Below are 72,089 nucleotides of genomic sequence, written 5' to 3' on the forward strand. Positions count from 1 at the left end.
GAAATGGCCGATAAGTTTGTAATCTCCCATGTTGGAGCCAAGAAGGCCGAGGCGAGAGTAAACAACATATTTGCTGTTAAGCAATCCCTGGGAGAGGGACTAAGGGACTTCCTCGCCCCGTTCAACAGAGTAAAGATGACTCTGCCAAATGTATCTAAAGGGGTGTCGGTCGCAGCTTTTCAGAACGGGTTGAATCGAGAGGGTTAAAGAGAAACTAGAAAATTGTTGAGTCAACTAATGAAGTGTCCTTCAACCATTTGGGACAAAATCCACAACGCTTATTGTTCCGAGGTCCGAGCAGATGAGGACGATCTCAACGAACCAACTCACTGGCTAACCTTGGTACAAGCCGAATCCAGAAAAGGACGAAGAGATAGTACCAGAAGAGATCACCTAATTCCACGACCTAACAGGGAACGACACCAACCTTATGTCAGGGTGGGCGCCGCACCTTCCCTCCAATATGAAGAAGGCACATCCAGACCGAGGACAGGGACTCATCGGAACTAAAGAGGTATGCCTCCTTAATTATCTACTCACAGTTTTTGTGTATAGCCTACAGAAATAGTCTACGTGATAAGTGGGGATTTTGACTACTTATTAATGCCTTTTAGCTTTTGTTTTAATCTAAAAGTATTGAATTGCATTCCCAAAACTAATAAAATATGCAAAATTGCTGGAATGCTAGAAGTTGGACTCCCGAGATAAAATTCAGCTCAAAAAGGAGTAGTCCAAGCACAAGGCAACAAAAGGGCACAGAAGCATACAATGTGCGGTCCGCAGAAACAATTACGGACCGTAGAATTCCACCTGCGCCAAAAACAAAGAAGCAAAATTCAGTAGATATTTGTTCAAATTGCGGCCGCACATGGATTTTGCGGTCGCAAGAGCTGGGCTAGGACTCAAGTTCAGAGAGTGTGTAAATTTCCAAGTCCCGAGTCCCTGTGAATTACGGACCGCACAAGAATTGTGCGGCCACAGAAGAAGTGCCTTGTGGCCGCAGACATAAATGTGGGACCGCAAAAGACTGGTTTGCGATTGCAGACATAATCTACAGACCACAAAAATGTTGCCTCGCGGCCGCAATTCAGAATTATGCGGCCGCAGAATCCCAGCTCTTGCCAGATAAAGAAGTTGGCGGACCGCACATAGAATTGTGCGGCCGCAGAACCTCCCAAGGGGTATTTTTATCCTAGATTTTCAGACTTGTATAAATAGAAGAGTTTCACAAAATTAGGTTTAGTTTTGACATCAGCAATTACTGTAGCCGTTTTTCTTTGCCTCTTTTGGAAGTTTACAATATTTTGGTGTATTTTACAATAGATTTTATTATTTTAAGCTTACATTATTAGTTTAATTAGTCTCTATTCTTCTTTTTCTTCAAACCCAAGTATGAGTAGTTAGATTTTTATTAGGGTTGTGACCCAACCCTAGTGTGTTAACCTTATGGTAATTAAATTAGTGCTTTTTTATTATTGGGTATTTATTATTTAGCCTAGTTCATACTTTAATTTGTGGAATTAATGGTTGCAAATATTAGTTCATGCCTATTTGACTTAGTCTCTACTTGAGAAAGAGAGACTTAATCTAGGAAAAATTGGCTAACAAGGAATTGGGTCAATCGAGAGATTGATTAACCCATTTAAAGGATTCAACCTAGAAATAGTACTAAGCCGACTTGAGCTTTTATCAACTATTTTGTGTGATACCCATTTGGTCTTGAGAAAGCCAAATTGGGCAAAACCACTCTTTGACTTAGAGGTATTGAGTGAGTAATTGAGAGTTGATAGATATAATATACTCTGATCAACAAAACAAGCATTAAGGTCTTTATCCCATTAGGCAAACACCTAGGCAATGGTCACAACCCTAGATTTTTTACCAATTTAAAAAACCTCAAAAACAACAATTCCTAGTCTTCTTTCTTTATTCTGCAATCTTTAGTGTAAAATTAGAAATAGAAACAAAACCTTTTTGTGGAAGTGCAATTCAAGATAATTTAATCATGCGTATTAGAATATATACCCCTAACGCACATCTTAGCTCCATGTGGATTTGACTCCGACTCTTAGTTAGGTTTTATTATTACAAATAACCGTTTTATATCTCTATTGAGGTGTGCAATTAGATGCAATCAATTTTTGGCGCCGTTGTCGGGGAGTTAAAAACGGTGTTAGCTATATATTTGGGGGTATTTTTGGAGTATCTTATTTTCCTTCCGTGTTACTAATTTGTTTGAGAAATCGTAGGTACAACCATGGCAAACAAGGAGTTCGGAAATATTGCTTTGGGGGATGTGGACATTGAGGATGACCAAGTGGATGAGGTTCCTCTTGATCCTCAAGCCAATAGATGAGGCCGAGTGCCTCATGACAATGTACCCGTTCCACCCCCACATCTACCACGAGCAGCTCCACACCGGGTGTTACCCAATGAAGGATATACAAGTGCAATAGTCCCTCCCCGTATTAGGGCGGGCAACTTTCAAATAACCAATATGATGCTCACTTTGTTAGAACAACGAGGGTTCTTCACTGGTGCTCCAAGTCAAAATGCATACAAACATTTGAAGGGGTTTGTGGACACTTGTTGGGGGAGCAGGAAAACAAATGTCTCCGAGGATGCTTTGAGGCTAAGACCTTTTCCCTTCTCTCTACGGGGGAAAGCTTTAGATTGGTTGGAACGTCTGCCGAACCATTCCATTCACACTGGATGAATTGGCGAAAAAGTTTATTTCTAAGTTCTTCTCTCCGGGGCACATGGCTACACTTTGGGATGAGATTCTAGCATTCAAGCAAGAGCCCAATGAAACACTACACGAGATATGGGAGATGTACAGAACAATGATCAAGGAATGTCCCAACAATGATATGACGAAAAACATGATTCAACAAACCTTCTATCGTGGGATTAACACGACTAATCAATGTGTCGTGAATCAACTTGCCGGTGGAAATTTTATGACTATGTCTTATGAGGAGATGTGTGAGATACTAGATGAAATGGCAGAAACATCATCGGCATGGCAATCCTGGGTTAATGTTCCACAAGGTGATCCCAACATGATCCACCTTCACAAAGAGTTGCATGACCACGGGTAAGCCATAGCCGAATTGACTACCACCATAAATCAACTAGCAAAGGCTCAACTTCAACAAGTGTAAAATCCTAAGCAAGTCAATACCATGGAGGGAGTGAACCTGATGGTGAACAAAAAGAGAACCAAGGGTCCACAAGTGCAACATCAAGTGGACAATTTTGTGCAAGATGATAGTGGGTTTGATCAAGACGATTCTTATAATGAACAAGAGTAGGAGGTGCAATATATGAACAACTTTCAAGGGCAACGAAATACTTTCCATGGACCAAATAAACAACAATGGCGACCTAAAAACAATCAAGAAAATTAGAATTCTAACAACCAAGGTAATTGGAGTGGTGGAAATAATCAAGGGAATTGGCATAACAACAATCAAGGAAATTTGAATAGCAATAATCAAGGAAATTGGGGAGGTAACAATCAAGGCAGATGGAATAATAATCAAGGCAATCGGGAGTCGGGCTTTCAAATGCCCCCGATGTATCAACAACCGAGTAACCCACCTCCTTATCCTTCTCATGGTCCTAGTTCTTCAACAAATGAGATGGGAAGTATTGAGAACATGTTCAAGAAAATGATGAAAAAGAATGCCAATTCGTATGCTTAACTTGCCTCACACAATACATCGATCCACAACCTAGAAGTGCAAATGGGAAAAATCTCTCAAGCTCTCAATTCTCGGCCTAAGGGGCCACTACCAAGTGACATGGTGGTGAACCCAAAGGATGGGAACAACATGGGGCATGCCATGGCCGTTACTACAATAAGTGAAAGAGGTGGGAATGCAGCCACCTCAAGTCAAAGGCAACTTGTGGATGATGAGCAAGTGATACAAGAATAAGAGGTCCCCAGCGATGTGGTGCAAACAAATGATGAAATTCGGATTGATATTGATGATAGTGTGGAAGAGACTCAAGAAGAAGTAAACCCGTCTAGGGATCATTTTATTGACATACCAGAACCGGTAGTACAAAAGGCTATGGCACCATTGCCTTAGCCTCCACCTCCATATCCTCAAAGACTTGCCAAGCAAAATGGTGAAAAATAATTCAAGAGTTTATTCAAATGATGAAGAGTCTTTCAATCAATATGCCATTAGTTGAAGCTTTAGAACAAATGCCTGGTTATGCAAAGTTTATGAAGGATCTTGTGATAAAGAAGCGATCATTGAATTTTGAAACTATCAAGGTCATTCATCAAGTGAGTGAAATTGTGCACTCAATGGCTCATAAATTGAAAGATCCCGATGCTTTCACAATTCCTTGTACAATTGGAAGCACCGAGTTTGCTAAAACTCTTTGTGATCTTGGGTCAAGTATCAATTTGATGCATATTTGATTTTCAAGACCTTGGGAATTGGTCAACCAATACCCACCTCTATGAGATTGCAAATGGCCAATCGGACCATGAAAAGACCTTTGGGAGTGATTGAATATGTCTTGGTTCGTGTTGATAAATTCATTCTTCCGGCAGATTTTGTTATCCTAGATTGTGAAGTTGATTATGAGGTGCCGATTATTCTTAGAAGATCTTTCCTTGCTACGGGGAAGGCTTTTTGTGTTGTTGAAGCCGGAGAACTCACCTTACGAGTGGGTGATGAAAAAGTGGTTTTCCATGTGTGAAAATCCATGCGGCAACCAAATAGCAATGAGGCGTATTATTTTGTGAACTTGGTGACCGATGTTATTGTTGATGATACAAGTACCACAATCAATATTAGTGATATGTTAGAGGTCGTCTTGCTCAACTTTGATGATGATGAGATGGATGGCTTCATGAAATGTGTGAACTCTTTGCAAGGAATGGGGTCGTACAATTATGCACCCTGGAAACTATCCTTGGATCTTGAAAATAGGAAAACTCCTCCTACAAAGACTTCCATTGAAGAGCCTCCTACATTGGAGTTGAAGCCATTGCCTCCACATCTTCGGTATGAATTTCTTGGCCCTTGCTATACTTTACCGGTTATTGTTGCCTCTTGCTTGACTAACATACATGTAGATTCTACATTGGCGGTGCTACATAAGAGGAAGAAGACTATTGGGTAGACATTGGCGGATATTCGGGGGAAAAGCCCCACATTTTGCATGCATAAGATCAATTTGGAGGAAGATGCTAAACCATCTATTGAACATCAAAGAAGACTAAATGAGGCTATGCAAGAAGTTGTCAAAAAGGAGATTATCAAGTGGTTGGATGCTGGGGTTGTCTACCCCATTTTCGATAGTTCGTGGACTTCTCCAGTTCAATGTGTCCCAAAGAAAGAGGCATAACGGTGGTCACCAATGACAAGAATGAGTTGATTCCTACGAGAACGATGACCGGTTGGAGAGTGTGTATGGACTATCGCAAGCTCAACAAAGTCACAAGGAAGGATCATTTTTCATTTCCCTTCCTTGACCAAATGCTTGATAGGTTGGCTGGCAGTGCTTTCTATTGCTTTCTTGATGGATATTCGGGCTAGAACCAAATCCTTATTGCTTCAGAGGATCAAGAGAAAATAACCTTTACATGTCCATATGGTACTTTCGCCTTCAAGCGGATGCCATTTGGGTTGTGTAATGCCTCAACGACTTTTCAAAGGTGTATGATGGCTATCTTCACGGACATGGTGGAATACTACCTTGAAGTTTTCATAGATGACTTCTCGGTGGTTGGGGATTCCTTTGATGATTGTCTTGCAAATTTAGATAAAGTGTTAGCAAGATGTGAAGAAACGAATTTGGTGCTAAATTGGGAGAAGTGTCATTTCATGGTCGAGGAAGGTATTGTCCTTGGCCACAAGATCTCAAAGAATGGAATCGAAGTTGACATGGCAAAGATTGAGGTGATTTCTAAACTTCCACCCCCAACTTCGGTGAAAGGCATGCAGAGTTTCTTAGGCCACGCGGGGTTCTACCGGCGTTTCATCAAAGATTTCTCTAAGGTGGTGAACCCGTTGTGCAAACTTCTAGAGAAAGATGCTAAGTTTCATTTCAATGATGATTGCATGAGAGCCTTTGAATTGTTAAAGTTCAAGTTGACAACCACTCCCATTATCACCGCTCCTAATTAGAGTGTCTATTTTGAACTCATGTGTGATGCTAGTGACGTAGCGGTTGGGGTTATTTTTGGGCAACGCATCAACAAGAGTTTTTATCCGGTCTACTATCCTAGTAAGACCACGAATGATGCCCAAGTCAATTATACCATTATAGAGAAAGAGCTCCTTGCTATTGTGTTTGTAATTGAGAAGTTTCTCCCGTACTTGATGGGTGCAAAAGTTATTGTCCACATGGATCATGTGGCACTTCGTTATCCTATGAGCAAGAAAGATTCCAAAGCTCGGTTAATGAGATGGGTGCTTTTGTTGCAAGAGTTCGATATTGACATCAAAGATAGAAAAGGGAGTGAAAATCAAGTGGCGGACCACTTGTCTTGTTTAGAGGAGGAGAGGAGGCCACATGATGACCTAAAATCAATGACTACTTCCCCATTGAGCAACTCTTGGCTATTTTAATGAAGGAGGTGCCATGGTTCGCGGATCTAGCAAATTTCCTTGTGTGTGGAATCATCCCGGATGAGTTCTCTTCAAACCAAATGAAGAAGCTCAAACGGAATTGTCAAGATTATTATTGGAATGAACCATACCTTTCTCGGATTTGCACGGATAGGGTAATTAGAAGATGTGTACCGGAAGAAGAACAAGGTAAAATTCTAGGGGAATGTCATTCTTCGCCATATGGTGGTCACCATGGTGGAGCAAGAACGACGACCAAAGTGCTAAGTTGCGGTTTCTATTGGCCCACTCTTTACAAGGATGCAAGTAATATAGTGAAAAGATGTGATGAATGTCAACGGGACGGTGGAATCTCGAAGAAAAATGAAATACCTCTCACTACTATTTTTGAGATTGATATCTTTGATTTGTGGGGTATTGACTTCGTGGGCCCTTTTATGAGTTCCTTTGGAAACAACTACATCTTGGTCGCGATTGATTATATTTCTAAATGGGTTGAGGCCATTGCTCTACCCAACAATGAGGCTAGAATTGTGGTGGTGTTCTTGAAGAAGAATATTTTCACACAATTTGGTACTCCGAGGGCTATTATAAGCGATGGGGGGGTCACATTTTTGCAACAAGGCTTTCGACACCTTACTTAGCAAGTATGATGTTACTCATAAAGTCACGACTCCCTATCATCCACAAGCAAGCAGTCAAGTGGAAGTCTCCAACCGGGAGATAAAGAGTATTTTGTCCAAACCAGTGAATGCTAATCGGACGGATTGGTCCAAGAAGATTGATGATGCATTATGGGCTTATTGTATGGCTTACAAAACACCTATCGGAATGTCGCCATACCGGTTGGTGTTCAGAAAAGTATGTCATCTTCCGGTGGAACTTGAGCACAAAGCCCTGTGGGCTCTAAAGAAGTTGAATCTTGATTGGGATGTAGCCGTTAATTTGAGGGTTGCACATTTGAATGAATTGGATGAGTTTTGGTATCATGCTTATGCAAGTTCGTCGTTGTACAAAGAAAATATGAAATATATTCATGACAAATACATTTGGAACAAAGAGTTTAAGGTGGGCGATCTCGTATTATTGTTCAATTCGAGGTTGAGGATGTTTCCCGGAAAGCTAAAGTCTAAATGGAGTGGTCCTTTTTGAAATTGTGGGTGTGACGCCTTTTGGTGCATTGGACTTGAAGAACAAAAACAATGAGGTATTCCGAGTCAATGGTCACCGGGTGAAGCACTATTTGGGAAAAGTTGGAGATGGCCACATCATGGATTCATTTCAACTGATGGTATTTTACGTCGTACCGCGACGTTAAATCAGGCGCTTCTTGGGAGGCAACCCATACATTTTTATTTTCTTTATTTCTTTTGTAGTTAGGAGTTTTTTTTGTGCTAACTTGATTTGAAGTGTGCTGTAAGGATGAGTGTGCTTTACATGAATGATGGACAGAAATCTGGCTAAGTGTGCAAAATTGTGCGGATCGCAGGTGAATTGTGCGGACCACACATTTCCAGTGGCTGCACTATTATCTTGCGGACTGTAGAAATGGAATGTGAAAAATGCCAGCACTTTGAAGTTGGTCTGTTAGAAAAAGGCTCGATCTGCGGCCGCAACAACAAATATGCGGTCCACAACAAGGGATCATCGGCCGCACACAAAATATTGCGGACCGCAAAACAAAAGGGCAATTTAGCCCCTAGGTAACAGAGTGCGGACCGCAATTGGAATTCTGCGGCCGCACTCGCCTCTCTTCCCCTTCTGAACTTCAAGCATATAAATAGAGGGTTAGGGCTAATATTACCTTTTTCCCTCTCTGAGCACAAAACTTGTGCCAATTCGAAACCTCTTGGTAAATCACCTACCCACACGCCTAGTAATTGTTGATCACTCATTTCTTGCACTGATTAATATATGGTATGCTTCAATCACTTATTAGTTTAGGCCATTTGTCATTGAACTCAATTATACAACCATGTGGGATTAAATCTATAGTGGGTCAACTGGTAAATGCTCTAGGGGGAATGGGTCAATAGATTTTCATGCTTATATGTTGTTTCCGTGTCAAAATTTGTGCAAAAATTGCAAGCCCTAGATAAAAATTACGGACCTGTTCGTAATTGTTGGAACCTGCGGCCGCATAAGAAACTGTTCGGTCCGCAGAAGTTGAATCTAGGGTACTTTAGTAAGGAAGGGTTCTGCGGTCGCAAGAAAATTGTGCAGACTGCAAAAATCCCATTGCGACCGAAGAACAACATTTTTTCCTGCTATCAGATAGTTGACAAATTGGTGACTCACATGTGCGTCCGCAAGACAAATTGTGCGGACCGCAGAAAATAAGTTGCGGCTACAAAATAGCCAATTCTCTGTTATCATAGAGTTGGCATATTTGTGGTATCTGAGTTGCGGCTGCAAGACAAAATGTGCGGACCGCAATCCAAATCTACGGTCGCAAGAGAGAATTGTGCGGTCCGCAATGCCCTTTCTATGGCCGTAATGAAAAATATGCGGACCACAGATCCCTACCCTGCAAGCATAGTTCAACTATGTTCCTCACTGTATCTTCTGGTGTGTCCTTACATTCATTGTATGTATGAACTTGAATTGCAACTAACAATCGCCTTTGCTTGGTACAGAAAATAGTTCGATCTAGAGGCAGAGGCGATACTTCGAAAGGAGGGGTGACCCTTATTGGGGATGAGGGAAGAGACCCTTACGTAGTGCCCAACAACATGAAATTAGAAAGAAAACAACAGTCGACATAAGGCAAGGTGCAGACCTTTCCGAGACCAGTTCTTATGCCCCATCTAGGGAAGCATCGGAGGTCAAATCAGCCTCTGTACATGAGCAGTCGGCTGTCCAGTCAAGGCCACCAGGGAGGTTCAGGGACGAGTTGTCCACATCTCACAGCACTTCCGAGGGCTCAGAAAGTGCTAGTCAGGCTTCTGAGCCATTTACTATACATGCCCCTGAGGCACCAGAGACATCAGTTCAGGACATCCCTGATGATGGTAGAGGGGGAGATTCTACTGTTACCGGCCTCAAAAGGTCGAAGAAGAAAGTGGTATGGGAGGACCGTTTTGTCAGTTTGGCCGCCTTTACCAGCTTCCATGAATGGTGACTAGTGAAGTCGCTTACTCTTGAGCGACAATTTCAGTTGAAAGATCTTGAGAGGTATAACCCGACAGTGTTGAGACAGTTTAGAGAACACAAAGGGTGGATGTGGTTTACCTAGAGCGTGATGGATGCTAAGGAGTACCTTGTCCAGAAATTCTACGCCAATGTGGCGCATATCAAGAAAGGGACAAAGGTGACGAAAGTGAGAAACCTCAAGGTGCGATTTGATCAGCACACATTGAACACTTACTTGTGATTTGATGATGTCGAGCCCACAGAGTATTTAGAGAAGTGTGCACTTGGGGAGGCAGCTTGTCAGTGGTTAGCAGATATTCTAGCAGCTCTTGGGCCACCACCACCATGGATCACAACAGAGGTTTCTCTTAATAGGAACACTCTGAGATTTGAGGCAAAAGGGTGGCAAACCTTTGTCTGCGGCAGACTAGACCCGTGCCAGAATGCGTCCTATATTCTGATTCCTCGGGCAGTTCTACTTGCTTTTATCATGGTCGGGTACCCTATTAATGAGGGTGTCGTGATATCGACCAACTTCTCTGTGATCGCTCAGCAAGCTGACACATCCTACTCGTATCCCAACACCATTACAGAGTATCTCACGGATGCGAGGGTAGAGCCGAGGAACTTTAATAAAAAGGTGCGGCCGAAGAAGCCTTTCTCATGGTACTCACTGATGGATGCACACAACCCTAAGAAAAAGGGTCAGCCGTCTATCACCACAGATCAGTTTGATGAGCCATCGGTGGTAGTTGCAGAGGCAATTGATGTTCCATCCACTTCAGCCAAGCCTTCATCTAGTGTCGCAGCTATGCCTCTACCACCATCTTCAGTTCCTACTGCAGTTCCTATCACAGGTTCCACCTAGGCTTTGAAGCCGGTGCCTATGCCTACTGCTCCACTTTCTGTGCTGCAAGTTTCCCAAACATTAGCGAGCCTTAACAACTAGATGTAGACAGCCACTACAAAGCTGTATGACTTATCCAGTACTGTTGCAGAACAGTCTTCTATTCCGGTACCTCAGATGCCCCCATCAGTGGAAGAAACATTGAAGATGCTCCTGGAAAACTAGAACACCATCATGGCTACATTGGTACAACATGAGTCAGTGATCGAAGAGCTGGGAAAATAAGTAAAGAAGATGAGAAAGTCCCAGGCCTCCAATGTGGTTGTGTGGGCCCTCAACTCTGTCTTCTTTAACAATCCAGTTGCGTGAGAGGTGAGTTGCTTTGTTGTTAGTCCAAATACCCGTGCGAAAGGTCTAAAACTTGCCCCGAATGTGTTTCAAGGCGAAATCATAAGTTTTTCTTTGCTTGAGAAGTGATTGTATACTTTTCTTAGCCCGTTTGAGTTTTCTATTGCCTACCAATGATGTCATCTCTAGTCAACCTTTTCGAGCCTTTAGCCTTACTCATTTGAAAACCATGTTACAAGCCTTTACCCGTTCTATTGTGACTCTCTCTTGGCACCCGAGCTTTCCTTAACACTCATGTGAAACAAATGGCTAAAAACATAAGTTTGGGGGAGAGACGAGGAAGTAGAAAAAGATATCAAGGCACAAAAAGAGAAAACAAAATGATGAGAAGAAAAGGCAAAGAAAAGAAAAGAACTAAAAGAAAAATGCAACAAAATGAATAAGTAGAAGAGTTGAAGGGATTAAAAGAAAGGAAATGATCCCAAACATGGAGAAATATGAATGTAATGATCAAGAAAAAGTGATGTTAAGTCTCTCTAGTCCCCCAAAGAAAAGGAAATGCCTCAAAGAATTGGCAAGGTGTGAGCCGAGAATAAAAAGATGGAGTGCTTAAGGAAAGGTATAACCACTCAACCATATTGTATCCAACCCTAATCCAAAAATCTTCATTACATCCCAAAAGAAGTCCTACCTGATTTCAAGCCGAGTGAGCTTACATTAGTGGCGATCTACATGAGGGGCAAGGCTATGGCACTTGAAGCCGTACTTGTGACATTCTCTTGAGAGAGACGAGTAAACCTTTCATAAATCTTTGGATTGAGTGCTAAGTTTCTTAAGTGACCCAGGCAACCGGAGAGTAGAGGAGGGGGAGTTTAGAATCCACAATGACCTACATGAGAGAGCGAGTTTTCTTGATGAGTAAACTCAACTCTTGATGCTCAAGTATCACATTAGAACTATATGTGCATAAATGTTTAACTTCTCGCCTTGATGATAATAAATAAGTAGTGTGAGTAATTGTTGGTCCCAACTGATGTGTGAATGGCTCACCGTTGACTTGCTGAAATGACCCTTAACTTGTGGAGGTGGGAACTAAATTGTTTTCTTGAGGACAAGCAAAGACTTAAGTTTGGGGAAGTTGATAAATGGGGATTTTGACTGCTTATTAGCGCCTTTTAGCTTTTATTTTAGTCTAAATGCATTGAATTGCATTCCCAAAACTAATAAAATGTGCAAAATTGCAGGATGTTGGAAGTTGAACTCCCGAGATGAAATCCGGCTCAAAGAGGAGTAGTACAAGCACAAGGCAACAAAAAGGCACAAAAGTATACAATGTGTGGTCCGCAGAAACAATTGCGGACCACAGAATTCCACCTACGACCGCAAACAAAGAAGCAAAATTCAGCAGATATTTGTGCAAATTGCGGACATCACATGAATTTTGCGGACTGTGCAAGAGTTGGGCTAGGACTCAAGTTCAGAGAGTGTGAAAATTTCCAAGTCCCGAGTCCCTGTGAATTGCGGACCGCGCAAGAATTTCGCTACCGCAGAAGAAGTGCCTTGCGGCCACAAACATAAATATGCAGACCGTAGAAGACTGGTTTGAGACCGCTGACAAAATCTATGGACCGCAAAAATGTTGTCTCGCGGCTGCAATTCAGAATTATGCGGCCGCAGAATCCTAGCTCCTGCCAGATGAAGAAGTATGCGGACTGCACATGAAATTGTGCGGCCGCAGAACCTCCCAAGGGGTATTTTTGTTTGAGATTTTTAGACTTGTATAAATAGAAGAGTTTCATGAAATTAGGTAAGTTTTGACATCAACAATTACTGTAGCTGTTTTTCTTTGCCTCTTTTGGAAGTTTACTATATTTTGGTATTTTTACAATATATTTTATTATTTTAAGCTTACATTATGAGTTTAATTAGTCTTTCTTCTTCTTTTTCTTCAAACCCAAGTATGAGTAGCTAGATTTTTACTAGGGTTGTGACCCAACCCTAGTGTGCTAACCTTAGGGGTAATTAAATTAGTGCTTGTTTATGATTGGGTGTTTATTATTTAGCCTAGTTCATACTTTAATTTGTGGAATTAATGGTTGCAAATATTAGTTCATGCCTATTTGACTTAGTCTCTACTTGAGAGAGAGAGAGAGAGAGAAAGAGAGAGATTTAGTCTAGAAAAACTTGGCTAACAAGGAATTGGGTCAATCGAGAGATTGATTAACCCAATTAAAGGGTTCAGCCTAGAGATAGTAATAACCCGACTTGAAATTTTATCAAATGTTTTGTGTGATGCCCATTTGGTCTTGAGAAAGTCAAATTGGGAAAAATCACTCTCTGACCGAGAGGTATTGAGTGGATAATTGAGAGTTGATAGCTATAATACACCCCGATCAACAAAAGAAGCAATAAGGTCTTTATCTCATTAGGCAAACACCTAGGCAATGGTCACAACCCTAGGCTTTTTACCAATTTGAAAAACATCAAAAATAACTATTCCTAGTCCTCTTTCTTTATTCTGCAATCTTTAGTGTAAAATTAGAAATAAAAACAAAACCTTTTTGTGGAAGTGCAAATCAAGATAATTCAATCACGCGCATTAGAATATATACCCCTAACTCCCATCTTAGCTCCCTGTGGATTCGACCCCAACTCTTAGTTGGGTTTTATTAATGCAAACGACTGTTTCATATCTCTATTGAGGTGTGCAATTGGACGGGTTCACTACGCCCTTGAGAAATTCGAAACAAAAGTGAAGTGGCCGCCAAAGATGACATCAAACCCAAACACCAGAAAGTTCGACGCCCTCTGTGAGTTCCACCAGGAACGCGGGCACAAAACAGAAGATTGCATTGCCCTCAGACAAGAAGTCATAAACATGATACGGCAAGGACACCTCAAAGAACTGTTAAACAACAAGGGGAGGATCAACTTCGCCAGAGGACGTGAACATCATGGCCCGCCAAAGCTGCCATCACCAGCTCGTACCATCAATATGATCATCGGCGATGGCAACGATGCCTCTGTCAATGGCGTGAAGTTCACCACCACTCACAAACTCAAGCGGTCGATCACCCGCTAACAGTACGACAGACTCGAAAAGAGTATCATCTTCGACGAGTCAGATGCCGACGGTTTGACTTTCCCTCATAATTATGCCCTTGTTATTACTTTACGCATTTTAGATACCTATGTCAAACGCATCATGATGGACGATGGAAGCGGTGCATACATTATCCATCCTCGAGTCCTTACCCAAATGAGGCTCAATGATAAGATAGTGTCGCGCTGCATCACGCTAATCAGTTTTAATAATGCAATTGAGCAAACATCCGGGGAAATTACACTCCCCGTATTGGTCGGCGGTGTAACTCTAGAGACAATATTCCACATCATGGACTAGGCTACCACGTACGATGCCATAATGGGTCGACCATAGATATATCCCATGAGAGTCGTCCCCTCCAGCCTATACCAAGTGATTAAATTCTCAATACCATGGGGGATATTTAACATACGCGGAGAACAACGCACAGCCTGGGAATGCTATCGCAATGCCTTAGACAGCGCGACCACCCAATAGAGAAAAGACAAAGAAAAATAGGTATAACAATCAACAGGGCCGAGGTCGGAGCAAGATGAGATGGAGGACGTCATCAAGGATCCCGACACGGTTGAAGCTGCAGGATCGACCATAGAAGACCTCGACCCCGTTAAATTGGACCTCAACGATCATAGCAAGAAGGACTATATCGGCTGCAAACTTTGGCAATCAGGTAAATTCCATCAATTCTTAACAGCTAATGAAGATTTGTTTGCTTTCAGCCATGCACATATGCCTGATATCCCAAAGGAAATTGCCACGCACAAATTAAATATCGACCCATTCTACAAGGTCAGGCGTAAATTCAACCCCGTTATTAACGACATAGTTCGCGAGGAGAAAACGGCTCCATCAAGGAGTCGAAGTACCCCAAGTGGGTCGCCAACGTAGTGATGGTCAAAAAGAAAATTGGGAAATAGCGGATGTGCGTGGATTTCACAGATTTGAACAAAGCATGTCCGAAGGATTCATTCCCATTACCTTGTATCGACCAACTCATCGACGCAATGGACGGGCATGAGCTACTAAGTTTCCTCGACGCTTACTCGGGTTATAATCAGATCCTTCTGGAAGAAGAAGATCAGGAAAAGACCATGTTTATCTCCCACCACGGAACGTATTGCTACAGAGTCATGCCGTTTGGACTAAAAAGCACAGGGGCTACTTATCATAGATTGGTAACAGGGATGTTCAAAGACCAGCTTGACAAAACAATGGAGGTATATATAGACGACATGCTAGTCAAGTCCAAAAGGGGAGAAGATCACGTCGATCATTTGAAAGAAACTTTCGACATACTCAGACGGTACGGAATAAAGCTGAACCTGGAGAAATGCACATTCGGTGTAGCCTCGGGAAAATTCTTGGGGTTTTTGGTATCGCAACGAGGGATCGAGGTCAACCCAGACAAAATCAAAGCCATTGAGGGGATGTCAGAACTCTTAACCACCAAAAAACAAGTCCAAAGGTTGACTGGTCATATCGCCGCCCTATCAAGGTTCATCTCGCGATCGTTGGATAGGTGCCATAAATTATTTGGCGTACTCAAGAAGGACAACGGCCTCAAATGGACTTCCGATTATGTCCAGTCTCTGCGAGAACTAAAGACATACCTATCATCACCGCCCTTGCTTTCAAAACCCGAACTTGGGGAGCAACTCCTCGTCTATCTAGCCGTATCCGAGGTAGCATTAAGTGCAGTCTTGATCCGCAAAAATAAAGGTATGCAATCCACCATCTATTACATTAGAAAAATACTCGTAGACGCTTTGACGAGGTACCCACACCTCAAAACAAATGGCTCTGGCCTTATTCGTAGCTTCACGGAAACTTAGACCATATTTCCAATGTCATCCTATCTCGGTCGTCACAACTTTCCCCCTGAGGAGCATTTTGCATAAGCACAAGCTATTGGAAAGGTTGGCCTAATGGGTCATCGAGCTAAGTGAGCAATATATCACATACCGGCCGCGAACGACGATAAATTCATAAGTGCTCGCCGACTTCAATGCAAAAATAATGCCTGAAGTTGAAAGGGAAGCCGTCCAAACTTCCCTCCAAACACAAGACCTGGAGTATCCAACGCATCAGGGTCCGGACTGAGATTCGTACTCAAGGTCCCAACATGTGAAGTAATTTTCCAGTCCATAAGGTGCCCGTATATAACTAACAATGAGGCTGAGTATGAGAACATAATTGCAGGATTAAGGTTAGCACTCGAAGAAGGGGCAAAAAGGTTGAAACTCCACTGTGACTCCCAGCTCATGGTCAACCAAGTCATAGAGGCTTTCCAAATCAAGGAACAAAGATTGCAAAAATACCAAACCAAAATCTGCAAGTTGTTTCCTTTCGACGAATGCTAACTCGATCAAATCCCACGAGCACAGAATGCCGAAGCAGATGGCATCTCCAAACTAGCCGCAACTACCACAAACATCATGACCGGAGATAAAAGCGTAGTCCACCTCCTCAACGCATCACTGGACCGAGTCGAGGTAAGAACCATAAACTTAACTTGGGACTGGCGCAATCGTATTATCGCATATTTGCAGGACGGCACACTCCCAGGCGACAAAATAAGGCCAAAAAACTAAGAGTGCAATCGGCCAAATACAATCTCCTTCATAGCGACCTGTACAAGAGGACTTACGGCAGCCCTCTAGCGAAGTGCTTGGGCCCGAACCAAACCCAGCGTGTCCTCAAAGAAGTCCATGAATGCCATTGCAGAGCTCACTCCGGCAATCGAGCACTGGTCAGTTGCCTCATACGGGCGAGATACTACTGGCCCACCATGGATAAGGATGCAGCAGACTTCGTGAGGAAATGCGAACAATGCCAAAAGTACACCCCAATGATTCACCAAGAAGGAGAACCCCTCCACTCGGTCACCTCCCCTTGGCCGTTCATCAAATGGGGAATGGACATCGTGGGACCCCTCCCAGCGGGATGAGGTAATGTACGATTCCTTTTGGTTTTAACTGACTATTTCTCTAAATGGGTAGAAGCAGGAGCATTCGCCCAAATACGGGAATAAGAGTTAATCACCTTTATATGGAGAAACATCATATGTCGATTCGGCATACCCAAGGAAATCAGTTGTTACAACGGACTCCAGTTCATAGGAAAGAGAATCGCCGAGTTCTTCGAAAAATGACATATCAAGAGGATACTCTTAACCCCATATCATCTAGCGGGTAACGACCAAGCAGAATCCTCCAATAGTCTATACTAAACATTATGAAGAAAAAACTCGAAGATGCCAAGGGTTTATGGCTGGAAATGTTACCAGAAGTACTATGGGCCTATCGAACAACTCTGAAGACGAGCACAGGAGAGACGCTCTACTCTTTGGTCTATGGGACTTAGGCAGTAATACCGATCGAGGTTGGAGAACCCATCCAAAGGTACTCCCATGAAAGTGGCTCGGGTAACGACGAGAGCAGAAGGCAGGAACTCGACGAAATAGACGAATGGAGAGACATGGACTCCATAAGAATGGTCGCCCAAAAACAACAAGCAGAACATTATTACAACAAAAAAGCAAAGGTCTGGCCACTTAAAGTCGGGGACTACGTACTGAAAGCCAAAACTCAAGCGAGCAAAGATCCCCGAGAAGGCAAGCTGGGAACAAACTGGAACGGTCTGTACAAAATCACAGCCAAAGCAAACAAGGGTTCATTCCAACTAGAGACAATGGAAGGAAAGCTACTACCAAACAACTGGAATATCATCCACCTCAAATACTTCAACTTCTGAGAGAAAAAACGTCCCCCAAGTCATACTTTTTTTTCCTCACTTGAGTTTGGTCCCATTTGGGTTTTCTTAAGGAGTTTTTTTAATGAGGAGACAAAGGGAACACTTCGAGTCGGAGTACGCGAGGGTAGGTCGTGGTTAATATTTTATTACTCGACCTCTCAATACTTTCTAGGTCAACCAATGAAGGGACTACATAGACTGGGACTGGAACGCCAACCAACACCCAAAAGTCTGTAAATTTCTCCAAGTATGTAACCAAAGCAAAAATGTCAAAGTAATAAGAAACTTTACGCTTATCAGCACACCTTTTTCGCATTAAGGTTATGTTCGATTACGATGAAACAAACACCTACCGGCCCTCGGTCACGATTTAATGAAATGTTATGTTTGACCCTGCTCGAACAAACACCCACCGGCCCTCGGCCGCGATTTAATGAAAGTTTATGTTCGACCACGATCGAACAAACACCTACCGGCCTTCGGCCTTGATTTAATAAAAGGTTATGTTAGACTCCGCTCGAACAAACACCTACAGGCCCTCAGTCGTGATTTACTAAAAGGTTATATTCGACCCCTCTCAAACAAGTACCTACCGGCCCTCGGCCGTGATTTAATGAAACGTTATGTTTGACCCCGCTCGAACAAACATCTACCGGCCCTCGGCCACGATCTATGAAAGGTTATGTATGATCCCGCTCGAACAAATACCTACCGACCCTCAGCCGCGATAACGAAAGGTTATGTTGGACCTCGCTCGAAGAAATACCTATCGGCCCTTGGCCACATCCCGACAAAGAAATAAAAATATACACAAGTACAGAAAATAAACCACAAGAAGAGAAGAAGATGCAAGGAACAACTTTGATATTTCACATACTTAAAACTGTTTACAATAGGCTCGTGAAGACGCCGGCAAAAACTATACAAAAAACCAAAATAGAAAACTACTGGCCACCACCGTCACGACCTTTAACATCCTCGCCGACTTGGCCCTCAACAGCATCGCCACCGTGACCATCAATACCCTCGCTATCGCTACTATTCTCCCTCAGGATATGCAGCGTCATACCAGGCATTCTCCTCGAGCTGGTCTACACCCTTATCCTCCTCACCGGCCTCAAACATAGCGGGATCATATCCACAAGAGACTCGAGCTTCACGAGACTTAACACGAGCATCTTCAAGGGCAGCCTTAGAAACGGATCCCGCCACATGCAAATATCGAAAGACATCTAACTGGGCCTCGGCATGAATCCAATCCTCATACAATTCATGAGGAACATTAGGAAAATCTGAAGTATGGGAAGAGGACGGCTGCGCCAGTAATAGGGCCTTCTCGGCCTCAAGAGCATCAACTCGATTGTAGAGGCTAGAAGTCTCTTTCTGCAACTCTCTAATCCTCTCAGCAAGCTGTTCTTCTTTAAGCTTTGTCGTTGCTAAGTCATTCTCTCGCTCGGAACGGAGAGTCTGGATCACCACCTCAAGAGACTCTGTCTTCCTCAAAGCCTCCAACCGAGCGGACTCTGCCTTCTCTAGAACCTCTGCCTTCTCGGTGACCTCACCACTTAGAACCTCCGCCCTGAATTGACACTCTTCAAGCTGGGAACGCAGCAAAACCACCTGAGCTTGGAGATCGCTGCATTGGGCTTTGACCCCCTTGCTGAGATCAAGCTCTTCCTCTTTACTCCTCAACGTCCCTTCCAGGATGCTGCACTTCCCCACCATCCGCACCAGCTCCTCGTCCCTGGCCTCCAAGTCCTCCCTCATTTGGTGCACATCGCCGCCCTCACGAAGCTGACACCGAAGCTCCCGGTACTTCTCTAGGACTCTGAAGTACTTGTCCTTCAACTTCACATAGATATATTTACGCCTCTACTCCCTACCAGCACTCTCAATTTCTAAGACGACCGTCTACAAAACGAACAAAAGAAATTAGAGACTATGAAAGAACAAAACCAAAGGAAAACAACTAACAGCGAATGTACTTACCCGAAAGGCGAGGCCGACAATGTTATTCGACAGGTCGCTGTCATTCATATCCTTGAGGTTCGTACCCTCAACTTCAGAACTAAGAGGGACAAGGGAAGGGATAATCTTCTCGGTATCCACGAGAAGATTACGGTCCATCGGGATCGTAATAGTCCTCAAAATCCCCTCCAACCTCACTTTAAGCTGATTAAGCCCCTCGCCGATCATCCTCATCTCATCTACATCCATGTCGGAATTAGATCCAACATCCTCCTTAGCAACAACCTTACTTATATCATTAGTCGAAGGAGGTACGTCAGCCACAACACCGGAAGATGAGGCCCCTTCACTTCTTGGAAGAATAGGTCCGTCATGGCCCACCATACCTTCGATCGCAACCCTCTCAGGCCGTATATCTGAATCTTTCAAATAAATGGTCTCGGGACTAGCCTCTGGGCTCTCCCTGATATGCACTATGGTCGTATCCCAAAGGACAAAGCCACAGTCTCCCACATCGATGGATGTCGACCTCTCCCCTGCGACGTCCACGGCCCTCCTCTTACGAGGCATCAAATCCCCATCACTAGGCAAAGGCTTGTCGTCCTTATCGATAAGACGATACAAGGGAGAAGCAGATAATTCTATGGCCGAAGTCTCGACGACTGAAGTCTCCACGGTAGAAAAAGGGACAGATTCAGACGCAGCCACTGGAGGGACCGAGGCACGAACAGAATCAGCCGCAGTCGAAGAAGGGGCGGGAGCCGAGGACGTAGTAGCTTTCCTCTTCCGGAACGAGGGTGCGGGAGCTTTCGACCTCCTCAAAGATCCCCTAGACGAAGCTACGAAAACACAAGGAAAGGGGAAAGTCCGCAAAGGTAAACAAATAAAAGAAGAGAGAACGAAGACACTATGATAGAAAGAACTTACCAGTCGATGGGAGAAAAGGCCCAAACTTCTTGAAGAAACCTGACCACTTACGAATCCCTACGATACGAGGGAGGAGCCGACCAACCTAGGTAGAAATGAGTTCGACCAAAGGAGGAGGCGAGGTCTTGGCTGCACGAGAAAAGGACAAGAGGTCAAAGCCCACGACTAAGCACATGAGAAAAATTAGATACCTACAAACAAATAAATAAGGTATTTACGAGCACAATTCCTAGCCTCAGGAAAACCGTCGACGTTGGCCACCACGTCCTCGGTTCTGACGATGAAGAAGTTGAACTAGAATTGGTGATTGGCTTTGTAGTCCATCTTCACCACCAAGCACTTGCCTTCTCGGTGGCGAAAATTCAACATCGTCCCCCTATAAAAGATATGGGTGAACAAATATATTAAATACTATAGTGTTAGTTCGAACTCAGCTAGCTCGGCAAATTTAGTGAGCATCCTTATAAGTTTATAAATGTACGGTGTGAGCTGAGCTGGGAAAACGCCAGTGGAAGGAGAGGGAGAGTGTAGCCGACTTGGAAGGGGTAGGCGTAGGCGTAGAAGGTGCAGTACCCAGGATGGTGGACCTACACCGTATCCCACCTAGCCGGGATTAATTCAATATGATTGGAAAGGCTGAACTTAGCCTTAAGCTCTTCTAACTCCTTCATTGTCATCACTGACCGAAAGGCTACAACGTTGGCTTTAGGTAATTTGGTAAATTCATATCTGGAATCAGGGTTGCGAGGAATTTTCTCCTCTACCAACGGGAAGGTTCCGTCCTCAACGGTGGCAGAAACACCCTCCTCATGGGTGGGAAATACCATTGCCAAGGGGGCTACATCAATTCCCTCACCAGACTCAGAAGACATGTTAGACATAGTTTGAGATAGGAAAGAGAGGTATCAAACGATGAAGAACTAAGAACAATACGAATCACTAGAACAGAGAAGAGAGGTTCAAAGTAAGAAAAGAGCAAGAGAGTAATAAGGGATTTCGAAATAACAGAAAACTTAAACCTCAAAATTGCATCCAAATACCTCTATTTATAAGGGTTTTGGCACCAGGACCGAAAATGGCTCATCATTACTGACACTTGAACTGAAGCCGCAGGTTCAATCAGAGGTCACACACGAAACGAAGCAACGCATCGGGAATGTGCATCATAATGATGCATGACGTCATCCTAACTCGTGGACAGCATAGTTCCAGCGAATTGCCCGGAAAAATCGAAGCGTTTGAAATACGCTGCCCACATAGGGCCACGCTTCCAGTTCGCCGCAACCACCACGACATGCATAGCTCGCTCGATTGTGTAGATCACATAGACTCGGATCCGCTTATCGAACTCGCCAAAAGCCGGCCTTAATAAAAGCGGAGGGACTAACTGTATGGGTTAAAATCTATCTTTAAAATATTTAAACCGAGATAGTATTAGGGGAAGAGTTCCCAAGTCGTCATTTGTCGAAATGACCCGAGAAGCGGCGAAGTTTGTGGTCGAAGAGTCAACAAAGGACGAAGCCGAAGAGACAACAAGGGTCGAAGCCGAGGTCGAGTACCTTTGACAGAGTTGTAGCGGCTAGTTTCAAGATTGGATATTAAAGAGAATATTCTAGTGGATATTCTCTGCACTTGTACTATTAGAGTTTTTTAGGAACATGTTCCCTATAAATAGAAAAAGATACAATGATAGGGGACATGTGATATTCATTTGTAAAGAACATACTTTGACTTAAAGAATTGAATCTCACTTGCTAAGATACAAACATCACCTTTTCACTAAGATTCGTGTCTATACTTTTCCACTAGATCCGAGAATAACTCAAATATTCAAGGGATTATCTATCATTCATCATTGTGAGAAAGAACATCCACTTATTCCGTACTTTCTTGGGTGACTCGGTCATTCTATTACTTAAATATCATTTATTGTTGTTCATTATCATTGAATGCTACATTATTGCTTCTGATTTCTAGAATATTTATTGTATGTCACTGCTACTGTCCGACTAGATCTATGTAGTATTTGTTGCTTCTTTAAGAACTCCATCTAGGGATATTATTGTTAGCTAAGATTAATCCTTATTCATATAAATTTAATTATTTGAACCAAGATCTATATTTTTTGGTCAAACAAACATGAGGTGCAATCACACTTGGAATGGATAAAGAAAAAGCGATGGAAGCAATTTAAAAAGGAAGTTGCAGCAGCAATGTGGGGTGCTATAATATACCACACACCTGGAGAACAAGAAACTGGAAATTATTCAAAAGTGAAGATGTAAATATCAATTTTGTAGTGACACATTCTAAGAAAGAGATCATTGAAATGATAGAGTTTTTACAAGAGTCTAGGAAAGCACATAAATGTAGATTTTTGATTCACAAATTATGTAACTAGTTGCTGGTTTTGTTGGAGGCCTATTTGATCATGTTACTCTTCCCCAAAGATGGACATGGTGGGTAGGTGCTCTTTAGGTGTAATTGTTTGGTTGTTAATGGTAATTTTTTCCCAGTTATTACCAAAAAGAAAAGAAAAAGTGATACTTTATTAATTTTTAGTTCAATTCGAATTTTAAAGGAGGTTAGATTTCTAATGCTTGACTTTAAACTTCTTAAATTCAGCAATGTTATAAGACTACTTGTTTGAATTTATGTAATTTTATATCAATGAGACCGACCTTTTCGGCGTGGTTAGTATGAGATCTTACATCGGTATTAGCTACAGGAAAAGCATGACTAGTAGCAAATCATGCATTAATAAGTAGCTCATATTAGGTTTTGCCAAGTTGTTGGTTTTATCTTGAAGGCCAGCTTCGTAATCGGTCGGTGAAGCCATTTGGTCGGTGGCTATTCGTAGCCGAACGTGAATTGAAGATGTCTTCGGAAATAAGTGACCACTGTTATCCTCGGCCCCACGGTGGGCGCCAAACTGTTTACCCGAAAAATGGATATAGTTAAATTTATACGCGGTTCCGAAGATATGTGGTACAACTTAATACAGAATGCTAGGATAAATAAAAGGATGAATATAAGTTGGAGAAAATGTAATCCAGACGAATCAATTATGAACAATGAATTTAGGATTCAACAAAATATAATCAATCTTCGAAACTAGAAAGATCCTTCTTGCTTAAAGAGGAAATAATACAGTTTTTTGGTAGTCTAAGTCCTCAAAACAGTGCCCTCCAAGAAATGATAAATAAGCCCTTTTATAGTGAAAGGGTTTGGCTCCAAGTACAATAAAATAAATATTTAGTGGAAGACTCATGATAAATCAGTTTTTCCATAATTTCTGCCAAGATTCCCTCTAGTGGGATTACAACGGTTTTTGTCTGCGAGCTCGATCTTGCTTAGAATCCTCAATTTTGGTTCGAACTTGATTTCGGCTCGAACTCGTGATCTTGGTTCTAGCCCGACCGTGGTTCGAGCCCTTGGATGGATTCTAGGTCGATGTAGGTTGGTTTTTGGGTTATCAGCACGGTAGATCTACCCGCGCCATGGTTCGATTCTTGTTTGAGTTTGATTATGATATCGATCTTGACACTCGACACGGACCGGCCTCCCCGGGCTCTAGGATAGTTCGTGCCCCCCTTCGGTATCTTACTTCGATACACCACCCTTCGAACTGTACCGGGCTTGCCAAGGCTGAAATCTATTTCAATCGTATACAGATAGTCCCCTCGTTTCTCAGAAAGAAATATGGCGAGAAACGATATGAGTCTCAATGTCTCGATCGGATTATATCTTGTCGATTCCATCATGTTCGACCATGATGCACGTGATAGCTGTCCTGTCGGTTTTAGTCTTTCAAGGCATTTAATGCATGTCAGGCGGTGGTCGGCCACTGCTGATAACGAACCGTCGTTGCTTTGAACCTATAAATAACCTCGAAGCTAATGCTGAAGCTCTGGTTTCCGATGATGATGACGACGACGATGGGAGTAAAAGCGGATCCGAGAACGGGGGGAACCTGATAAAGAAGAGACCGCTCCCGTTTATTTTTTTTTGTTTTTTTTGTTTTTAGCCACTATGTAGATAAATTTTTTGTATAGGCATATCTCTATGTATTAAACCACTTAATCAAACTTGAAATTCGTAGTTTCTGCAACCGAGCGAGCGTTTATTCAAACTTGGGGCGGTGTAGCCCTTTAGATTTATTAATTGTCAACGATTCGATTTTGAAGAGAATATAGCCCGTGGGCATGACGGTCGAGTGAGTGTTTGCTTGTGCTCGAATTGATGTGGCCCGTAGGCTATTTGGTCGGAACGAGAGTTTGCTCGAACTTGAAAGAAAAATAGACCATAGGTCTGGTCGAGTGAATGGTTCAAACTCGAATTGAAGCAGCCCGTAGGCTTTTTGGTCGAGTGAGTGTTTGCTCGAACTCGAAATGAGAAATAGCCCGTAGGCCAGGTCGAGTGAATGGTTCAAACTCGAATTGATGCAGCCCGTAGGCTTTCTGGTCGAGTGAGTGTTTGCTCGAACTCGAAATGAGAAATAGCCCGTAGGCCTGGTCGAGTGAATGGTTCGAACTCGAATTGATGCAGCCCGTAGGCTATTTGGTCGAGTGAGTGTTTGCTCGAACTCGAAATGAGAAATAGCCCGTAGGCCTGGTTGAGTGAATGATTCGAACTAGAATTGATGCAGCCCGTAGGCTTTCTGGTCGAGTGAATGTTTGCTCAAACTCGAAATGAGAAATAGCCCGTAGGCCTGGTCGAGTGAATGGTTCGAACTCGAATTAATGCAGCCCATAGGCTATTTGGTCGAGTGAGTGTTTGCTCGAACTCGAAATGAGAAATAGCCCGTAGGCATGGTCGAGTGAATGATTCGAACTCGAATTGATGCAGCCCGTAGGCTATTTGGCCGAGTGAGTGTGTGCTCGAACTCGAAATGAGAAAATAGCCCATAGGCCTAATGGTCGCATTACATCTTAATTCTTCGCATGTTATTACACGCCCGGGTTCGGGACAATTTATACGAGCATGGCTCGCTTCGACCATTTGGCTCTTTACAGTTTTCCTATCGGGAACCTGTTGCTGTGAAGTAACTCTCGTACGGGGCCTCGGATATCATTATCAATGTTGCACGACCAGTGGTTGCCTCATTAAAAACCTTGCCGAAAAAACCCATTTGGGATAAAACCGGTACAAGGAAACAAGAGTGCAACGCATGCTTTCTGATGAGAGATCCGTCCCTTGTTCGGACTTCTGCGGGGGTCAGTTTTGAGATACAAACGAATATGGAAATGTTGTACCTTAACAGTAGTACCGTTTTAGATGTGATACATTCCAGTTGCTTGATAACTTTTTACCGTTTATAACGCCGATCCGGTACGACCCCTTTCTGATGTCCTCGAGTACCTGATATGGTCCTTCCCAATTCGGTCCTAGCTTCCCTTTATTCGGATTCCGGGTATTGATGGTAATTTTTCTCAACATTAAGTCCCCGGGCTTGAAATGGCGGAGCTTGGTTCTTCGATTATAATACCTTTCGATCCGCTACTTTTGGGCGGCCATTCGGACGAGGGCAGTTTCTCGCCTTTCGTCCGATAGTTCGAGGCTTATGTTCATGGCCTCGTTATTTGATTCTTCCGTCGAGAATTGAAATCTGGCACTGGGTTCACCAACCTCGACTGGTATCAATGCTTCGGATCCATATACTAAGGAGAACGGTGTCGCCCCCGTACTGGATTTTGATGTTGTCTGATATGCCCAAAGAACTTCGGGCAGGATTTCTCTCCATCTCCCTTTAGCATCGTTCAATCTCTTCTTTAAGTTTTGAATGACGGTTTTGTTCGTTGATTCGGCCTACCCGTTCCCACTGGGGTGGTACGGCGTAGACAGTATCCTTCTTATCTTGTGGTCTTCGAGGAATCTTGTTACTTTGCTGCCGATGAATTGCTTTCCATTGTCACATACTATTTCGGCGGGTATCCCGAACCGGCATATGATATGATCCCAAATAAAGTCTATAACTTCTTTCTCTCTTATTTTCTCGAACGCCTGTGCTTCAACCCATTTAGAAAAATAGTCAGTCATAAACAAAATGAATTTGGCTTTATCTGGGGTCGATAGCAGAGGGCCGACAATATCCATTCCCCATTTCATGAAAGGCCACGGGGATAGGACCGAGTGGAGTTGTTCTCCGGGCTGGTGGATCATTGGTGCGAACCTTTGACATTTATCACATTTACGAACGAATTCCTTCGTATCTTTGCCCATATCGATCCAATAATACCCTACTCTGATTATTTTTTGGGCTAATGTGTCGGCTCCAAAGTGATTCCCTCAAGTACCCTCATGCACTTCCCGTAGGACATAATCGACATCCTCCGGACCCAAGCATACCGCCAATAGTCCGTCGAACGTTCTTCGGTACAGTGTTCCATCTGAAGCCAGAGTGAATCGAGCAGCCTTGGTCCGTAGGGTTCTGGAATCTTTAGGGTCCAATGGGAGTTTTCTGTTTTTCAAATATTCGATATACTTGTTTCTCCAATCCCAGGTTAAGCTTGTAGAATTTATTTCGGCGTGTCCTTCTTCGATTACCGATCTCGAAAGTTGAACTACATTCCCCGAGCCTGTATCATCTACCTCGACCGATGACCCCAAATTCGCCAGTGCGTCGGCCTCATTATTCTGTTCCCATGGCACATGTCGTAAAGTCCATTGTTTGAAATGGCGCAAAGTGATAAGCAATTTATCTAAATACCTCTGCATTCTACCTTCTCGGACTTCGAAAGTTTTGTTTACTTGACTTACCACTAGCAAGGAGTCGCATTTGGCTTCAATGATTTCTGCTCCCAAATTTCTAGCTAGCTCGAGACCTGCAATCATGGCTTCGTACTCGGCCTCGTTGTTAGTCAACCTGATAGTTTTAATAGATTGTCTAATAATGCCACCCGTAGGTGGTATCAAAACTATGCCCAGCCCGGACCCCCTTACGTTTGAAGCCCCATCCGTAAAAAGGATCCATACCCCCAATGATGTACCTGATTTCAACAGTTCTTTTTCGGCTTCGGGTACGGGGGCTGGTGTGAAATCGGCCACGAAGTCTGCTAGGACTTGAGACTTGATGGTCGTGCGGGGTCGATATTCTATATCGTACTCATTGAGTTCGATGGCCCATTTGGCCAGTCGGCCTGATTACTCGGGTTTGTGCAAAATATTATGAAGTGGGTAAGTAGACAATACGCATATGGGGTGACATTGGAAATATGGCCTTAACTTCCTTGAGGCGCTTATCAGTGCAAGCGCCAACCTTTCTAGGAGCGGATATCTAGTTTTCGCCTCTCCTAAGGTTCGACTTGTATAATAAACGGGGAATTGCGTACCTTGCTCTTCTCGAACTAGGACACTACTTACGGCGACTACCGATACTGCCAAGTACAAACAAAGTTTCTCATCGGTTTTTGGAGTGTGAAGCAGTGGTGCGCTTGATAGATATCGTTTTAGTCCTTCTAATGCTTGTTGGCACTCCGGGGTCCAAGAAAAATCTTTCTTCTTTTTGAGTAGAGAAAAAATATTTATGACTTCAATCAGACGATCTCGATATGAATCGGCTTAGGGCGACGATCCGACCCGTTTGTCTTTGCACGGCCTTCACGCTATCTACGACGGTGATGTCTTCGACGGACCTGATTTTATCGGGGTTAATCTCTATTCCCCGATGTGATACCATGAAGCCGAGGAACTTGCCCGAACCGACCCCGAAGGCACATTTTTCAGGGTTGAGCTTCATTTTGTATTTCCTCAGAATCTCGAACGTTTCCTGCAAATGAATCAAATGGTCCTCTGCGCGCAGGGACTTGACTAACATGTCATCAATATAAACCTCCATTGATTTTCCTATTTGTTCTTCGAACATTTTATTCACTAGGCGTTGGTAAGTGGCCCCTGCATTTTTTAGCCCGAAGGGCATCACATTATAACAATATATTCCATATTTGGTGACAAATGAGGTTTTTTCCTGGTCTTCCGGGTCCATTTGTATTTGATTATACCTGGAATAGGTATCGAGAAAGGTGAGGATCTCGTGGCCGGCCGTGGCATCGATCATGCGATCGATGTTGGGCAACGGAAAAGAATCTTTGGGACATGCTTTGTTCAAATCCTTATAGTCCATGCACATTCTAAGTTTATCCCCTTTTTTAGGGACTACAACTACGTTGGCTAACCATTCGGGATATTTTACCTCCCGAATGGACCCTATTTTAAGAAGTTTGGTTACCTCATCCTTTTTGAAGGCGTTCTTTCTATCGTACTGGGGTCTCCTCTTTTGCTTCACCGGTCTGAACCTATGGTCCAAACTTAGCTGATGCGTCGTTATGTCCGGCGGGATCCCTGTTATATCTAAATGGGACCAGGCGAAACAATCGATGTTATTGATAAGAAATTGAACGAGTTTCTTCTTGAGTTCGGGGCTCAACCCCGTTCCCAAGAATACCTTTTGCTCGGGCCGGCGCTCGATTAATATGACTTGCTCTAGCTCCTCGATCGTCGATTTTGTGGCATCGGAGTCATCGGGAATTACAAAAGATCGAGGGACCCCTTGGTCCCTATCCTCTTCGACTTTCTGGTTGTCTGGCTGGGTTGAAGACGCTGTCTGTGATTGCTATTTGGTGTCTCGTCCTCCTTCCGGGCCCGGTCCTTTTATCGATGAAAGTGAGGATATTGGTTTGGCTTCGTCGACATCGAACATTTCTTTTGCGGCTGGTTGCTCTCCATATACCGTTTTGACATCTCCCGACGCCGGAAATTTGAGGACCTGGTGTAGGGTCGAAGGCACGGCTCTCATGTTGTGGATCCATGGCCTTCTGAAAGGGCGTTATACCTTATATCGCCTTCGATCACGTGAAACTTTATTTCCTGGACAGTTCCGGCCATGTTTATTGGTAAGGCTATCTCCCCTTTGGTGGTTTCGCATGCCATATTGAACCCGTTTAGGACCAGAGTTGCAGGTACAATCCGATCCTGCAGGCCGAGCTGCTCTATTACCTTCAATTAGATGATGTTGGCCGAGCTACCTGGATCGATCAGTACACGCTTTATTTTAGTTTTATTTACGAGTACGGATATTACCAGTGCGTCGTTGTGAGGTTGGATGACCCCCTCTGCATCTTCATCACCGAAGGACAAAGTCCTCATGGGTGCATAATCTTGAGTCCGAGATCGCTTTCCCCTCACCATCGATGTTTTAGTGCGCTTAAGCATCGGTCCCCGGGGGGATCGGTGCCACCGACGATCATGTGGATAACGTGCTGTGGTTCTTCTTGCTCGTTCCGCTTGTTGAATTCCCTACTTCTAAAATGGCTCTTTGCCCTATCACTCAGAAACTCCCGAAGATGCCCTTTGTTAAATAGGCGAGCTATTTCCTCTCTTAGTTGCTTGCAATCTTCCGTCCTGTGGCCATGGGTACCATGATATTCGCACGTTTGATTGGGATTTCTCTGGGCAGGATTGGTTTGCATTGGTCGAGGCCATTTAGTGTCTTCGATGCGTCCGATGGCCGACACGAGAGCGGATGCGCCAACGCTAAAGTTATATTCTGATAATCGAGGTGCTTCTATAGGCTCGGCATATTTGTCGAAGCCGCTCTTACTCATAAGCCCCCGAGAATTCTGCCCCCGATCGATTCTTCGACTGTTCCGAACTGCACTGCGTGTTGAACCATTGTTTACTCGATCAGTATCGTACGGCCGATATCGGTCTCTGTTTGACCTTTGCTCTCTGTCGATCTGCTTTTGATTAGTAACTTCCCTGTTCTGATAAACAGGTCCGTACGGGGTCCCTGACTGATCATCTTCGACCCTAATTTTCGATTGATATCGGTTGTGCACATCTGCCCAAGTTACCGCCGGATACTCGATCAAATTTTGCTTCAGCCGATGTGATGCTGTCGAACTTAGTCGCTCAAACCTTGGGTGAAAACTTGTACGGCCCAGTCGTCGGTGACCGGGAGTAATTCCATGCGTTCCATTTGAAATCGGGATACGAATTCCCTCAGCATCTCTCCCCGTCTTTGCTTTACTTTGAAAAGGTCTGATTTTCTCGTCGCAACCTTTATGGCTCCAGCATGCACTTTTACGAACGAATCTGCTAACATGGCAAAAGAATCGATGGAATTTGGTGGCAAATTGTGGTACCAGATCATAGCTCCTTTCGAGAGGGTTTCCCCAAACGTTTTCAATAGCACGGATTCAATATCATCATCTTCCAAATCGTTGCCTTTTATGGCACACGTGTAAGAGGTGACATGTTCGTTAGGATCGGTCGTACCATTATATTTGGGAATTTCAGTCATGCAGAACTTTTTGGGAATTGGCTTCGGTGCCGCACTCGATGGAAAAGGCTTTTGTATGAATTTTTTTGAATCAAGCCCTTTTACCATTGGTGGAGCCCCCTGGATTTGATCGACCCTGGCATTATACGTTTCCACCCTCTTATCGTTGGCTTCGACTCATTTGTGAGTTCCTCGAGCAATTTAGTGATTCCGGGAGTAGTCCCCGATTCCTGCCCGTTTGATTTTACTATGGCAGGCTCTGTTCTGGGGGTGACCTCTCGAAGTAACCCCTGCCGGACCTCTCGAAGTGGATTGGAAACCGGCCTGCTCTGTGGTTGAGTTTGGCTCTGTAGCCGAGCTATCGCTAATTGCTGGGCTTGCAACATCTCGAAGATCATGCGTAAGCTGGCCCCGATCTCCTCCGGGTTTTGGGTGTCTTGGGCTATGGATCGAGCACCGCCCTGAATGCTTCTTTCCGGTTCGGAACGCTGGTTTGCGTCCAAAGCAATTTGTGAATTGACATCTAGTGGTACTTCGGCTCGAATCTCGGGTAGTGCCAATTTGTTGGTTTCATCTTGAAGGCCAGCTTCGTAATCGGTCGGTGAAGCCATTTGGTCGGTGGCTATTCGTAGCCGAACCTGAATTGAAGATGTCTTCGGAAATAAGTGACCACTGTTATCCTCGGCCCCACGGTGGGCGCCAAACTGTTTACCCGAAAAATGGATATAGTTGAATTTATACGCGGTTCTGAAGATATGTGGTACAACTTAATACAGAATGCTAGGATAAATAAAAGGATGAATATAAGTTAGAGAAAATGTAATCCAGACGAATCAATTATGAACAATGAATTTAGGATTCAACAAAATATAATCAATCTTCGAAACTAGAAAGATCCTTCTTGCTTAAAGAGGAAATAATACAGTTTTTTGGTAGTCTAAGTCCTCAAAATAGTGCCTTCCAAGAAATGATAAACAAGCCCTTTTATAGTGAAAGGGTTTGGCTCCAAGTACAATAAAATAAATATTTAGTAGGAGACTCATGATAAATCAGTTTTTCCATAATTTCTGCCAAGATTCCCTCTAGTGGGATTACAACGGCTTTTGTCTGCGAGCTCGATCTTGCTTAGAATCCTCGATTTTGGTTCGAACTTGATTTCGGCTCGAACTCGTGATCTTGGTTCGAGCCCGACCGTGGTTCGAGCCCTTGGATGGATTCCAGGTCGATGTAGGTTGGTTTTTGGGTTATCAGCACGGTAGATCTACCCGCGCCATGGTTCGATTCTTGTTTGAGTTTGATTATGATATCGATCTCGACACTCGACACGGACCGGCCTCCCCGGGCTCTAGGATAGTTCGTGCCCCCCTTCGGGATCTTACTTCGATACACCACCCTTCGAACCGTACTGGACATGCCAAGGCTGAAATCCATTTCAACCGTATACAATGTTGAAACCTTATCTCAAGCCGATAATATTATTTATTTTAAAAGAAAATTACGGCAATTAAAAGAATCGTTAGTTATTTTTTTAAAATGTATTGGTGATAGATCTACCTCTACCTAATCAAGTCGGACTTTAACTAAGTTGAAAAGCATGGAGAAGTACGTAAAAAGTTGGAAAAATGGGAAAAGACTTATCCCGTGGGCAGGAGCTGATCATGGAAATCACCTGGAAGCAGCCAGAGGGATTTTTCACTACAAAACAAAAATAGTAGAAGAGAGCAAACTCTTCTACGATGGTGACCTCACATTTGTCTTTGTTGTCACAATTCTGCTCTTATTGTTCTTCATATGTAATGCCCATTAACCTGTGGGCAAAAAACTTATTTGACTTGGGTATATGTATGCACCATAATAATTTATCATTGTTGAACGATAAATTAATAAGGTAAAAATCTATATTAAATAAGATAAAAATAAATTTATATGAAAGACATACCATTTATTTCGTAGTTTAATATACACATTTAAAATTAAATTGAGGGACTACTAAAGAACTCGAGAATTCAGTAAAAGCAATAACTCCAGGATGACACTCAAGCAAGGAAACAGAGAAATAAAAGAAGAGAACATGTGGGGATAGAATCATTGAAGAGAAATTTTCAGAAACCACAATTGTTTAGTGGATATTAATTTTCTATAGCTATCATATATATAATAACTTTTTATAGCTACCTTTCAGTTGTTACGGTAATATATTCGATGTATTCGCGCTACTGTATTCATGAATACGGTAGCTAAAAATATCTAAAAACAGGGCAGTTCAGTTGTACGCTTCTGTATTCACATGTATTCGCGCCATGTATTCATGAATACAGTAACGACAATCAACGCTAAAATAGGTCTCCCCGGCTGTTTAATAACAGAAAGTGTATCAATTAACTTGATACACTCCTAATATAACTCAACAAAATCAATTCTAACACGCAGCATTATCAATCCAAATAACGAGAAGATTTATCAGACGCTAAACACCAAAAAACAGAGTTTGCTTTAGAAATTCAGTCCCTCTTTTTTTGTCTGATATAGTTCGAGGTTTGTTTTTCTGATTTTGTTCGAGGTTCTGCTCAGAATTGATACAAGTATCTACAGAAATATTTTGAAATTCGATTTTCTAGATGGCAAGCTTAACAGTGCTACTTCGTCATTCTGGAAAGTGAAACATTGAAAATTATTATGTCGATTATTCGATTGAGGGGATATTGATAAAGGAGTATGCGTCGTACAATGATTTAGTTGCTTCAATTTCGAAGCAACTTGACATAGATTTGAGCTCCAAGTAAATTAAAATTGAATACAAAGTGGAAAGAAATTGCACGCCTATGGAAATACACGACGACATGCGTTTGAGGGTGTATGTAGAGTTGAAAAAGGAGAACAGAGAATTCGGGATATATCTGTCACGACCCAAAATCCAACTAGTCGTGACAACACCTAACTCAACCCGTTAGGTAAGCCAATTAACAATAAATCAGTTCAAACGATATTTATTAAGAGAAGAAATGATAATACAACTGAACTATTATACAAAGAATTTTTCCAAGGACGGGGAGTACAAATCATGAGCGTCTAAGTTTTAGAATTTACAAAGTTGGTATGAAATAAACTACATCATCTGTTTGAAATGTAAATGAACAGAACTTGAATCTAATGCTACCAAGGACTAGTGATAGCCATAACTGGAACGTAGGTACATATTCCGATCCAGCTCCCGACGTACGCAGCAACATCAACATCCAACATCAGCACGCAAGGTGCAGAAGTGTAGTATGAGTACAACCGACCCCATGTACTCAATAAGTAATAAACCTAACCTTAGGTTGAAAGTAGTGACGAGTTGGGACAAGGGTCACAGTCCAACTCCAATAACCAGCAACAGTTCAGAACAATATAATAAATATGGTACAAGAAATAACCCGATAAATAAATGCTCAGCTCGTATACAATTCCGAAAAATAAATATTTTCTTCCCAAGTATAACAGTAAAACTCAAATCTTTTGCCGAAATTACCGAAAATATGAGTGAGTCTGAAATCTGTGATTTTTCTCAAAAACTTTAATGACATATAAGAAATTCCATTATCATATGGCATGAGGAAAAATACCTCTCTATGCCTACATAACAGGTATGCATGTCTAATGCAATGCAGCACAGTGATGAACTCATGTACTCACACTCTCAGAGTACTCAATCTCACTGTCTCGCATTTCCACTTATCACGCTCAATATTCATCACACTCAGTCACTCAGCACTGTACAGGACAAATCCAACCCAAATATAAATGACAACTCGCGCACAGTCAGTCACTCAATGCTGTATATGGCCAATCCAGTCCAAGGAAGATCCATCCCAAATATATATATATATATATATATACACAATCCATATGCAGTCACTCAGTATTGTATATGGACAATCCAGCCCAGGGAAGATCCATCACTCGATATAAATAATTAGGCAAGATCCATGCCGAGGGAAGATCCATCCCTCAATATAAATATCAATTGCGCTCACTATGGGTGTGCAAACTCCGGAGGGGCTCCTTCAGCCCAAGCACTATAATAAGCCAAATTCATGCATAAATCAATAAACCATGCTGCGGCGTGCAGCCCGATCCCATAAATATCACTTCACAATCAGGCCCTCGGCCTCACTCATTCATCAATCCCTCTAGTCTCTCGGGCTCACAATGTCATGAAACTAGCCCAAAATAATAATAGGATGTATCAATAAATAGCAACAGAGATTGAGATATGATATGCAATGAATGAACATGACTAAGTACGAAATTACAATTTAAACATATAATTTGACAGCAAGAATGATCTTAGTGGGTCCCAATAATACCAGCATTTGCCTAAGCATGATTTCTAACATGGGTCGAAGCTTAGTTTCTCTAACACATGAAAAATACATGGAAAATACAAGTCAATTGGCTACACAGTTCTGCGGGATCGACCGAGTCATAATTTCTACAGTGCACGCCCACACGCCCGTCACCTAACATGTGCATCACCTCCAAACAAATCACATAACACGTATAATCAGGGTTCATACTCTCAGCTCCAAGTTTAGAAGTGTTACTTATCTCGAACAAGCCAAACTCAATACCGAGCAAGCCAGGCGATGCTCCACAAATGCCGTCCCATGCGTATTGACCTCCGAACGGCTCAAAACTAGCCAAAATACAACTCAAATATATCAAATAATGCCAAAGGAAACAAACTCAATCAATAAAGGTCGAATCTTTAATCAAAAGCCCAAAATCAGCCCAAAATTCCAACCTAGGCGGCACTCGACGAAACTTATAAAATACGACAACCTATTCAATTACGAGTCTAACCATACTAGTTTTACTCAAATCCGACTCTGAATCGATGTTCAAAACTCAAATACTCACTTTATGAAACTGTAGGCTAAAATACCCAATTTCTCTTTAAAATTCATTATCCAATTACTGAAAACAAAAATAGAATCACGAAATATAATCAAAACCAAGTAGAGAACACTTACCCCAATCCATATAGTGAGAATTGCTTCAAAAATCGCCTCAATCCGAGCCCCAAATCCCAAAATATCATAAAGAGCCAAAACCTCAAAATATATAGAATCTGCCCAGCAATTTCGCATTTGCGAACAAAAGGGTCGCTTCTGCGGCGTCGCTTTTGCGACAAAACTCCACTCCTACGGAAAACACTGGAACACCACCCTTCCACACCTGCGCCACAGGACCCACTCCTGCGCAAGCACAAGTGCGACACAAGATGCACTCCTGCACACATCCCCGCTTCTGCGATCACGCCTACTGCTTCTGCGCTACAGCAGATGCGGTCCACTTCCCCGATTCTGCGGATGCCATGTTCCATCTTTACTTCGCTTCTGTGTTCACTTGGCCACATTTGTGGCTCCGCACTTACGCCCAATATTCCGCAGGTGCGGTCACACCAGGTTCAGCAAGGGCCATCCATCCCACATGAATGAAAGAAGATCTGAAACACATCTGTAACTCACCCGGGCCCCTCGGGACCCCGTACGAATATACTAACAAGTCTCATAACATAATATAGACCTAGTCGAGGCCTCAAATCATACATAGCAATATCAAAACGACGAATCGCACCTCAAATTGACATTAAATGAACTTGAAATTTCAACTTCCAAAATTAGGGCCGAAACACATCAAATCAGCCTGGAATGAACTCAAATTTTGCACACAAGTCCCAAATGACATAACGAAGCTATTCCAATTCTCGGAACTACAATACGAATATGATATCCTCAAAGTCAACTTCCGATCAAACTTATGAACTTTTCAAACCTTCAAATTTTCAACTTTCGCCAATTAGTGCTGAATCCTTCTAAAAATATCCCATTGCAAATACGGGCATACGCCCGAGTCCAAAACCACCATCCGGACCTAACGGAACTATAGAAATTCCAATCCGATATCAAATGCTAAAAAGTCAAACTTGGTCAACTCTTCCAACTTAAAGCTTCAACAATGAAATTCATTCTTCCAAATCGATTCCGAATAACCTGAAAACCAAAATCGACGATTCACACAAGTCATAATACATCATACGGAACTACTCCTTCCCTCAAATTACCGAGCGAAGTGCAAATGCTCGAAACGACCGGTCGGGTCGTTACAATATCCATCGCGTATAACTATATTGGATAAAGAAATTATAGGTGGAGGAAGATTAATTCAAGGTGACCTAATACAACTTGAATCAACAGATGGGTGAATGAATTTAATACAATTGATACACTTGCACTTGTGTCTTTAAACTCAGGCGAACCAATTGAGGTTTTCGAACCGAAAAGGGATTTGATTATTTCAAATACTAATAAAAAAGAGGTGATAGTTGGACAAGTGTTTAAGGATAAGGCCACATTGAAGGCGGTGATGGAGCAATATGCAATTGCTTAAAGGTTTCAATTCTGGGTTGATAGGTCAAATGCTATCAGGTTTGAGTGTTATTACTTACAACCTCTTCACCAATATGTTGTATTCAACTGTATGTTTGTGTATTCGTAATAGTTTTATAGTGTATCCATGGCAGCATATTATAAATACAGCATATATTATGTGGTATTCATAATATATGCTTTCTTTCATCATATGTTTCTGTATCAGTGTATTTAATTAAATGTGCTGAAACAGTTATAAGAGAAATGAACCATTTATATTAATGTATTTATAATACATTATTGTATACAATATATTCAACATTTTTTATGGTGTATTCATGTAACACACATTGTATTTATTTGTATTTCATTGTTTGTAACATTAACCTGCCGTGATCTATATATATTTTATCCATACATAACCAATTGTATTAATAACACAAATGTATTTGCAGCTATACCTTGTTGTGTATTTCTGAGGACTATGAATAGAAATTTAAGGCTTCTAGTATTAACAAATAATAAATGTTCAAAGTGAAGGAGTTCAATGATAAACATACATGTCCGTTGGAGGATAAGGTGTATGAGCAATGTCAAGCAACCAGTAGGTTGATTGGGGGAATGATTAGGTCCAAGTTTACTAATCATAAGAGGAAATACACACCAAAAGATATAATTGATGATGTGAAATCGGACTTTGGTATAGATGTTAGTTACATGTTGGCGTGGCGCGCTAGAGAAAAGGCAGGGAATTTTCTTAGGGGTGAACCAGCTGATTCATACAATAAATTACCAGGGTGCTTATATATACTGGATATGACTTATCCTAGTTCACATATTAGAATGAAAAAATCTCCTAAAAATGAGTTCATGTATTTGTATATATCGTTGTATGCTTTTATAAAGGTGTTCGATTACTGTAGACCCATCGTCGTTGTGGATAGCAGCCACCTAAAATTAGCATACACAGGGACATTCGTCTCGGCTAGCACGTTGGATGGTACAGATTAGTCAGTTAAAAAAATACATACAAGGTAGATTAACATAGAAAATGCTACTTTGATTTTTTAATACAGATGTAATGATTTTTTTTTATTTGTATGCAATTGTATTTACAGGACATATATTGCCACTAACATATGGTGTAGTTGATTCAGAGAATGATGTTGCTTGGTTGTAGTTCTTTGAGAAATTTAAGGTAGCTTATGGCGAACGGGAAAACATGTGCATCGTTTCAGATAGGAATGAGAGCATCATCAAATATGTATCCAGAGTGTATTCTACCATACCTCATTTTGCTTGTATATGGCATCTATGGAACAACGTATACAAGAAATTCAAAAAGAGCCATGAGAAGTTGAGCGAGGTATACTTTTCAATGGCAAAAGCATACACCCAGGATGAATTTGATAGTATAATGGAAAAGGTGGAGAAGGTAGATATTCGGGTGAAAGATTACTTGGAATTAGCTGGATACGAAAAGTGAGCTAGGTTGTATGCACCTGTTAATTGGGAATAGACTATGACGTCAAATATTACTGAGTTAATCAATTCGGCACTTGTATCAGCAAGAGAATTGCCAATATATGACTTCCTAGAAGAAGTTAGGAAGATGTTTGGACGTTGGAACTGCAGCAATCGAAAAGAAGCTTCACATACGTACACAACGCTTAAGAAAAATATCAGGAGATTCTTACATTGAATGAAGCATTGTCTACATGTGTGACTGTAAGTTTTTTATAGTTTGCTATAATTACTTGTATCGACAAAATTAAGATATATGAATATATCATGTATTTATGACAGATACAACCTGTAATAGTAACCTACTACGTGCATATTTCATAATAAACTTAGTGCTTGTATTATGTTGTATCTAACAGTTGTATTATATGTATTCAAGTTTATTTTGTATTAACAATATTTGATTTATTCCTAGTACATGTTATTACTGCTGTATTAAGTATATTTCATTGGTTGTATTCATTGATTATCTATTTGTATTGAGAGTATTTTACAGTATTTCACAAATAAATGTATTCACTTTCATAGTCTGCTTAATAAATAGTGTTTGAATTAAGTGTATTTCAAATATATTTTTTCTTATATTCATGTATATTGTGTGTAATCCATGTATTCATTGACAGATACATGTTTTGTATAAATGTCCAAAACTAATATTTCTCTTTTTAACGCAGGTTGTACCATCGGCTAAACACTTGTACATGGTGAATGATGAAGGAAGGCATTACACCGTTTTCCTCTTAAAGAAATATTGCAGTTGTGGGCGGTTCCAAGTTGACGAGTTACCATGCACACATGCTTGGGCTGTCTTGAAAAGAAAAGTTTCTAATGCCGAAAGATTATTGCTCGGACTATTACAAACCAAAGTCTGTTGTAATGACATACTAGGTGCTCGTTTATCCTCTCCCTGATCGAAGTGAATGGAATATACCAGCACATATATCAGAGGAAGTTGTCTTACCACTCAAATGGAAGAGACCTCCTGGAAGGCCAAAGAAAAAGCGCGATAAGCCGTTAAGTGAATTGCTTCAGAAGAAAAATCAACATTCGTGTAGTATATGTGGGCAAGATGGACATAATAAGCATACTTGTAGAAATGCTCCACGTAGGAATTAGTTGGTGTTCTGATTTTAATTCCTACAATCATTATTTTTGGATGTGTTCAAGTTTGTTATTACATATTGATTTTTATGTGTATTGGAGTGTTACTGGATGATTTTTTTAAGTTTAGATGACTAAATTGAATGTTGTTACATTTTCTGGTAGCTTTAAAAAATGATGTATTAATATGTATGTATCTAATTCGATTCAAAATGAAGTTTAACAGCATTAATAAAAAAATGATATATATATATATATATATATATATATATATATATATATGTGTGTGTGTGTGTGTGTGTGTGTGTGTGTGTGTGTGTGTGTGTGTGTTATAATTAAATTCAAAATGAGGTATAGCAAGACATGTATACATATAATACATAAGTGTATTAAAAAACAAATTTGAATACATATGTAATTCAATTCAAAATACATTTGAATACATAATACAATTATGTACATGATTACACTAATACATAAATACAACAGAATATATGTATTAACAGCATAACATAAATATTGTTAATATAACTACATTTTATTACATTATTTTCAAAAATTTTGAAAAACTATTAATGTTAAATTGAGTATTGAACCATGAGAATTTAAATACAGAAGCATATAAAAAAAATTGAATGTATTCTGAGTGATAGTTGCATTAAGACAAGAAGACATTCATGTATTCAAAACCAAAAAGGTTGCATAAAACCATGATACAATTTAGTAATAAGCTGAAAATACAATCTGTATAACAGAAAACTATTCTAAAACTATCTTCACAGAAGCATCTGATTCTGTGATTTGCCTAACAATCTTTTTGGGTGCTTCATTGTCGCTTATCGCATTGGCGTCCAACTTCCGCATAGCATAGTCCCAAAGGAGTGCACCATATCTTTGACGGAGTAAATTAGCATCAAAGGTTGTTTGTGGAACCAATCCATAAGTGCTCAAATACTCTGCATATGCTGCGACATACAACCCACAATCCCTGAAAAAAGTAGATTGACAACAGTTAAATATAATGCATATATATATATATATATATATATATATATATATATATTATAAATGATACAAGAATCATAAAAAGGATTGAATGCATACATGCTCCCTGATCTTTATTGAGGCACATTTGAAACAAACACAACATCAAAAGCGTCAGTTTGTGCCTTGTCATTGTATGCTGGTTCACGAGACCAATCTATATATGCCATGCTTGTCTCTGTAAAAACCATTGATCGATAGGTACAGAGGTATAAGCTTAGTAAGCTTATCTATCTCAGAACTAACATAAGCATTATGACCTGCTGATCGGCAGGAGTCATATACATTAATACATCTCTCCATAACCGATACAACTGTCAATATCCAATAAAGTTTGTCTTTCAAGTTGACTGGTATCAAGACATTGTAGCCATGGTATATTAGCTAGTAATCTGTAGCCCCTTATGTATTCGCATACAACATCTTCTTCCTTGGCTACACTTGCATCATTATTTGTATCATTATACTTGTCGAAGATTTCAGCAATTCTTGTCTTGAATATACAATCAACAGTGGTGTATTTGAATATGTTACTTTGGTTATACTTGCCTTTCTTTCTCAAGTAGTAAAAGATGACATCAATATGCTGTATACAAATTGAATACATAGCGTCAATACATTAAATACAAAAAAAATAAAAACCATCTTCTTAACAGCGAATACAGTGATTATAAAATATTGAAATATATTGAATACAAACATAGGAAATAAAATAAAATATAATCAGTGAATATGGTTAAGTTTGAAATATAGTGAATATAATAAAATACAATGAATACAATCAGAAAAACAGTGAAAACAACCACTGAAATATACTGAATATAGCAGTAATATGTTTTAGGAATAACTTAACTATTGTTAATAAATATACATTTGAATACACTGAGAGTAACATAGTGAATACAGTTACTACAAACTTTGAATATACTGAATGAAACAATGAAATACAAATATTGACACATCATGAATACAACAGGTAAAATACACTGAATACATATTTCAATACATTGAATACAAACAATGAAAAAATTGAATATAACTAAATTGAATGTATAAGGGATATATCTTAAATTGTCATTCCATAGTTGTCCGTCAAATGATAGAAGGTAAAACCAATTTTTGTCAGTGACTTCATGAACTCCAAAATCCAACGGTATAGGCAGTGTTGATGTCACGACCCAAAATCCAACTAGTCGTGATGGTACCTAACCCAACCCGTTAGGTAAGCCGATTACTAACTATCCAATTTCAATAATAATTATTAAAGCAATTTAAATGAATAAAGGTCTTAATCGTGTACAATCCCCAAGAACTGGTAGTACAAATCATGAGCTTCTAAGAATAGAGTATACAAAGCGGAAATAAAATAAATACATAGTCTATTTGAATAATACATAAACAGAGCTTTTATAAATCTAAGGCTACCCTGAACAAGAGACAGCTACAACAGGAATGCAGGTACATCTTCAAGTCCCGCAACCATCGATCACAGCAACAACATCTGCACGAAATATGCAGAAATGTAGTATCAGTACAACCAACCCCATGTACTGAGTAAGTAACAAACCTAGCCGTAGGTTGAAAGTAGTGACGAGCTTCCACCAAGTCGGGTCCAAAACCAATAGTCCACAACAATCCATAACAACATAAAGCAAATAATACCAGAAGTAACTCAGAGACAAAATGCTCAGCCAAATCATGATTTCAAAATAGTAGTTCTTTCTTTCAAATACATCAGTGAAAACCCAAATCGTTTGCTGGAGTTGCCAAAAATATGAATAGTTTGAAAATAATAAATTTCTCCCAAAATCTTGTCAATAATAAATAGGATATTTTATTTTCCTTTCGGATAACCCGTGTAAAAACAAATGCATCACTATGCCCATCTGTCAACAATGTGTGAAAAATCATGAATGATGTGATGCAGTACAGCACGAGGAAATACATCTCTATGCATGTATGTCATGTGTGCATGCCAATGCAATACAACTCAACGATAAAAATCATAAACAGCCCCTCGGGCAGAGCATCACTCATATACAGCCCCTCGGGCAAACCTCACAGTCACTCGTGCCACTCAGGCATACCTCACAATCATTCTTGCCACTCGGGCATACCTCACAATCACTCATGCCTCCCAGTCACTCAACACTCGGTACTCGACACTCGCACTCAGTAGGTACCTGCTCTCACTGGGGGGGTGTACAGACTCCGGAGGGGCTCCTACAGCCCAAGCGCTATAATCTGCACGGACAACTCACGTGCTGCACGGACAACTCACATGCTATAATAATAAAGTATGTTGCAAGCGGGCAGCCCCGATCCACACTCATCCTCACAAATTAGGCCCTCGGCCTCACTCAGGTATGCTGCAGGCGGGCAGCCCCGATCCACACTCATCCTCACAAATCAGGCCCTCGGCCGATATCAAACATGTTACGGCGTGCAACCCGATCTCATAAATATGCAACATGTTGCGGCGTGCAGCCCGATCCCATAAATATGCAACATGCTGCGGCGTGCAACCCGATCCCATGAATATGAAACATAAATCAGGCCCTCGGCCTCACTCAGTCATAAACCTCTCAAGCCACTCGGGCATCTCAGTAAAATAGGGTATTCGGCCCAAAATATTTTTATGCATCAAAATAAAGTCATAAAACTGAGTTATGATATGCAATGAAATGAATATGACTGAGTATGACTTTTTAATTTAACACAATAATTCACAGCAATATGACCTCTGTGGGTCCCAATAATATTGGCACATAGCCTCAACATAATTTGTAATATGCTTTTCAGCTCAATTTCTTTAACACATAAAACCGCATGAAAAATACCAAGGTTATTTAACTATAAAATTCCACATAAATAATTATGTCATAATTGCTATAGTGCATGCCCACACGCCCGTCACCTAGCATGTGCGTCACCTTCCAACAATTCACAAAATACATATATTCAGGGTTCATACCCTCAACTCCAAGATTAGAAGAGTTACTTACCTCAATCCAAGTAAATTCTTTATTCCAATAAACCTTTTCCTCATGATTCGGCCTCCAAACGCCTCAAATCTTAGTCAAAATAATTCTATACAATCAACACGAGGTATAGGAATCAATTCCATATGAAAATGCTAATTTTCCATAAAAATCCGAAATTTAGCTCAAAAATCGCATGTGGAGCCCACGTATCGGAACCCGAAAAAAATTATAAAATCCGAACACCCGTTCCGATACGAGTCCAACCATACAAAAATTATCAAATTCCGACATCGGATTGACCTTCAAATCTTCATTTTACATTTTTGGAAGATTTTATAAAAATCTGATTTTTCTTCCATAAATTCACGGATTCATGATGTAAATGAATATGAAATCATGAAATATAATCAATATAGGATAAGAAACACTTACCCCAATGTTTTCCCGTGAAAGTCGCCCAAGAATCGCCTAAACCGAGCTCCATAAACTCAAAAATGAGTAAAAATAGCAAGAACCCCGTTTTATAGACCCTCAGCTATTTCGGGCGTCACAGGTAGCGTGGGGCGCTGCCTGTGCCGCAGTTTCCAGCATCCCAAAATTCCCAGCGTCAAGGCTAGCGCCCCACGCTACCCTGGGCGCTCGCGGCGACGGAAAATCGTTCCTGACACGGAAATAGGCATAACTCTCTCATACGATGTCTGAATCCAATGATTCTTTTTGCTATGGCTCCGTAATTTCAATACGGATCTAATACTTCAAATCAAAATTGAATTTGGAGAACATTTTCTTAATGTGATACCACATATTCTTGAAGAATCGACATCAAACATTCTAGGTTCAATGCTGAAACATAGCAAATCAATCCGGAATGAACTCAAATTTTGCGTACAAGTCATAAATGGCATAACAAAGCTATTCCAATTTCAAAAAATATGATTCCGACCTCGATATCAAAAAGTCAAGCCCCCGGTCAAACTTTCCAAAATTCAACTTTCGACAATTCAAGCCAAATTCCACTACGGATTTCCAAATAATTTTTTCGGATATGCTCCTAAGTCCAAAATCACCATACGGAGCTATTGGAATTATCAAAATTCGAATCCGAGGTCGTTTACACATAAGTTGATATCCGGTTACTATTTTAATTTAAGCTTTAAACCTTAAAACTAAGTGTTCCAATTCATTCCAAAACCTCACCGGACCCGAACCATTTGCCCCGCCAAGTCACACAACAACTGTAAAGCCTAATTTTAGCAGTAATGGGGGAAGCAAGGTTGTAATACTCAAAATGACCGGTCGGGTTGTTACAATTGACTTATGTTTCTTGTAATGGTCATCCTTATCCATTCTACAAGGATTTTAAAAAAAAATAGTCTTCACATTATAAAGGGTAAAACCATACATTATAAATCAAACAAAACTTACTTTTGATCATGTTTAGCAAGCAGACCATCACGAACCCATTTATCGAATTCTTGAATGACTGAAGTATAATGTGGCCCCGAGATTAAATCATCTTCAAGGGGATAATTTTTGTCAAAAATGGGAGTCAACATCATTGAAGTACTTGCAATTCATCGGAGTCATTAATAGCGACATCTAATTATAGTTAACATGGTAATATAAAATATAGCTTGATAGAAGTTAATAGGATATTAATGAGACAATCAGAATGTATATTTGTATACAAATTTACTGACCGAGTGAGTCCAAGTTTGTCTCGTAAGGCGAATAATTCTATTGACTTGGATGTCGAGTCCTATGTGAAGGTAAATGCGTTGAATCAACAAGTTTAGCTGCAAGATGTATCACAATTCTTAATTCAGGAATCTGACTTGGAAGGTCATCGTCGGCCAACTCAAATTGGGACACATGTATTTCTTCAGACATTTGACCGGCATGAGGTAGAATATCAAACTGGATTCTATTTGGGTCACCAAAAATCCTCGTCAGTTTTGGGTGGTATGACACTCGGCACCTATGATTCAGTAGGCCCTTCATCTCTAAATTCACCACAGACAGGAATCTGCTCTGTAGATGCATTTAATGTGTTTACACTTAAATTAGCATGTGGAAGTCCATCGACGCGAATGTTGGTATTCATCTTCTTTTTCATAGCCTAAACATATACCCAATGGAATATATTAATATATTATTTATTTGAAAGAAATATGTTTATCATATTAGAATAAACATAAAGTATTAAATTCAGAGTAAGTGTATACACTTATGTATATTGTATTATGGCAGACCTGTATATACTTAAGGTTGTCACTGTATTCGAATGTATCTTACTGTATTCAACTGTATTCTGTAAATGTATTCACTAATATAACGGTGTATTCTCATGTATATAAGTGTATTTTGAATTATGTATATTATTGTATACTTGATTAAACTGAAATATAGTAATAGCTGACTAAAAACATGTATTCAGAATATCATGAATACATTAATTCAGAACTTAATACTGAATACATGTAAATACACTGATTAAACATGTATCATTATAGTACATATATACTAAACAAGTAAAAAATATTTAACCTCTGAATTCTCCCCAACAGTTATATCATGTTGTATTTGACTTCTGGGATTATCGCACAAGTTGGCCTCGGTTGACCTTTGAATACCACTATCATGTCTCCCAGTATATTTCTTTCTTTGATATACCCTTTCTATATCCTGATTGGCTTTGACCTCTTCAGAAAGCTTTTTAAAATTGTCATTGATCAATGCTGGTAGAGAAGTGAACTGCCCATCACTTAATAATTACACAAACAATTAGAGAGGGGTTAGAATAAATAGAAAAGTTAATACATATACTGTAAAGACGAATATGCATTAACAATGCTTACATAATCCTTGAATGAATTTAGATCCTGCCTCAAAACAGACAAATCATCAGATTTAGAACCAGCTGGTTTCTTATCTCTCAATACATTTTCCTTGATTTCAATCTTAGCAGTAAGAGGATTCTTGGCATGAGGTTTTGCAGACATATTTGGTATTGGACTCTTTGCAGTTGATGGATCAATTAACTATTATTTGCACTTTTTGTGAGGTGGTGATAAAGATGGACCACCGCTTGCATCATGTTTCTTCTTCGGCTGAAGATGCGGTGTAGGACTAAAGTCATCAGAATCCTCTTCATTGTGGTCTGTATGAAGAGGACTTTTCTCTATATCAACACCATCCGGAGGCACCTGAATAACTGCAAGCTCACTAGCGGTTGGTTGAATGTTGTTGTATTTCATCTGAAAATAGAAATACACTCAATGTAAATCACATTTGCTGTATGATTACTAATGTACTCTTCTTTATGTTTATGGGCAAATATGTATGTACATGTATTCACATGTATTGTATAAAATATTTATAACATTGAATTAAATGTGTAGCTGTAAAGCTGTATTATGTATTATGTTGTGTTGCTGTTATTTGTGGAAACATGAACATAGATGTATGATGTATTCATCTGTATTTAGCATTGAATTTTACCATTGTTTTTAATAACAAAAACATATGTTGAATAAAAATACCAGTTAATTAAATAATAATAAATTACCATATTTTTCTGGTCGTTGAACATGCCATTCATCAAGTATTCTGGGAATTCGGTTATCAACTCGGAGTGCAATTTTGGGATCGACCTTTGAACATCACTCGTACAACCATACTTTCATAGCAAGAGGCATCACAACTATCCTGTAATACTTTTTCTGGGAATCCATCTTCTTGTTAATAGATTTGAGAAGGCATTGAATGCCTCCTTACCCCATGGGTAATTACAATATCTCCCTCTCTCAACCAAGTCAAAATGTAATCTTGGGATGGTTGTGTAGTTCTTTTTAGTGGATAATATGAATGTATGTATGAAATACAACATAACTATTTTAATGGCATCTCCATCATTGTCAAAACCTCAATTCTTGTCATCAAAGCATTTCACCAAATCTTTCTTCTTGACATTCTTTGCACTGCCAAAGTATGTATCCACAATCCTGTTAGGCATCTTTGTGTTAAACTCAAAATCGCCAGTGTCACTAATACAATTGAGACCAGTAACTACCACAAACTCCCTTAGTGAAAAACATAATGTTGTACCATTCACATGTATTAAAAATGAATCAATAGGACTTTCTTCGAGCTGCAGAACCATGAAGCACCTGAGCAACTGATGTTGAACCTCACAATACTTCATATCGAGGAATCCTCCAAAATATGTAGTATCAAATAGTTTGTATTGATCTGGAGTAAGCTTTTCTTTGAGGTCGGAGATTATGTCGGTGTTAGTGTTGGAATTGATATGCGGCGATAAAATAGGCGGGTGTTTAACAAAGAATTTTATTTCCTGCATACAAAAACAACTAAATAGATAAAATATATGGTTGAAAATACAGATGAATACAGTTAGTTTGAATACATAACTCATTCATGAATACAACATAAATACACTGATAATTACAACAAAAACTGTGAGTTATGGCAATAACTATTATTTTAAATATAGATGAATACATTTAGGTTGAAAATACAGATGAATACAGTTAGGTTAAATACATAACTAATTCATGAATAACAACAAAATGATAGAAATGTTGGTGTATTTAAAAATATTATTTTATGAACTCAAATACATATAAATACAACAATAAAAAATTATTGTCCAAAATAAAAATATGTGTATGCGGACTTGAATACATATAAATACATCTAAATACAAGAAGAGAAAACTATTGTACAAACTAAAAATCACTGTATGCGGACTCAAATACATATAAATACATCTACAATTACCTTGTCCTCTTGTGTTTCCAAGCTACTTCCTTTAGCGATCTCTTTTCCCGTGCTCCCAGAAGCATCATCGATAAGTTTTTTTCTCTTTTCCACATCAGGACGTGTTGATTTTTTTGAAGATTTCTCATTTCTACCTTGTTTCATAGGGTCACTGCGTATTTTTGTTCTCTTTTTGACTTCAATGGCTGCTGATGAACTGCAAATACAGGTTCCTCTTGAGTGATTTGCAAATCGAAAGATGGCCCATCGAAATTGAGTGCTTTAGTGGGTATACCTCGCGTAACCCTCTTCGGAATTGTTGAATCAGCCATTGAAAAGGAAATTTGAAGTTTTCTACTAAAAACCTAACAATGGTGAAGATTTAAAAAAAAGTAAAGAGAAAAAGAAGAAGCTTTAACCGGCCAAAAACCCAAGAACTATAACACTTACCATAACTTTTTGGAGCAAAAAAGTTGAAAATTGAGAGAGACAATGGTGCTGTGAGAGAATTGTGGTTCAACAATGGGAAGACAAACTTGTTGTGAGGGAGAGAGATCGTGGAGAGAGAAATAAGATATAACTTGCGGTGATTTTGGGAGAGAAAAACTGAAAGAATGAGAGAGAAAAATATTACACGGCGTATTTAATGTTTTAACGGTAGTGTATACCATAAATACATATTTTGCTATAAAAAAAAAGTAGCTATAAAAAATAATATTTTTAAGGAGTTTTTATTTATAATAAATAGGGTGTAAACCTTTGCTATAAGATGTCACAATTATACACATGTAATACATAAATTATACATATATTATATTTATCGGCTATTTTTAGTTTAAGCGATAGGGTGGACGACTATTTGAGTTAATTCTTTTAAATTAAATTGTTAGAAGGGGAATATCTTTATTCATTTCATGCCCTTTTTTTAAAATTTCACTTCATGCTTTGCTTCTGCGTGCAAATTACTATTATAGAAACCATTGCATAACTAGCTAACAACTTCATATCGTTAATACTAATTTTTGTAACTTCTCAATAATTCTGTTATCGTTTTCTAAAGTAAAATTAAAAAATATAATTAAAACAACGAATTGACAACATAACCGGGTAATTCAATTTCAAAGGCCGTGCTTTCCAAGTAGGAAGCACACATGCGAACCATGAGACAATAGGCTGGTCCACTACTTAAGACCCAACAGGTAACAGAGTTTAATGAAGCCACACATGGAAAATGACCCACCTGCGTGGAGCCCACTGGGACCCTTTCGTGCCGACCAACGACGAAAGATAAACTATAGTAAGAAATAACCCACCACGGTCAAAGCCACCAATCAGGGTTAACTTTAACGTCCTTCATTAACGCCGTTTTACGGCAAAGTTACCAAACAGTCACCCACCTGGCCATTTATCTTTATTTGATGGGAAAACGAAGCAAGTTAAGAGAACTGTCAGCTACAAAGGAGCCACGTGGTGGTATCTGCATCTGCCAATGTTTTAGAATAAAATCTCCTGAACCAGACACGTGTAGAATGAAAACCGTAGATGGGAGTTGGTGATCCAATTTGAAGGCGACTGATTGCGGAGTCTAGTTTAATTTAAATATATGTACCTATTTTACTCTACGAGCCGCACTATAGTCGACCGATATGACATATATTGTGCAACCACTCATCAGTTAGGTTTTACTGAGCTCTACGTGGACGAGTACGATTTTATAGAGCCTTATGATGATCGGGTATATATTTACCGAGTCTATTTCGGACGGGTACAATATGATGATGATGATGCCCACATACACATATGTTTTTAAAATTATATGTGTATATATATATGTACGTACATACGTATCATATATTTCATGTCAGTCACCCTTATAGGCACTCAAATGTTACAGGTTCTATTTTCTCTCTCTTTACATTATTGTTCTTATTTATGCTTTTTTGCCTTACATACTCGGTACTTTATTCGTATTTATTGACACTCAATTTTGACACTTTGTATTTAAAATTAACTTCTCCAAATTTTCTAGTCATTAAATGGTAAAATATACTAACATTTTTGCACATTTTAACTTTAAGTTATTGGTCCTTTTCTTTTTTCCTTTGAATTTTATATTGTGTAATTAATCTTTTTTGCTAACGCCACGTCGGTACCCGTACTCGCATTGAAGCCTTAACCGTTCGAATTAGTACCGTGCAAAACTAATTAAAGATGAACACGCTCTCTGCCAAAACTTTTTTATTTTTATTAAGGATAGAGATAAGTGGAATTACATACAAAAGAAACCAATGTGAACTTAACAAGCTTGAAGTAGATAGTCCATAAATTGTCTAGGCATTGTTGAACTGCCAGCTGTGCGTCAAATGGACTCCTTTGTCCGTTTCTATTTGGGAATTGGGACCAGCCACATACGGACATAGTGGTGTGAAATGGGACCGGCAGTCAGCTTTGTACTGAAAGACTGTTAGTTGAGAAGTTACGATTTTCACGGGTAAAATATTTATTAATGTGATCAACCAAATTGGTAAATTATTTATTCATCTAATTGAATCCTTAGTAGTAGATCCGGCAAAATTTAGTAAACATTCCATCAAGGGCACAGCAATATGAACGAGAAATTCTGTAATTAATGTAGAACATATTATCCTTTTAATTAGAGCTAATGCCATTCTCATTTCATGTACTCTCAAGATGCTAAGATTTCAAAAATATTTTAGAAAATGATTAATATTAAAGTTCTTTTTGATTTAAATTTTAGAACATTCTAGTAGATATGCGATGATTATGCTAACAAATTTATATCTCAATATTGTGTAATCAAATACTCCTTGATAAACATACAAAAAATGAGTTAATGATTGGCTTATTATTTATTAGACTAAAAATAAAAACAAAAAAAAATGGAATAAGAAAACATTATCGAAAATTGTGTTTTTCGGTTACTATGATTTTTGTGTGAATTAGTAAAAGTTGTATGATTTTTGTGTAAGAAAATAAAGTTATATGACTTTAGTAAAAAAAAAAAAGAAGTCATAATTATATGACCATTTGTGAAATTTATCCATAAATTTTAATATATAAAAGAAATTTTGCATATTCCGTTAATATAATTTTAGGTCTATTTCGCTCATTTAATAAAAGAATCATGCTAATTGATCACGCCCAACTCTAGTCCTAAAAAGGATAAGCGGTCGTTGTAAATATAATCTGGTCTAAGAGTCCGGAGTCGAATCCCACAAAGAACTAAGGTTTAGCTATAACTGTTCAATATCATTAAGAAGACAAGCTCGAACAATTCTTAAGTTAGAAATATTAAGATTCTTATGTTTAACTAATTAACTAACAACTTAAAGTAATACATTAATAACTAAAGATACTAAGTGTTGGAGATAAGATTAAGGAGGTCTAGAGTTATGATTTCCCAATTGTCGGAATCCTTCCAGCTACGTCTCCTATAATATCGCCTAAGTATTCTCTATTGATCGTGATCACTCGACTTATCGTACTTCTCTCTCGAGCAATTACAATAATGTACTAGTCATATTCTCTCGAACTACGCTAACTCGCACTTTTTCACCGCTCACTATGATCACGTCAAAAGGTTCGTTATCTCTAATACCGCTTTTAAACCCGTCATATTGATCTCTCACATACGTTAGGAGTGATGTTGCTCAACAACCACCTAAATATGTACTATTTTGCAAACAATACATAATAAATAGGCATCGTTAATTGAAAGCTCTTCAATTAACTAAAATAAGCACATAGTTGAACAAATAGAAAAATTCAAAGACTCAATTATATCAAAACGTATCAAAAATTCATCCTACAAAAGGTTCCATCAAAATCCGAGATAACATAATTAGCTATTCATAATAGTATGTAAAACTACAATACTAAAATTCATAAACAATAATGATAAATTGGAAGAAGAAAGTGAAAAACTCGTAGAAGAATTCTTCGCCTTGCTCCTAGCGTGTTCTTGCCTCTTTCGGTCGAATCCCTTCCTTAGGTTGAATCCCCCTCCTTAGGTTGAATCTCTTCCTTAGGTCGAATCTCTCTCAAAAGTGAGTTGAAGGACTATTTAAATGTGATAGGATTTACATGGGGCGAAATAATACAAGCCCACTTCGGAAATATCTTTTTAGGTTAGTTCGTTCACTCTCTCGTGCACACGCGAGAGTGAACGAGCGAAGTTCTTCTCTTTTTCTTTTCCTTCTAGGTCTCTCGTGCACTTCCATGCTTTTTTGCCATAATCCGCTGTTTTTTTCAAGCTCTCCTTAGCTAGCTCGTTCACTCTCTCGTGTGCACACGAGATTGAACGAGCGAAGTACTTCTCTTGTCTTTTGGTCCCGAATCAATTTCTTTTGCTCACCTTTCGTCCAACTTGCTCTTACACATAAGAATGGACGTAATGAACATAATTTACTATAACAACTCATGTAACCTCCAAAAACCACACAAGTTATGAGATGAAAGTACACCGAAAAATATGCATTTTTAGTCTTTTATAACTAACCTTTGAAGGTAATTTAATATTTTTTACCTCTTTCAACATTGATTTTAGGTCTATCTTACTTCTAAATCTAAATAGCTGAATATTCTTCACATACATTTCCATTTTCTAAACATGAATTAAATCTGTGTGAATTTTCTAATTTTTTTTCCGCTATCTCCTCCCACATCTATTCATGACTGAAAATGAAAATATATTGGTTGATGGTAATAATAACCGTTACAACCGTAGCAGTAAAAAAAGGGAGGAGAGTCCGACGAATCACAGATTCGAAACGGGCCGTGAAGGTGAAACGTCAAAAATAACGTCACCGTTTTACGTGGAGACGCCATGCCCTGATGAACGGTGCACCCTAGCCCACGGATTTTCGTGATCTAATGTTTTTCGCCGGACCCCTGGTGGGTCCCACACTCTAACCCGCCACTTTTGGTTATAAGTACCAGCTCAGCTCTCTCCAAATTTCGCCGTTTTGCAAACAGCGTTTCTCAAAAGATTTCCAGAAGTTTCAATTCATCTTTCTCCTTTCTCCCAAAAACTCCTTTTTCATCATTTCTCAATCTCCGACACCAGAGAATTTTTCCGGCGTTGAAGCGGTTACTTCTCCGTTTATTTCACGTAAAAATCTCTCAGCTTCCCTTTCTTTCAAGGTTCGTTTGTGGAACCTCCTTTTCCGTTAACTATTTTCTTATAGAATGTACTGTAAACGACGGTTTGCACTTGTGTTTTTCAATAGTTGCTTAGTTACGGGTTTCTATGATAAATCAATGAAGTTCCAGTTTCATTGCCTTTTTGTGTGCTAATACAACCTATGAAAATGCAGCTGAAATTTATTCTGCGCCGAGTTTATGATGTACTTAGTTTTGATGTTGTTAAACTTTTATTCCACCGAATTCCCGGCTATTTTCTCTTAATTGTTTTTGCAAACCTTGTAATTCAAAGGTTTAGATGTTTTTCCTCAGCAGGCACGATTTCATTTTTTATAAATTCATGTGAATGGTTTAGTATTTCAATTTTTTGTTTAACTGTTAATCTCCTTATACGTGAAGACTTGTCAAATTAGTTCATGAATTAGTGCTTATTTAAGTTTATTTTGGTGTATTTAGGATAATGGCTCACTCTCAAAACCAGGAGTTAGAGTATATGGTGGATGAGTACTATGACACTACTGATTTTGATGACAGTACTTTCGCGGATGAATCTCCACGAAGTACTGATGTTGATGACTCTTTAGACTCCGATTTTGAGGATGATTTCGAAGTGGTATGCGAACAAATTTTAAACTTTTGACATGTTAGTGGTGGTATTGTCAATTTTTAGTTAACCATGTTGAGTTACTGTTCTTTGATTTTGCAGAGTAAGTCAAAGACTGATACATCAGCTGTAGAAGCTAGAAATGGCAAGGATATACAAGGAATTCCATGGGAAAGGCTTAATTTTACAAGAGATAAGTACCGTGAGATGAGGTTGAAGCAGTATAAGAACTACGAGAACCTCCCCCGCTCTCGTGAAGATCTTGAAAAGGTTTTTCTTCTGCTCTTTTCCTTTCCAAAGTCGTGCCAATGCATACGAGGAGTTTATGCAATTTATGCAACTTTGGGAATTGACTGTTGGAGGAACATGTGGATTATCTTATTCACGGTTTACTGGCTTATATCTAGAGGATCTAGACTTATGTTATGTGCAGTTGAGATCCCTGAAGAGGTCTGAAATGATAGTGTGGACTATGATTAAGCACCTTTTCTTAGAATTTAAGAAAAAATTAATTGATTGACGTTTTATAAAGCTGATGTCTTTTAGTCCATATATGCCTTTCCTTCAGTTGGTGATTTAGGAATCTTTAAAATGGACAACTAGTGTCCCTTTTTTTTTTGTGACTATTTGGTGTCATATTGTTCCTTTTAGCTTATCCCCGTACATCTTTGGAAAATTGGATTAGTTTCATTATTTGTTTATTTACATATTTCACCAGAGTGATCATGTAAAAGTTGCTTAGTAAACAAAATTAGTAGGCCTTTGCAGCATAAGACAATCGAAATCTGTTGAATGCCAAGTTATGCCAAGTTAAAAGCTTCTTTTTTTCTAGTCTTTTCCAAGCTTCTATTTAGAACTTTTGCCGTAGCTACGTCTAAAATTTCCCTCACGATTTTAGGAGTGCAAGGAAGTAGGAAAAGGACACAGCTTCTACGACTTCCAGTTCAATACAAGGCTCGTCAAATCCACTATTGTGCACTTTCAGGTACAAAAATTCTCTGTTTTTTTTTGTTTGTATAAATCATTGGTTAACCATGATGCAGAAAGCAGTTGATTGGTCTGCTTCACCCGTAGTCTTAGTGTTTTGATGTTGATTTAGTCTCTGTTGTCCCATTTTGCATAATTCAATTAAACATGGCAAATGACTCCATGGCCGTTTTTCTTCATTCTGGCCTTTCATGTTATTATTTCCTCTTCCTTTTTTTAGTTCTTCTGTAGTTTGTTATTTACATCATAATAATTTTACTCGAATCTTAGCGTGAATTTAGAGTTAACAATAGGATTTGGTCATTTTGAGTCTTTTCATTGTGTGGGCCTTAGGTTGATGATCCCTGTCACCTTTTTCTTCTTTCCATGCAATAACTGTACCTTTGCAGGTGCTATGCTCCTCTAACGTTAAGGATATTTTAATTTAAACCTTTAAGCTGTAAGCTTGCCCTCTCATTCTTCAGAGGTATGGAGTTCGTACCATTGTCGAAGAATTTAGTGAGTGTGATGCTTGATGTGGAATTACTCAAACATTAACTTTATGTACCTCTGACGCATCTTCGACAGCTTTCTGGAATAATATGTCACCGGGGCCAGTATGTTTGATGCTTCTTATGGCCTCCAAGCTGGTGAACTTGCTTCTAATATAAATTTAGTGTTAACTTGCCAATTTTCTTGCAGCTTTCTTTTTCTTCTTCTGTTTAGAACACCAAAACACTATCCTGAACTTTGGGTGTTGCCAGTTTCATTTTGTTTCTTCCACAATATTCTGGCTATCTGCATGTGGAAGCTACAAGATTTATGTAGGGGCCAATCTTTCTGATTTGCAGAATTTAGATTTCTTAAATTTTCTTTTCAGTATAAGCAGTTCTGTTGTGCCTGGATCGAGTTTTGATCCGGGAGTTTTATTCACAATATCCTTTTTGTGCAGATTGTAAACACTTAGGGAAGTGTGTCTCATGAAACTTTGTAATAGTACAAGATCCTTGTTTGGCGCTTCACTCTTGAATATTTCATCATGAATCAGCTGCATGTATTTTCAGGCCAGGGTTTTGATATGGAAGCTCAGTGGTGAGGACTGAACGTGGCTTTTGGTGGGTTTGTAATTTGTTGCGGACATAGAATGTAGTTCTTAGTCCAAGTTGCATGTTGTGTTCCATTCTAGCATCTATGTGATTGAGAGTTCGTGCGACAGAGTGGATAAAAGAGCACACATCATTTAGTTTTACAGTGTCAAACATTAAAGTTGAGCTGATGATTGAAATTTCCAAATTCCCCTTTTCGCTTTGTGTGCCCCTCTATAAAATTGCTTGATTTTATTTCTTTTTGATCTTTTTATTTCCATGGTCCTGCATTTTCAGTTGGTCACTGACTAGCTCTGTTGCCTTCCCTGCATGGTTCATGCATTCCTGGTTAGAGCCCAGTGATCATTGCATACTTCTCGGCTGTCACTTTAGAAGATATTTAGTTGATGAACATTTTTGCTGGTCATTATGTTGAGTGGTTAAGTTTTAATTCTTGTTGTCAATGTTGTTTGCAGTTTGCTTGAATTGTATTTTTCCAATTAACCAATATCATGGGGGCATTTCAATTGTATCTGTATTTCAGCCTTAAAAGCAGGATAGCGGTTATTATGTTGAGCAGCTGGGGCGAGCGTTTTCCATATGGTATGATAGGGAATATCTGAGAATTTAAGAGGCCTTTTTGGTCATTCTTCCGTTTATTTTTGGCTAACCTCTTAATGGCAGCAATAAGTTATTAAAATATTTGTGCTGCTTCATCATCTGAATCATTTAGATGTGTGAATGTGCAACCTCAAATGTCTCCTTACGTATTGTTCCATGTGATATCTCTATTAAATGCATACACGAGTTCTCAACTTCTCATTATCTTGTTTATGGTTCTATCTTCCGTTTAAGAGGGTTGCATTTTCTCCTCTTTTTATTTGTTGGAGATGGATTCTGCACCAGGCTCTTTAAGTACTTACACGGAATGGGGTGTAAATTTCAATCTGATGTATCACAACTATTGCACAGTTTTGATCATTATCTGATTTCTTTGGTACCTCTTCTCTTGTAGCTGCCATCTGCAGCCAGTATCTTTTTCCATTAGGGAAAAAAGATTAACTGATCTGTGATATTCCGTTGGGCTGTCCTTTGAACTTTCTGACAACTGCATTTCTTAGTTATGTAGTGTACTAGTTGGGAAGTTTGAGATTGAGTTGTGTGTGTGTCATTCATTTGAGAGTTCATGAATTCATTTAAAAAATTTCAGTGGCATTATTGTGTGGTGTTCTGCCTTGATGAACCACATTTTGAACTTGGGAGCGTAGTTGCTGATTTATTGTCTTTGTTATGTGGTGCTCCACCGTTAATTATCACTTGTGAACTTTGGGCTCTGTTGCTTATTTACTGCTCCCAAGAGTTTTCCTCTCTTTCCTTTTCTTGTTGGTCCTTTCTACAGCACTTGGCACATTCCTTCGCAATCTAGCTATTAAGCTATTTGATTCCATAGATGTATCATGCATTATTTGGGTTGTGTTGCCTTTTATATGGACAATTACCGAGGCATAGTGTAGCTTGCTCACCCATCGTCTTTTCTTTACATCTAGTGTTCTAAATTGTGGTGAGGCATCTCTTTCGTGTCTCTCTGGCATTCTTCTTTTGCTGCATCATTTTTCCTCTCGTCATTGTTACAGTTGGCAGTTCCTGACTTCTTGGTTTCTTCTCTGTTTCGATTTATAGTATGAGTAAAGAATTACTATTCGTTTGCTTGCCCGACTTGCTTTCTAACAAACCAGCTCTATCACAGATGATATGTGTATCTATGAGTGGTAGATTGTTCAGTTGTAGCAGGCTAGCAGCTGTTCAGTCGCTAGCTTATGCGTCATTGACCACTAATATTTAGGACTAACTATATGGTGACTTTCGACTTAACTTTGTTTTTAGGGCTTTCATATGTTGTTCTCTTCTATTTTCTTTGTTCTTCTGGAGCCTGACCCAGCGAAGGAGAGAGGGGGGCGATTGATTTTTGTGGTCCATTCTGCATTGTGTTTGTGTAGGTTATTTATTCCAAATTAGATACTTCACTCTTCAGCTAGCCATATGGTTGAGACTGTTATTGAGAACTGTCTGAACACTGAACTGTACACGACTGCATGCGTAGCTTCTGATATTATCCAAGTAAAACTTGGTTCAGATATCATGATCAAGTACTGCTGTGCAGAAATGATGCTTTCTTTTTTCTTAAGCTGCATAATCTGCCAGCATTTTTCTAAAAAGTTTTATGATAATATTTTTTTTAACAAGTGACAGCATTCTGAAGTAGTTGTTTTTGCTTTATCGGATATATTTATATTATATGATGTCATTTTTTGCTCCATTAGAAGCTTGTATGCTGTCCATTGATTAGTGTATCGACCAATTTATATTTTTGTTTCAGTTGAGGAATCTCTTGTGGTCTACATCAAAACATGATGTGTATCTGATGCAAAACTACTCCGTGATGCACTGGTCCTCACTTCTCAGGAGGGGAAAAGAAGTGCTAAATGTTGCTAAGCCATTGGTGCCCACTATGGTTAGTAATGCTTTGTAAATTTGTCTATCATTATATGCTTAAATGACTTTTGGCAGTCAAGAATTAACTCTTTGGTTTGTGCAGAAATACCCTGGATCAGTGTCTCAAACACTTTCTCGTGTGCAAATCAGCACTTTGGCTGTCAGAGATGGTTTAATGGCTGCTGGTGGTTTCCAAGGGGAGCTTATCTGTAAGGTAGGATGACAATATACTGTCTGAACAGATTTGTATTCTTCCTGAAGGTAATGGATACTGATATGATTTTAACTCGTGCAGTATCTACACCATCCTGAAGTGGCATTCAGTACAAAAATAAGTAACGAAGAGAATGCTATAACTAATGCTGTGGATATTTGTTATAGTCCTACGTAAGTCCCTGAAATTTGTCTTTCTGTAGCTTTTCTTGAATTCGTTGTGGAGACTGTTGTACCAATGCTTATATGGTTCTTTGCAGTGGCTCGATGAGGATAATCACTGCTAATAATGATCAGCAAGTCAGAGTTTTTGATGCAAAAAACTTCGCTTGCACCAGTCGTTATACATTCCCTTGGTCTGTTAATGTGAGTAGCAGGGTTTTAAATTTCCTCTTATGAAGTAGTATCACAACTTTGACAATTCTCGTTGGCTCTCTACTCACAACTCTCTATTTCATTGCAGAACACCTCTGTTAGCCCAGATGGTAAACTACTTGCTGTCCTTGGTGATAGTCCAGAATGTCTAATTGCTGATGGTCAAAGCGGGAAGGTTGGTCTCATCCATATCTTTTAAACGAGGGGGTGTTAACCTTTTAACCCTTTTAATAATTAGTTGCTCATGTGTTGACCTTTGCCTGATGCTTCAGGTTGTCAGCAACCTAAAAGGTCACCTAGACTATTCATTTGCATCATCTTGGCACCCGAATGGAACAATTTTGGCAACTGGTAACCAAGACACAACTTGCAGATTGTGGGATATAAGGAACACATCACAGTCTATAGCAGTACTCAGGGGAAGGATGGGTGCTATCCGTGCAATCAAGTTCACATCAGATGGTCGCTTCATGGCCATGGCTGAGCCAGCTGATTTTGTCCACATTTTCGATACACAATCTGATTATGGCGCCTGTCAAGAGATTGATTTGTTTGGCGAGATTGCTGGGATATCCTTCAGCCCTGATACTGAAGCTCTCTTTATTGGAGTGGCCGACCGAACCTATGGAAGCTTGTTGGAGTTTAACCGTAAACGTTGTCACCACTACCTTGATTATGTTTTGTAGTGAAAGGCGCCTGACCTTGTGGTTTAATTTAGGGCATCTGCTTGTTTGGTGTATAGTTTGCCGGCCTTCTATGACGATGATCAGAAGGCAGGCACCTCTAGGATTTGGATAACTAGTGCGATCTGGAAAGAGCTATGATGACGTTCCAGTGGCTGGCTTTCTAGGGACTGTATCTGCGGGAGTATATTATTTAAGCTTGCAGAAGGAGGAAGATTTTGCAGTAGTAAATGCAAATCGCAGTGGATTTGTATATCAGAACGAATTAAGTGGTCAAATACTTTTGTTAATGACCGATTTTACCACAATTAAAGTGTGTTCGCTTTCGCTTTGCTTTTATTTGTTTTTATATTTAATCCTTTTAACTTTCTGTTTCATTTTGCCCTTTCCTCTGCTCCCTTTTCCCCGGATCGAAGTGCCAGTCCATTGTCTTGTATCCAACAATCTAAGAAACGCAGCTCAGTCTAACGTCTCGGAGTCAGTGTGCGATTGATGCCAAACTAAGCCTCTTCTATTTGCAACGAAAGGAAAATAGAAAACGATACTGAATTTTGGAAATCAGAAAAAGACACTAACTTGCCAACTTGCTCGGGTTAAGGTAAACATTCGAAGATTAGTTTATAGATCACCGTGAGGTATCTAGTTTTTGTTCCTTTTGATATTGCTCCTTTCACGAATCTGAAAGTATTAACCGAGCTACGACAAAAGGCATGTCAACTAGGGATTTCTGTGAGATTGGCCAAAAGTTTGAACACTTGAAAAGTTGGTTTATCGTTTAAACTGTCAACGGTTATTGTCCATTTGAATTGTTTGCAATGACTACCAATTTCACCGAGTGTCAAATCCAAAATTGAACTAAACTTAAATACTTGCGGAAAAGGAATAAGGAAACTCCTTTTTTTTTTTGGTCATGAAGGAAACTCCCACTGGCAACTACAAGTCACTGATACCTATTAAAATAGGGGGAAGTATAGCAACAACAATGACAAGACTGAGGATAATCCTTTTTAATTCCTATGAAGATTAAAATGTATTGAAACTGACGTAGACTTCCTCGAAAACAACCTTCAAGTTGTCTGTATTTTTTAAAGCAAAGAATGGAAATGATGCCGGCAAACGAATAGTAGGAGTAACACCTTTCGTAGTTACGAGAAACACACGAATAATCTAGCTTGAATTTGGGGTCCCCTTCGTTAACATTTACTAGAAAGTAGCAACTTGTCTTTGATCTCTCAAGGATAATGTTATCTTTTCTATACTACTAAGCTGAAATTTGTTGAAAGTTATATTGATTTGAAGGGGACTCTGGGTATATTTAGACAGACATTTATAAATTGTTGGTATATGAATGGCCAACATAGTAGCACGTGACACGTTTAATATGACTTGGTGATGAGGTTTCTAACCAGTCAACACAAGGATCCATAATCTGTAAATCGTAATATTCAATAAGGTTGTTGAAAAGGTAAATAGAGAGCCGAAAAAGAAAAGAAAAAAAAAACAAGAGTAATGCTCGATCATTTGAAAGTTGAAGTACTAAATATAAGAGTTTAATTTTTTATATACTATATCAGACCGCTTAAAACATAATTATACGTGATGATCGGTCATAAAAAGTAATTAATAATTTAAAAAATAAAATAGATCATAACTACAAGTCTACAACAAGTAAACATACATTAATAATGTAGACAAGCTTTTTAAATGGTCAAGTGCGTATAAGTTAAATTCACTTATTTAAACTTAAAGACAGAGACCCTTTACTTTAAACTGATTCACTACTCTTTGGGTTCTGTCACCGTGGAGAGTAGAAACCAATTTTTCTCTGCGGAAGCGTTTCCTATGCTCTTGTTGTTTTCTCTTTTCCAAATTCCAAGTAATAATTTAAGTGATTTAGCAGGTATTTTGGAATGTATTTTGTTCATCATTTTGATATGAGGAAAATAAAACTCATACTGATAGTATTGTATACGGTCGAAGTTGAGCTCGACTTCAACTTGGTAGATTAAGTTTGGCACATGGCGATCACGGACTGAACTCGAGTCTCACCGAGCTAGAACTCGAGGTCGGAAAACCTGCCTTCGAGGAAAATTGAGTCCGGTGTCGACCTTAGCCTCGAACGAGCTCGAGGATAACTAACAGAAGACCGAAATATCCGCGATCGGATGGATATTACGGCGAGAATCTTGGCACGTATCAGCAAGGAACCGGTAATCAGCAAATCAAGAGATTTTTACCATTTATAGAAATGTACCTAGAATAGGACTCCTCTACTTTATAAAGGGGGTCTGATAATTCATTCAAAATACGGTACCACGCATCACAAAGCAATATATTATTATTTCTAGTTCTCATTATCTTGTCATTCTGTACCGACATCGATAAAAGCCTTTCTGACTCGAGTGTGATTATTCTTCAAGGCTAAGATTGTTCAACTTGTGTGATTTGCATTTATTTTTTTATTGCTTATTTCAATATTAATCTGATTTCTCGTTTTGTATCAAGTTAGATCGCGTATCCTTAAAACCACGTAAAAATTCAATTGTTATCCGATTTTGAGGGTAAACAGCTTGGCACCCACCGTGGGGCTAAGTATAAAAGTGGTTATTTGATACGAATCTTCATAATACACACTACTTTATACTTGCTTTTTGAAGTGTCTTTGATTCCAGGCTAAAACACAAAATGTCAAACTCTCAATCAACACCTCTACATGTTGACAACGAGTCTGGTCATCAAGGTGAAAACAACAACATAGCGCCCGGTAAAGAGGTACCACCTGCTGATCCCGGCGAAATTCCGATCGCAGATCTGATCGACGTTAATTCACATGTGGCTATCGACGCAAACTTGCCTACCGATACCGAAATTAGCGTTCGTGGTGGAGCCCGATCGATAACTCGAAACACACAAAACATTGAAGTAGACGGGATCAGTCTACGAGTGATCTTCGAAATGTTGCAGGCTCAACATGCGGCAATAGCTCAGTTGCAGAACCAGGGCCGTGCACCAAGCGGGGTTGAGCCCGATCCGCCCCGGGAAGTCACCCGTAGTGATGAACCGGTCATTGTAAGGACAAATTAACTCGAATCGGGGGCTAACCCCAAGATCATAAAGATGTTCGATGAGCTGCCGAAACGGGTAGAATCAGGGGAAAAGAAAATCGAAGCTAATGATAAAAAGGTGGAGACCTACAACTCCAGGGTAGACCAAATCCTAGGAGCGCCTCCAATATTGAAAGGCCGGGATTACAGGAAGTTCATACAATTTTTTTTTCCTCCGAGCGCGGCTCCGAAGCCAATCCCCAAGAAATTGTGTATGCTCGAGATACCTAAGTATAACGGAACGACCGACCCAAATGAGCATGTGACCTCTTATACCAAGAGAGACCCTTTGGAGGACGATGAAATCGAGTCCGCTCTGCTGAAACAATTTGGAGAGACCTTGTCAAAGGGAGCTATGATATGGTACCACAATCCTAATTCTATTGACTCATTTGCTATGCTTGCAGACTCTTTCATAAAGCACACGTTAATGCCATCAAGGTCGAGACAAGGAAATCAGACATTTTCAAAGTCAAACAGAAGGAAAACGAGATGCTCAGGGAGTTCGTGTCCCGGTTTCAAATAGAACGAATGGATCTGCCACCGGTCACTGATGATTGAGTTGTTCACGCTTTCACTCAGGGACTCAATATTCGAAGCTCGGTGGCTTCACAACAGCTGAAGCAGAACCTGATAGAATACCCGACCATTACCTGGGCCGATGTGCATAATCGGTATCAATCAAAAATCAGAGTCTGAGACGATCAACTTGGGCCCCCCTCGGGGTCTGTTTATCCTATCAGAACCCTCGACAGAATCAAGAGAGACATCGATCATGAACCAAGACCAAACATGGATCGATATCAGCCATATAATGGAGATCGGAGAAGCAGTGGATCCGGGCGAAACTCCATAAGAAACGAAAGAAAAAATGACCGAGGACAAAGTAACCGGGGAATCATGACCAAAAATAGCTTCGACAGACCCATCGGGCCTAAAGAAGCGCTGAGGCTATTAGAATACAACTTTAATGTCGATGTTGCCGCCATTGTATCAGCTATCGGGTGCATCAAAGATACCAAATGGCCTCGATCTCTACAATCTTATCCAACCCAAAGGGATCCTAACCAGATGTGCAAATATCATGGTACTCACGGTCACAGAACGGAGGATTGTCGACAGTTGGGGGAGGTAGTAGCCCGACTATTCAACAATGGACACCTTCGAGAATTCTTGAGCGACCGAGCCAAGAATCATTTCAGGAATAGGGATTCTAACAAACAGGCAGAACAAGAAGAATCTCAGTACATCATTAACATGATCATCAGTGGGGTTGATATCCCACAGGGGCCGATGTTGAAACGCACCAAAGTATCCACCACTAGGGAGAAACGAACTTGAGACTACATACCAGAACGAACTTTATCTTTTAGCGACGAGGATGTGGAAGGAATCGTACAACCCCAAAATGATGCACTGGTAATATCTGTACTCGTAAATAAAATTTGGGTTAAACGCGTGTTAATTGATCCAGGTAGCTCAACTAACATCATTCGATCAAGGGTTATGGAGAAACTCGGTCTACAAGACCAAATCGTGCCTGCAGTTCGAGTTCTAAACGGATTTAACATGGCATATGAGACCACTAAGGGCGAAATAACGTTACTAATAAATATCGACGGGACCATCTAGGAGACCAAATTTTATGTGATCGAATGGGACATGAGGTACAACGCTTTATTCGGGAGGCCATAGATCCACAACACGAGGGCAGTGCCCTCGACACTACACTAGGCACTGAAATTCCCAACACCTGGCGAAGTCAAAATAGTCTACGGTGAACAACCGACTGCAAAGGAAATTTTCGCGGTCGAGGAGGTGATACCGGCGTCTGCAATCTCAACACCGAAGGATTCGAACCAGATGGTCATAAAGGGGCCAAAAAGTAATCACCGATACTATCCTCGGCAGATTCAGACAAACAAAGGGAATTCGAGGATGATAATTATGGGGTTCCCAGATCTTTTATAGCCCCCGATGATTCTGACACCACTAAATCGACGGTCGAAGAGCTGGAACAAGTCATATTGCGAAAACGCTTGCCCGATCAAAATGTATACCTGGGCACGAGGTTAAGCTCCAAACTCAGGGAAAAACTCATTCAATTTATTATAACTAACGAAGATTGTTTCGCTTGGTCCCACCTTGAATGACAGGAATCCCGCCGGAGATAACCACTCACAAGCTAAGCCTGGACCCGAAGTTTTACCCGGTCAAACAGAAGAGGAGGCCCCAGCCCGAGATCAAGCACGCTTTCATCAAGGACGAGGTATCTAAACTTCTTAAAATAAGGTCTATTCGAGAGGTTAAATACCCGTATTGGTTAGCAAATGTAGTGGTAGTCCCTAAAAAAGGGAATAAACTAAGAATGTGTTTAGACTACAAAGATTTGAATAAGTCATGTCCCAAAGACTCCTTTCCTTTTGCCCAACATCGACCATATGATCGACGTCACGACCGGACACGAGATCCTCAGTTTTCTCGACACCTATTCCTGATACAACCAAATACAGATGGACTTGGGTGATTAGGAAAAAACTTCCTTCATCACTAAATACGGCACTGTTATAACGTAATGCCGTTTAGATTAAAAATGTCACCGCCACATACCAACGCCTAATAAGTCGGATGTTCGAGGAACAAATAGGAAAATCAATGGAAGTTTACATTGAAGACATGTTAGTTAAGTCCCTGCGAGCAGATGACCATTTAAAACATTTGCAGGAAACCTTAAGCATACTGAAGCGATAAAATATGAAGTTGAACCCGGAAAAATGTGCGTTTGGAGTTGGGCTGGGTAAGTTCCTCGAATTCATGGTATCCAATCTGGGAATCGAGATCAATCCCGATAAGATCAAAGTCATCGAAGATATCACGTTCGCGGACAATGTGAATGTCACGACCCAAACCGATGGGCCGCGACGAGTGCCCGAGTCCTACGTGTCGAACACCCTTAAGCATGCGACTAATATATGAAAATTAATAACACCTACTAAATTACGAGAATAACATGCGTAAGGAAAACCTGTCCAAAAGACATATATACATATACGTGCGAAATACGTAGGGCGAGCCGGCAAGGCTGCTATAGACAGCTACATGTCCAAAACCGGAAGACGACAAGGCCACATATTACCCAACTATACATGACTGTCTACAGACCTCTAACAGAATATACAACTGTACAAGGACGGGATTGGGCCTAAACCGATGGGCCGCGATGAGTGCCCGACTCCTACCTGTCGAACACCCTTAAGCATGCGACTAATATATGAACATGAATAAGATCTGTTAAATTACGAGAATAACATGCGTGAGGAAAACCTGTCCAAAAGACATATATACATATACGTGCGAAATACGTAGGGTGAGCCGGCAAGGCTGCTATAGATAACTACATGTCCAAAACTGGAAGCCGACAAGGCCACATACTACCCAACTATACATGACTGTCTACAGACCTCTAACAGAATATACAACTGTACAAGGACGGGACTGGGCCCAAACCGATGGGCCGCAATGAGTGCCCGAGTCCTACCTATTGAACACCCTTAAGCATGCAACTAATATATGAACATGAATAAGATCTGCTAAATTACGAGAATAACATGCGTGAGGAAAACCTGTCCAAAATACATATATAAATATACGTGGGAAATATGTAGGGCGAGCCGACAAGGTTGCTATAGACAACTACATGTCCAAAACTAGAAGCCGACAAGGCCACATACTACCCAACTATACATGACTATCTACAGACCTCTAACAGAATATACAACTGTACAAGGACGGGACTGGGTTCCGTCATACCCATATATGTAAACAAACCTATCGTACCAAAATCCAAAACAGCTCCGGATCAAATGGAGCACACCAACTCTCGCTGATCAAGGATCCTAAGAAGGGGGACCGTCTGCTTGTCTACCTTTACCTGCGAGCATGAAACGCAGTTTTCCCAGGTAAAAAGGGACGTCAATGCACTGAGTATGTAGGGCATAAAAATTAGTACACAAAAGACATAGATGAAACATGGAATAACGAATTTCGCCTGTAAGCCTAAATGACTTGTAAATCATGAAACATTTATAATGTCATGCACGTGCATACAATTATCGTGTCATGCATGGGTATAGGTGAACATAACATCATCAAGCCTCTGAGGGCATCCCATCATATCATCTCGGCCACTGTGGGCAAAATCATCAACATGTACCAGCTGATCAGGTGGTGGTGCGTATATAACACCATAACCTTTTTCCATATCCCATATACATATTATATGCGCGTATATAACGTCATCTGGTCATGGGTCAATGTACATGTATAAATGCATGAAATGCATAAGAAATACGTTAATAAGATTTTCTCTGAATGTCATAAAAATAATATGCCTGTCGGATAAATTTGATCAAATACATATTTTTCTGAGACCCATGAACAGAAGATATAATAATAATTCACATGGGGAATCAAGAATATAGACACCCCTAATATTTCTATGAATAGTCATTTATGAAAATTGTGCATTTGCTCGTTTCGTTCGTATCGTATAGATCATGCCAAAAAAAAATAAGGGATAGCCTTAATATATCTGAACCGATTCGCTTAGAATTTGCAATATACGCTTTACAGAATCAACAACCAACGTTATCTAATTTTGGTATGGAATTTTTCTGCCCTTTGAAGAACTCACGTTCTTAAGACTTAAATGGGCTCTCTGTCCTTAGAGGAATATGTGATTAATGACTCATGTTCCTAAGACTTAAAAATGGATCTCTTTCATTAAATGAATAATGTGACTCGCATTATAAGACTTGCCAAATTCTCACATCTCTTAATCTTGCCACATATATTAATGACTTAAGAGTCATACATGGGGATGGGGGAGGGGGGGAGGGTTAGTCTTATCCAACCATTCCTTAATAAAATAGTTAATCTCTCATTAACCAATAATTAACCAATTACCCACATAATTAAGAATTATCTCAAATTACTTAATATACTACTCTCTTTTAATACACTTTATGTACCCTACTATCGTGGTCATGGGGTACCTTGTATAACACTAGTCCATAAATACTGGGTATTATGGCCCGGACCGTATTTTATCCCAAATCGACAACCTTCAACGAAACTCACTTCCTTTAATTCGTTTACCCTTTATCCTTCACGAAACTTACTTATCGCTTGTTATAAAATAGAATAAATACGTATAACCTCAAGATAATCTCATCCCCGAGCTTACGTCGATTAACTTACGACGAAACTTTAACGTACGAAAACGCGAGATGTAACATCCTTCCCCCTATAGAAACATTCGTCCTCGAATTTTTAACTCCCCGGGATCTATATAACTTTGGCAGAGTCTCCTTTGTAACAATACTACTACCAACTCTTCCTGTAGAAACTCAATAATTTAATGCCACATAGGACCACAATCATCAATAACGACAATGGCCTCACACGACCAATGATAATAACTAACACAAGAATCCATACACGTGCCTTAAGGTTGTAATGACTCAGTCGGACCCTTCTCTGAAAGAGGAAATACGTGAGGATATCTAGACTTCATGTATTCTTCGGCCTCCCAAGTCATTTCTTCCACATTGTTGTTTCTCCAAAGTACTTTCACCGAAGCTACGTCTTTAGTCCTCAATCTTCGAACCTGTCTATCTAGTATAGCAATGGGAGTTTCTTCATATGATATCTACTCTGTGACCTGAACGTCATCAATTGACACAATTCTAGAAGGATCTCCGATACATTTACGGAGCATAGACACATGAAAGACTGGATGTACAGACTCTAAGTCCGAAGGCAAGTCTAACTCATATGCTACCTGTCCTACCTTGCGTATGATCCTATATGTCCCAATGTACCGAGGGCTAAGTTTTACTTTCTTACCTAACCTCATAACGCCTTTCATCGGTGAAACCTTTAGGAATACCTAGTCGTCAACCTGAAACTCCAAGTCTCACTGTCGATTATCCGCATAAGACTTCTGACGACTTTGAGCTGCTAATAGCCTTTCCTGTATAAGCTTAATTTTCTCGATTGCCTGATGTACCAATTCTAGTCCTACTAACGTAGTTTCCCCAACATCGAACCACCCTATAGGCGACCTACACTTTCGTCCGTAAAGAGCTTCGTATGGAATCATCTGAATACTGGAATGGTAGCTATTATTATATGCAAACTCAATAAGTGGCAGATGATCATCCCAGCTACCCTTGAAGTCTATCACACAAGCCCGTAACATATCCTCAAGTGTCTGAATAGTATGCTCAGCCTGTCCGTCTGTCTGGGGATGAAATGTTGTACTAAGACTTACCTGAGTCCCCAATCATTTTTGGAAGGACCTCCAGAAGTTAGCTATAAATTGAGCTCCTCTATCCGAGATAACAGATACAGGGACACTATATAGTCGTACTATCTCCTTAATATAAAGCTTTGCATAATCCTTTGTGGAATATGTAGTCCTAACGGGCAGAAAATGGGTTGACTTTGTAAGCCTATCAACAATCTCCCATATAGAATCGAACTTACGCTGTGTACGAGGTAAGCCTACAATGAAATCCATATTGATTACTTCCCATTTCCAAGTCGGAATCTTCATAGCCTGCAAAAATCCACCTGGTTTTTGATGCTCAATCTTAATCCGCTGACAGTTAGGAAACTGAGCATCAAACTCTGCTATATCCCTTTTCATTCCGTCCCACCAATATACTTCCCTGATATCATGATACATATTTGTCGCTCCTGGATGGATAGAATAACGAGAATAGTGAGTTTCTCCCATAACCTGCCGATGCAGCCCTGCAACATTAGGGACACATAATCGTCCTCGATATATGAGGACCCCATCTTCTGTAATTTCAAACGGTGTCTTCTCCTTCTGAGGGGTGGTATCCCTATAATGAACTAACATAGGATCCTCGTATTGGCGTTCCTTTACTTTAGTTACTAAAGAGGATGTTGCCGTGTCCTGAATAGTAATTCCAATATCACCTGAGTCCAGTAACCGAACTCCAAGACTAGCTAGCTGATGAATCTCATGGGCTATTCCCCTCTTTTCTGGCTATAAATATGACAAGCTACCCATAGATCTACGGCTGAGGGCATCGGCTACCATGTTCGCCTTCCCCGGATGGTATAAAATATCGACGTCATGATCTTTAAGTAGCTCCAACCATCTACTTTGACGTAAATTCAATTCCTTTTGCTTGAAGATATACTGGAGGCTTTTATGATCCGTATAGATATCAACATGAATTCCATACAAGTAGTGCCTCCACATCTTTAGTATATGAATCACTGCGGCTAACTCTAAATCATGGGTCGGGTAATTCTTCTCGAGCTTTCTTAGTTGTCTAGAAGTATAAGCTACAACCTTACCATGCTGCATCAGTACACAACCCAATCCAATTCCTGAAGCATCACAATAGATAACATAACCATCGGTCCCTTCTGGGAGCATTAAAACCAGTGCTTAAGTTAATATGTCCTTCAATGCCTAAAAACTCCGTTCGCAAGCATCAGTCCATTGAAACTTTGATCCCTTCTGAGTCAACTTTGTCAAAGGTGCTGAAAGGGAAGAAAATCCCTCTACAAATATCCTGTAATAACCTGCCAAACCGAGAAAGTTACGAACCTCCGTCGGTGTCGTGGGTCTAGGCCAAGTCTTTACTGCCTCAATCTTTTGTGTATCAACCCGGATACCTTCACCTGAAATTATATGCCCAAGGAAAGCTACAGAGTTCAACCAAAATTCACATTTAGAGAAATTTGCATACAACTTCCCTTTTTGTAGAACTCTGAGCACAATACGCAAATGATCTGCATGCTCAGCCTCTGAGCGAGAATATACCAATATATCATCAATAAATACAATTATGAACAGATCAAGAAAGGGTCTGAAGATACGGTTCATCAAATCCATGAATACTGCTGGGGCATTAGTCAAATCGAACGACATAACACGAAACTCAAAGTGCCTGTATCTGGTCCTGAATGCTGTCTTCGGAATATCTTTCTCCTTTATCTTACCTTATGGTACCCGGACCTCAAGTCTATCTTTGAGAAACACTTGGCACCTTGCAACTGATCAAATAAATCATCAATCCTCCGGAGCGGGTAATTATTCTTGATCGTCACCTTATTCAACTGTCTATAATCAATAAACATTCGTAAGGAACCATCTTTCTTCCTCACAAATAACACCGGTGCTCCCCACGGTGATGTACTAGGTCTGATAAAGCCTTTTTCAAGCAAGTCCTTTAGTTGTTCCTTCAACTCTTTCAGCTCTGCGGGGGCCATTCTATATGGAGGAATAGATATTGGATGGGTATCTGGTAGTAGGTCAATAGCAAACTCAATTTCTCGCTTTGGCGGAAGACCCGGAAGCTCATCGGGAAACTCATTAACCACAGGGATAGATTGAATGGTTGGTGACTCTACTTTCACATCCTGAACCCGAACTAAGTGATAAATATAGCCCTTTCTGATCATCTTCCTTGCCTTGAGATAGGAAATAAATCTACCTCTCGGAGATGCCGTAATACCTTTCCAATCCAAAACAGGCTCCCCTGGAAAT

At 40.1% G+C, this 72,089-nt stretch overlaps 3 protein-coding genes across 8 annotated transcripts; 2 read left to right on the plus strand and 1 right to left on the minus strand.

Annotated features, from left to right (window-relative positions):
• Positions 1 to 4,189: 4,189 nt before the first annotated feature.
• LOC138910224 (uncharacterized) lies at positions 4,190 to 4,722 on the plus strand. The gene is made up of 2 exons (XM_070201450.1): positions 4,190 to 4,415; positions 4,574 to 4,722. Exons 1-2 carry the CDS (start codon positions 4,190 to 4,192, stop codon positions 4,720 to 4,722), a joined length of 375 nt encoding a protein of 124 aa, XP_070057551.1.
• Positions 4,723 to 46,953: 42,231 nt separating this feature from the next.
• Positions 46,954 to 49,238, minus strand: LOC138910668 (uncharacterized). Its single transcript, XM_070201859.1, has 2 exons — positions 48,829 to 49,238; positions 46,954 to 47,285 (listed from the first exon to the last, which is right to left on the minus strand). The coding sequence occupies exons 1-2, from the start codon at positions 48,970 to 48,972 to the stop codon at positions 47,073 to 47,075; spliced, it is 357 nt and encodes a 118-aa protein (XP_070057960.1). The 5' UTR covers positions 48,973 to 49,238; the 3' UTR covers positions 46,954 to 47,072.
• A 4,537-nt stretch (positions 49,239 to 53,775) lies between these two features.
• LOC104088399 (uncharacterized WD repeat-containing protein C2A9.03-like) lies at positions 53,776 to 60,728 on the plus strand. 6 transcript variants are annotated; one of them, XM_009593056.4, is made up of 10 exons: positions 53,776 to 53,970; positions 54,427 to 54,583; positions 54,677 to 54,844; positions 55,473 to 55,559; positions 59,003 to 59,137; positions 59,222 to 59,332; positions 59,414 to 59,505; positions 59,592 to 59,697; positions 59,795 to 59,881; positions 59,979 to 60,728. In XM_009593056.4, exons 2-10 carry the CDS (start codon positions 54,431 to 54,433, stop codon positions 60,390 to 60,392), a joined length of 1,353 nt encoding a protein of 450 aa, XP_009591351.1. In that variant the 5' UTR covers positions 53,776 to 53,970; positions 54,427 to 54,430; the 3' UTR covers positions 60,393 to 60,728. The 6 variants fall into 6 exon arrangements, with proteins under 6 accessions (XP_009591351.1, XP_033509909.1, XP_033509910.1 ...); XM_033654018.2 differs by lacking the exons at positions 53,776 to 53,970; positions 54,427 to 54,583; positions 54,677 to 54,844; positions 55,473 to 55,559 and adding exons at positions 55,566 to 56,655; positions 57,102 to 57,228; XM_033654019.2 differs by lacking the exons at positions 53,776 to 53,970; positions 54,427 to 54,583; positions 54,677 to 54,844; positions 55,473 to 55,559 and adding exons at positions 55,566 to 56,655; positions 57,170 to 57,228.
• Positions 60,729 to 72,089: the final 11,361 nt, after the last annotated feature.

This window comes from Nicotiana tomentosiformis, chromosome 4 (genome assembly GCF_000390325.3).
Source record: "Nicotiana tomentosiformis chromosome 4, ASM39032v3, whole genome shotgun sequence".
NCBI lineage: Eukaryota > Viridiplantae > Streptophyta > Magnoliopsida > Solanales > Solanaceae > Nicotiana > Nicotiana tomentosiformis.

Excerpts from the sequence above, each read along its gene's own strand:
- LOC138910668 (XM_070201859.1), bottom strand. The coding sequence starts at position 48,972 with ATGAAACAAGGTAGAAATGAGAAATCTTCAAAAAAATCAACACGTCCT. Across the intron at positions 47,286-48,828 it reads TGGAAACACAAGAGGACAAG|ATGAAATACAACAACATTCA; the intron begins GTAATTGTAGAT and ends TTCTATTTTCAG.
- LOC138910224 (XM_070201450.1), top strand. The coding sequence starts at position 4,190 with ATGCCATTAGTTGAAGCTTTAGAACAAATGCCTGGTTATGCAAAGTTT. Across the intron at positions 4,416-4,573 it reads TCTTTGTGATCTTGGGTCAA|ATTTTGTTATCCTAGATTGT; the intron begins GTATCAATTTGA and ends TTCTTCCGGCAG.
- LOC104088399 (XM_009593056.4), top strand. The coding sequence starts at position 54,431 with ATGGCTCACTCTCAAAACCAGGAGTTAGAGTATATGGTGGATGAGTAC. Across the intron at positions 54,584-54,676 it reads TTGAGGATGATTTCGAAGTG|AGTAAGTCAAAGACTGATAC; the intron begins GTATGCGAACAA and ends TTGATTTTGCAG. Across the intron at positions 59,333-59,413 it reads AAGGGGAGCTTATCTGTAAG|TATCTACACCATCCTGAAGT; the intron begins GTAGGATGACAA and ends TAACTCGTGCAG.